At 44.2% G+C, this 58,359-nt stretch overlaps 1 protein-coding gene across 3 annotated transcripts; it reads left to right on the top strand.

Annotated features, from left to right (window-relative positions):
• The first annotated feature begins 24,255 nt into the window (after positions 1 to 24,255).
• On the top strand, positions 24,256 to 50,569 carry WDR44 (WD repeat domain 44). Of its 3 annotated transcripts, XM_026066180.1 has the most exons (20): positions 24,256 to 24,439; positions 31,203 to 31,236; positions 33,387 to 33,461; positions 33,986 to 34,616; positions 35,323 to 35,453; positions 35,544 to 35,636; positions 36,591 to 36,727; positions 37,788 to 37,871; positions 38,179 to 38,285; positions 39,262 to 39,413; positions 40,723 to 40,861; positions 40,957 to 41,021; positions 42,273 to 42,386; positions 43,720 to 43,842; positions 44,581 to 44,772; positions 44,958 to 45,059; positions 46,563 to 46,678; positions 48,082 to 48,209; positions 48,901 to 49,032; positions 49,484 to 50,569. In XM_026066180.1, exons 1-20 carry the CDS (start codon positions 24,363 to 24,365, stop codon positions 49,576 to 49,578), a joined length of 2,727 nt encoding a protein of 908 aa, XP_025921965.1. In that variant the 5' UTR covers positions 24,256 to 24,362; the 3' UTR covers positions 49,579 to 50,569. The 3 variants fall into 3 exon arrangements, with proteins under 3 accessions (XP_025921965.1, XP_025921967.1, XP_025921966.1); XM_026066182.1 differs by lacking the exon at positions 49,484 to 50,569 and having other exon boundaries at positions 48,855 to 48,920; XM_026066181.1 differs by lacking the exons at positions 24,256 to 24,439; positions 31,203 to 31,236 and adding an exon at positions 31,315 to 31,418.
• Positions 50,570 to 58,359: the final 7,790 nt, after the last annotated feature.

Raw genomic sequence — 58,359 nt, 5'->3', positions numbered from 1 at the left:
TAYGAGAGCAGAAGGGAAGGAGAGAGAYGGGGAGGGGAGGGGAGAGCAAGGGGAAGAGAAACGCCAGACAAGAGAGGTGGCCCAGCAGGACCCGAAATACAGGGGAGAGCTGGCACAAAGGCCAGGAACCCCGAGCAGAGCATTTTCCTGCTGTTTTTTTCAGGAGTTTCCTTGCTTTAAGGAATGTCATGATTGCATAAAAAGCAATTTTACATTCAAGAGCAAAACTTCCTTGGTATCTTCCAGTTCACCTTTCGAAGAGAAACCATTTTCCCCGCTTAGCTTCAGGGGACCTATCCAGCAYCCTTCACAAGGACATTTCCTCATTCATTTTGTATATTTTAGGACTCATTTAATATGCATGGAATATATGAACAAATAAGGGTTCACATGCCAGTTCCTTGAAATGTCTGTGATTTAGAATAGAAATCTTTATTATTTATGTAACAGGAAAAATAATATTTGCAAGAAATGAATGGCCACCTAGGAGCTTCAAAYCACTGCTACGCCAGCTGGCTCATGGCTGGCTCTGCACGTCGGCAGAGGTGAGGAGGGATTTAAGCCATTGTTAATTCTTGATTTAACCCTCTTCCCTGGCAGCAGAACCGAAATCACTCGCCTCTCCCCCCTTTSCCAGCCGGTGCACTGGGGAGGTTTCTGTGCCTGGCGGCAGAACAAGGCTTCGGATGTGGTCTGGGCTCTGCCACAACAGTGCGTGTCCAAGGATGGGGCAACGCTTTGAAGGAAAACAAAAAGCAGCAGAGAAAAACCCTGCTCGTCTTCCAGGAGATGGGGGGAGCACTCAGACCCACAAGCTGGCCCCAGGCGTGCGTCTGCACTCAGCAGTTTGCATCTCATTGGAGAAACAGAGGCTATTTTATTAGTATGCAGAGGCGATTTTTTRCATGTATAGGACTCTGCGTGAAAAAGGCAAAACAGGCGGAACTTTATACATCTCTAATAATGGCAGAGCAGCAATTAATATTGAATGTAGCAAATGCACAAACTGGCAGGAGTGGCATTTGGCCCTAAAATTTTGCGGAGCCAGCCGCGGYGCTGGGAGGTGGGCGCCCCGCTGCCCAGCACCCCGTCCTCCACCGGCTGCCGGACCGTCGTCCCTGCGCAAGGAGGCGCAGGAGGAGGCATCCTGCAGGCAAGGAAAACACCCGCTCGAAAGAGGTGTCACTGCCTTCCCGAAAGCAAGGCGGAACCGCGAAATGCTGCTCTCTCGCAAGACTGCATCTTGCAGGAGAAGCATGAAAGGTCAGAAAGGATATTTGAAAATGCAGAGCAACAAAGTGTGCAGGGAGAGGAGATTCGAGTCAGTTATACGCACGCAGAGACGATGCCCGGTGCAGCAGAGACCTCCTCTAACACTGAACTGCTTTGAAAGGAGATTCGGGTCTGAGAAAAGGTGAGCAGAGGTGATTTCTGCTGAGGCTTCGTTACCTGCCTCTGCTGCCTAATTGCTCCTGTTACCTCTGTAGCAGCCCTGACCTGTAGAAGGACACTTAAAAATTATTCCTTGCATTTTTATTTAATAAAATAAAGTGCACAGGCCAAGAGATGGGGCAAATGTGCCCACAGCAGCAGGGAGAAGGCTGACGAAGCAGCCGAGAGGCAAGCAGACCCCGGTTGAAATCTCAGCACGGCGTGCAAGCCTGCAGCTTCTGCTCTGCGATCTGCTGCAGCCTCACTGACACGTGCTGCTACCAAAAGGCGCCCGGCCACGCAAGCCCAGCAGGCACCAAAGCCCTGTCCCGCAGCCTCTCCAGGCTCCCCAGCAGGCTATAGGAGGACGGGACCCTCCCTGGGGCCACGCTCTGCCCTCTTCATCCTCTTTCCTGCCCTGGCTCGGCTCCGACACCGCAGGAGCCGCGAGGGGATCGCACGTAACCACGGTCCGTTTCCACTCTTCTGAGACTGAGGTTCATTTGAACATACGTGTGCGGTCACAGAATATAATTGTTTGCAGGCGTGAATGAACCTCATCAGTTTTGCTTACTATTTCAAGGGGTTTTTGCTTGCTTAATGCTCTGTGGTTATTGCCTCTGCTTTAGATGAGACAAAACCGTTGCTCTGTTCTCAGTCGCAGCTATTTATATCTTGCAGTAACACTTCTCAAGATACAAGGAAAGGTACGAAACCAGTAGCGTAAAATTAGGACAAAGACACAGCCTCCAGGGCCAGGCTGCTCAAAAGCGGTCGCTAACGTTACCTCCTGGCTTTTGTTTTCCCTGCTGCATTGTTTCTCTGCAAGCTCTCRGGTAGATGCTCTTTAATTCAGTTTATTTAAACTTAAATCAAAGGAACAGGAGTGCTTGTCTTCGGGGACATCAGTCCCACACTCAGCGCTAGACATGCCGACACCAGTGGCGATAGCCTGTAAGAGCCTCTGCACTCCGGGAAAAGCAGCGGTAGCAAGACACAGAGGATGCTGGTGGAAGCCACAACCTATTCGCTTTTCTTTATAGCACTTGCTTATAACTGATCAGGCAGGATTGTGCCAGAGGGAAGCACATAGATATATCGCTGATGCCAAGCCATCACGTAGCTGCGGTCRGAAGTCGCCCTCTCAGTCATCTCCAACCAGTCAGCACCCCATCCCACTCAGCAGACCATGACCTAGGTTCAGTTAAGACCTGTTCGTCTCCCAGCTGGAGAGGTGGAGAGCACACGGYGCTTCCAGCCGTGAAGGCTCAACATGTCGCGCAGACCAAGCACTTCTTTCCAGAAACACAGCAGCATCTGCATTCCTGAACCGTGTCCCCTCTGTACACCACTTGCCCATACTGAATCAAACACCAAGTCTTGATACTCACTTACATGGGCCTGAAATATCTCATGCGACCATTTAGAGATCCAAGGTGAAAACACTCCTCGCACAATGAGGCTCTCCACCACGAGGGCAGGAGACATGGACCTCCTGGGGGACCAGTCTCAGTCTCGGAGGTGAACTGTCCCCAGGAAGGACAGGCTATCACAACCAWCCTCCTCTTCCTCCTCAAGTGCAGGTGCATTTCATCAACCTGCTCACTCTAACCTAAGTGTGATTTATATTTTAAAACTACCAAAACTAGATAGTACCGCGCTTGCTTGTGCCATTGGGAGAAGCAGGAAGAACAGCTAGTGAGATGCCGGCCGCACTGCTTCACACACTGCTAGTGGTGCTGGGCTCCCCAGAGAGGCACAGTACAAGAGCATATATGGATTAGACCGGGATGCAGTAGAGCTTATTCAGCCCAAACATGGTGTGGGTGAAAGCTCCACATTTTCATGGAGAGTAATTGTCTGTTYTGCGATGGCAGAAACCACCTTGCTCGCAGGACTAACTTTTTCAAACCTAGCAGTCCAAAGTTGCTTCTTTTTTTCCGGTTCATTTGCTTTTCCATCCCTTGGAAATGCCATCACGACAAGCAGTTATTGCAGGGAACATTGCATTCACAGGGAGGCTTCCCTGTTCCAGCTGTGCGGAGCCAAAACGTAAAGGTCCTGCTCCAGCCCTCTGTGCATTGCAAGCTGGTCAGCATGTTGACTTTATGAGCAGTAAATATCACTTCTTGATTTAAATAAAYTATATGGAAACATGGATATTCAAAAACATGGTTTTATTATAGTCATTAGGGTGCCAGTTTTGCAAAGRCTTCAATTTGTGCCTAGATAAGAGAATATGTTTAAACCACTGCTGGGCCTTGCTGCGTTAGACATTTCCAAGCCTCCAGGGTGCTGTGAAGCCTGTCACTGGGGGGAGATTCCTAAAGGATCCAAGGGAAAATTGAAACCCATTGAAATCCAGCAACATCTGAGCACTTGACAGGTACTTTTTGTGCCTTTTAAAATATCCCCTCTGACTCTAAGATCGCAGCTTGTCTTTTCAGGAGGTTGCTGAGATACTGTTTTTCTTGTCCCAGGATGTTTTCCCTTCGTGATTCCCTAAGGAGAAATTGGCTGACAAAAATAAGTACTTAGTAATTTTTAGCATTCAGTTGTGGATACCATTGCCTTTCAGATGGAAACAAATCTTTGCTTCCCATTTTACTGCATTCATATAATTCCTTGTGCCTGCTTATATTTAGGTGATTTTGTAGGCGTTTCCCCTGCTACTTAGCCCATGTGCTAAAGTTTCACAAACATAACATCGGAGGTCCAACTCCTCCAAAAAAATTCTGCCTGTGGTTAAAAGTGACTCGTGTAACCAGAGGTGCCCTGGTGTGTTACATGCACTCAATGATATTTTTATCCCGCTGTTTTCTTCGATGATTAAAGCCTTTATCATATAAGCTGGCACTCTGAAACTGCTGCTCGAGTTCAACACCCAAATACGGTGCTGCAGCCCACGTTACAGCTCGGTCTAGGCAAAACAAGCTGATGCATGTGCACGTCCTGATGCGTTGCCCCGTGTCTGCAGGGAGCACGTCCGGGGCTTCGGCAGCAGGACGGACGCCGTGTCTGCGCACCGMGTGCGGTGATTCGGTTTTTCCCATCGGCCAAGAGCTGCTGTGCAGGCATGCAGCCGGAGGTAAAGCACGCACGGTATCCAGATAACAAATATGACTTGTTCAACTAACATTCGACTCGAAATGCAGACAGCGTAATTGAGATACCCATCTGCCGCAGAAAAGCCTTCTGAGGAGTTAAGTTACACCCTTCGAACGTCACAGATCCAATTACAATTCAGCTACCCCTCCCGGGGAACTAGCATAGGAGCTAATTTCCCATGTGTGGGAAATTGCCTTTTATCAAAGCCAGCGTTATCCTTGGGAATGGGAGGGCTCCGGCACCAGCATCCAAGGGCCTCGCAGGGGCCCTGCAGCAATGCCTCCGGCTGCTCCTGGATGTTTTGGGGCTTGGGGAAGGCAGCAGCCTCCGAGCAGCTTGGCCCAGTGTTTTCCCTTTGCTGGGACCAGCAGGAGCGGCAGCGGCAATGCAGGAGCGCTCAGTCGTTCAGGCCAGAGCGTTTGCAATCCACAGGGTGAGCGGCGGAGCAAGCTGCTGCTCTGAAGATAAAGATAAAGATGAGTCATCCCCCTCCGGAGCAGCAGCTTCCAAGTTACTGGGCGGGCAGCAGTTTTCTTTCAATAATGTTGATTTTTTTTTTTTTTTTTGCTTGATCTTCAAAGGCGCAATGCAGAGAGAGCAAAACAGCTCCAAATCCACTCGTGCGCGAGAAGATAGAGTGATTTCAATCCGAGTGAGCCCTGGGAAGCCACTGCATCTGCACGTTGCCAACAGGACCCAGCTCAGGATTTTCTGGTTAAACTTTCTCAGGAGATAACGTGCTATCTGCTAAATCAATGTTCTCCACTGGAACATTTCCGTTGTGCTGACATCCTTATTTCCCACCAAGAAATGAAATATTTCATTCTGAGCCGTCTCCCCCAGGCTAATGCCTGCCGTTCTGCAGTACCGAGTCGAAACATTTCCCATTTCGCCTCTGGCTGAGCTGCCACCATGTCAAATGGAGGATGGTCCCCAAACCAGCCAGGGACTGTCTCCCACGAGGAGGATGCAGGCCTGAGGCCCCGAACCGCCTCTCCGGAGGCATGAGCGGGTAGGTGATGCCCTGCGCAAACACCCGGCCATTTAAGGGGGAAGGATATACTTTTAGCGGGGCAGACGGCTGGGGAATTGCCTGGCACCCTGGGACAGGTTGGGAATCGAGACCTTATACGACACCTCCCTGGGCATGGTGGTAGCACAGGCACAGTGCTGCACTGGCCCAAAGTGAAATGTTTTGGCATTTCCCAGTTTGCTCGTTCTTTTTAACTTTCCTTTTAACGGAGACATGATACACACACACTGTGTCCCGATTCGGGGTACAATATCACATCAAACTGTTGGTGTCCCCCCCAGGTCTCTCCCCRTGGTGAGAGCCAGCACCAGTGAAGGACACTTGGACGACGATACTGGTACGGGGTTCGTTAGTCCACGGTTACATTGCCGAAAGTCTGCGGGTCGTGTCCCTTCTGTTTCCATCCTTCTTGACTCCAGAAGGACTATGGTCGCTCTGCAAAACTGCCTCATCTTTGCTACAGCCCGGTACAGTTTGTGGTTTCTTATTGCTCGTGCTGGCCCACAGCAAATAAGCAGCAAAAGTCACATTAGCATTTTCCCACAATAGTCGCCTTGCAAGCCCGCAGCGGGGCGTTATCTGCATCCGTGCGGCAGCAAGTCCCCGAGCCGGAGCCCTGGCGTCTCCTTGGATTAGGCACTTTGCGCTGTAACTGGATTGCTCGCGCTCAGCACACGGCAGCGTGGCTTTTGCTGCGCTGGGAAGTCCCCTGGGTCACAGATTCAGGCATTTTTTGGTCTCGGAGTGCTTCAGGCTGGTGGGCCCCAAAGCAGATTTCCCCACAGCTTCACATCCCTGACTGGCTTCATGACGGTGTAAATCAGCAAAAAAAATTGGATGAATCCTTAGGTTGAACCAATATGGTTACTCTTGAGATCTAATGAACTACAGTAGGCAGAAATAAAGAAACCATGACTGGCTGAAGAGTAAATCAAATGCAAGTTATTGGCATGGCAGCGGATTTCAAATTTCAACACGCCGAGGGCCATATGCATTCAACAAAAGCACAAACGTTGTGTTTCCTATCAAGCCGCTCTTCCCAGCACCTGCTCCAGTTAAATGGGTAGAAACACAGACCGAGCGACACTTTCTGCTGCGTCCCCGAGCCCATTGCTCTGCAACATGCCCCCCTTGGGAAATTATGCTGTGCTGCCATCCCCAACATACAGGCCTGCCAGACCATTAATTGAGCTCGTATTAGAGCAGTTTAATTCAAGTAAGCCCTGAAATTGGTGCCAAAGGCCTTGGCGAGGAACTGCTGCCACGACAGGACTGAATCCAGCCCGACCCTCGTCGGCAGGACACAGGACAGACTGCCACAGCTGCCGCGGTGAGCCGTCCCTGCCTGGCCCTGCCACTGCACCCCAAGTGTTTCCGTCCTGGATAAATAAYAAATGCAATAACAAGCCAAAGCTGAATTTTCCCCTTCAAGACTAGACGAAGCTCAGTTATGACCAGGCCATGGCRCAGGGACGTTGGCACCTCCGTCCCGGGCTCGCGGGCTCCTTCCTGCCCTGGCTCAGCTCCAGCACCGGCACGGACGGATCGTGCGGGCTGAAGGGGAGGGGGCGACTCAGCTCCCGCAGTGTGTCCGGCTCGTCGGCACTGGTGTCGCAGGCCAGCGACAGCCCTGACTGCTTCCCTGAGATCCTGCATGATTATTCAAATATGGTGAAGTTGGGAGATTAGTGGGTTTGATGAATTTTTGGCAGGTTTCCAGCCAGCTCCATGTATTTATTACTGATATCGCCCTGGGCTGGGCTCGGGGATGGAGGGATGCTCAAGGCCAGACCCCGAGGGGAAAGTGGGTGCCTGCCTTGCATCCCGGGCCAGGGCAGTGGGAGAGCATCACTGCGCTCAGCAGCGCGGTGCTGGTGCACAAGCCGCAGAACAGTGCCCTGAGCAAACGCTGCACTTCTGCCTTAAAACGGCTCATGGAAAATCCCATCGGTGCAGCCGGTCTGCACCAGGCAGCAACCTCATTGCCGACATTGCAGTGCCCTGCAGAAAGAGGAGAAATCGTCCTCCTGGGGTTCAAGGTCCTCCTGAGCAGCRCGAGGGGCCAGTCGCTGCTGCCGCACATCCGGCACCTCGCACCGCAACGGGCGGCCGCGGGGACGGGGGCTCTGCGGAGGCGGCCTCTATTTCCCCCAAATGCTTCGAGCGCTGCTGCTGATTTCAGCTTTACTTATTGTAATGTGTCCTTTCCTGCGGTCATTTGTCTTGTTCTTTAAAGGGTACGGGCTGACATTTGGTCTTTGGCAGATTTAGCATCGCTYGCGAGCGTAAAGGTTCTGTCTGCTTAAATAAAGTTTTATCCCAGATGCTATTCACGAGTTTCTGTCCCCTCCTCACCAAAATGTCAAGAGCTGCACCCAGCTGGCAGGGCCCCTCGCTCTGGTTTCTGAGCAGCSCGGCAGCTTGCATGTGCGCAGCCCCAGGTTGGGGTTTGGGAGCCCCCGGGAAGAGGCTTTCTGAGCCCACGTATTCTTGGGAGGCAGCCGCAGCACCGAGCTGCCGTCTGCRCGTCCATCTGAGGCTCCAAGGCTTCAAGGTTCATTCAGATAGATACCTATCAGGCTTTAAATACACAGGTAGCATCACTTAAAGTGTTTTCTTCTGTTCTTCAACATGTTTCTTTGTGTCCTTGTGCTGCATGCATGGAGCATATCTGTCCTGGGAGGCGTATTCTGCCCCAGCAAGGACAAAGCTTCTTYATTTGCTTGGTAGAATTAAATGTTCATTTTGCTGTTGTAAAAACAAACGAGGGGTTAAAATGTGCAAGGCAAGATGATCCTACCTTGTGTTCCCGAGCCATGGATGAATGTCATCAGCTACATGACGTAGGCTCCATGGTCTCCTTGTGCAACCCAGTCCTGGTTACGCCATACAGAGATGCTTCCGTTACAGTGAATTGCCTCCAATCCGTCCTGCTCCAGATGGACTCCAACCTCCAGCGCTACGGCCTGCGCTGGCACAGCCTGCGCTGAGGGCGGAYGGTGGCTTTGCCAGTGATCACTGCCAGCAAGCGGGGCATGAACGGCTGTTAAATGCTGTTAACTACTGCAACGTTATCYGGGAGCTCTGGAGGTTGCGATGGTAGCAGCAGTGTCTGCTAGGGCTCTATCTATGCATTTGCAATCATTTTCCTACCATTAATGACAGCAGGTGATAAAAATGCAGTTATTAAAACAGGGCATCAGAAGGAGCCCACAGAGGGATCCCATGTGCAACCCRCTCCCCCCATCCCCGGATATCCCCCAGGATTTACTGCCCTGAGCAGCGCCCGTTCTCCTGAGCCAACGTTGCTCTCTGAGCACTGAGCCAGGTAGGAGCAGACATCCATGGCTTTGCAAACTGCCCTCCTAAAAGAGGCCAGATCAGGGATTCGGAGAAAAACTGCAACCTGTCCCCTAAATGGAGGGTGCTTGGGGACCGCTGCTGCTTCGGCTCCGGAGGCAGAATGACTCTGCAGGAGGTTTGGCAGCAGATGCCCCCCTGCCCAGAGAGACACCTGCATTCGTGCACACGTGGTGCCCTGCAGCGATGCCACCTGCACGTGGCACCACCGAGACATGCGAAGGCAGGCGGCAGGAGGGGGAGAGGAGCCCRCGCGGGGCCATCCCCAGCCGGGCACCCCGTGCCAGGCTCCCTCCCGCCCACCCGATCCGGAGCGCTGCTCTGCCCAGCGCCGAGCATGGGGAAGGTCCKTTCCCACTACAGCGACTTGCCCGTGCTCCCCCGCAGCAATATGTTTGCATTTCCAACTCATTATGGCAGCAGTGGTGCTTTTCTGTTAGCCCAGAACTACATTTCGCTCCTGCCTGAGGAAATGTGTAGTGAAACACTGTTTGTGTTGTCTTCAGAAATTGCAAGGGGAGATGTGTGCCAGCACCAGCACGTTAAGCCAGGCAACAAGCTCTTTCCAACAGACACCTGCCTGCGCGGAGACCTGTGCTTTATGCAATGCATCAGTGTCCTGCGAGATTATACAAAACAAGATTGCCTTTATTCCATGGCATTCAGGATACAGAGCAAAACTCACTGGAGTTAATCTACTTAAGTTACTCTGTGATATATATTCAAGGAAACAGAGTTAAATTCATAGGACTTAATCCATTTAAAATCGATTTTGCCTTGCAGCCTTTCTGAAATATCTGTGCAGGCGAGCCTGGGGGCTTCTGCATTTCTGCATTAGAAAACAGAGCAGCCRAGCCAAACCCCGCACAAGGCAGGGGCGAACCTGAGCTCGCCTGGCCGCAGAAACACACTTTGTTATTTCAGTTGGTCCCCGAGAGCCAAACTGCTGGAAGTGACCCAGCAAAGGCCACCGGGGTCCTGTCTCTTGCAATAATGGAGAGAGGATCAAAATAATGGAGGATAATGTAGGGTGGAGAGCTACCATGCCATAAGGGTGAGCAAGCGGACAGGTCCCGAATGACTGAGCACCCACAAGCTCAACTCACCTGTGGAGGCAAAGAAACAGCAGCTTTCTGGGCATGGAAGTGGTTCCTTCTGCCTAGCTCCTTGGAGGATGGCACAGTTCGTGTTCCCTAAAGGACAGCTCTAGCTCTTGGGTGCCACTGGCAGGGCAAGACCTCTCTTTCCCCTTGGAGAACCCGTATTGAGCCTCTGTTGACCCCGGGGGACCAGAGACCTGAAAGCCTCCGGCACAGGTTTGCCCTTGGCGTGGCAGTGCTGCCAGGGTGTCCTACCTGGGGCCACTTCTGAAACCCTGCAGCAGCTCCTGGGGTGCAGCACATTGCGCTGAAGCAAAACCAAGGTAATTTCCGCCAGACATAACAGTTTTCCCATATTTCTTAATCTATGGCCATACTCCTCCACTTTCCTTTTTTTCTGTTTTTTTTTTCTTTTTTTTTGCTACGACCCAGTTTATTTATTGCCTCTTTGATGTGCCCTTGCTCTGGGGAATCCCCCGCAGCCCGCAGCACATCAGTTTACGGGCTGCTGCAAAAGAACAGGGCAGGACAGAGACATTTTGCCTTTTGGCTGATTTTGTTAAAACAATCTTAAACCTCGCCAGCTGGAGCCCTGCCTGCTGCAGGCAGCGCGCACGCAGGGCCCCAGCGCCACCGTCTGGGGACACGGCCGGAGCCGGCCGGGTGCCCGGTGCCGTCCCTGTCCCCTCCTGCCTCCCGCCGGGACCTGGCCCCGGGTGGGCTGAGCCCCTCCGCCGCGCTTTGCGCAGCACCTTGGGTCTCGCAGGCTGCAGTATCAGCGCCCACGGGGGTGGCMACGAGGCGCGAGGCGAAAGGAGGCAGCGGGACAAGCCGCCTGCTTGTTGGCCACGTCTCCGCTCCGCGGTGCCGCTCTGCCCGCAGTGATCCCTCCCTCGCTGCGCCGCAGAAAACGCAGCGCGCACAAGGCGTGCAGGGTGGAAGCGCCTCGGGTGGAGCGGAATGGTCACCGGTTTGAAGGAAGCTGTTAAAACAAGTGTTTTTCACAAAGAGTCTTAAGCCCTCCCAGGTGGAAAATCTTAACCCTTTCTGAGGTGTGTTCTAAAAAGCTAGAAAATGTCTCCTCTTTTTTTTTTTTTTTTGATTTTCTTTTCACATCAAATGTTGTTGCATTTCCAGATCTGCTCCAGCCAGAGGGAATTACCTGCGGAAGGAAGGACACTTGTGCGGAGGAAGTCTTGCAGGAAAAGCGAGCCGTTCTGCAGTACGGACCTCTCAACATGATTCTCGCTCCAATAAATATTCTGAGAGCAATTTATCGGATAACTTTAGCAAAATGCTGTGGATGTGAGTACTTTATATCTGCTTATAATAGACTCCCCTTGTTATTTATTGTCCCTTTCAGGTTTAGCTGAGGAAGGAAATGGGAAATGTTTCTCTCGAGCACGCCACCGACGTGGCTAAGATGCTAAGGAGGAAAGGACAGAGAGGCTGTGCAAGAGCAGTACCATCCCCCTGAGCCTCCTGCAGGGTTTTGCTTTGCTCCGCGATGCAGAAAAGGCCCCCGGGGAAGGAAAACCACTGCAAGGTTAACGGTCCTGCAGCATGCAAGGTGCAAACCGAGCCGGAGCGCACCGTGGGGAGCACCTCTGCCGCTGCCTCCCACCGTGCCGACCCCTGCCCAGCTCCGAGCTGCAGCGCCACAGGTGGGTGCAGGCTCCCAATGGCGAGAAATGTCCGAGGTGGCCCCAAACACCAGCCCCGACCCGTCCCTCACCCCTCTCGACACGCAGCCAGCAGGGCCAAGCGAGCTGAAGAGGACATTTCCCTCCGGGACTAAACACGGGCGCCGACTAAACGCAGCACAGCAGGGCTCTTCCCGGTGTCAGCAAGGGGACAGGAAGGTTTGGAGGAGGTTCTTCCTCAGCCTCTGCTCCTCTTGCAGAGCCGGCGTGATGGAGGGCTGCTGTTTCATGCCCGCAGCTTCAGGAGTTTGCATTTGGCCCCGAACGCTCACCTGGAAGCAGGCATTGCTCTGGGCAGAGAGCACGGCACAGCACAGTCACAACCCGATGTTCCTGCAGCATTGCTTTTCCCGTGTGCGATGAGCATTTGCTGAAGCTGTGACCCTGCAATGCAATATAGCGGTTGGCGGGGTGGTGGCCACTGTGGCTGTGAGCTCCTAAATCACTTAGAGCAAGAAATATAAGGGTAATTGCATAGCTTTAGCATACACCGCACTTTTCTGTGAGCAGTAGCAAGGCCATTTCCACCAAACTGAGCACTGTGGGATGTCCAGGACCAGCACAGGTCACCATGTCCACGCGAGCCAGGCGTCCTCCCTAGGCTGCACGCACACGGCCCCGCACTTGGGGCCACAGCAGGAGCTGCGCCGTTCCAGCAGACAGCTGGAGCTAAAATAAGTTGCATCTCCCTCATTGTTTCTTAGCTTCAGCTTTTAAAAGCTCAAACTGTTTGTGTTTTTCCTGGTGTTAGTCATGCACACAAATCGGGAGCCTAACCTGTAATTCTGGCTTTGCTGCTGTTAGAAAACATTCACACTGTGCTCTTCTAAACCAGGTTGGGAGCAGAAACCTTTCAATTTCATCCCAGTAGAGGACTTTAATCTAGGACTCTGACATTTCAATTACTTAGTAATGCATATTTAACATTTAGCTCTACATGGCTAAAATTAAACCAAGAGGAAGAAAAATATTGTATATAAGCAACTATAAGAATTTTATTTAAAGCCAATAAAAGCCATAAATTTAGAACAAAGATCTAAACAAAGACCTTAACGTAACCTCTTTTGCCTATTAGGCTGCATGATTTAAGGAGCTCTGCTCAAAATGAAATGGCTGAGATTGCCATTTCTCCCCGTTTTGGAATTTTTGGCTGATGAAGGAGAGAAAAGTCTGAAATCTTGAAAATTTCCCCAGGATAGCAAAACCATTTCTCCGTGACGCCGGTCACAGTCAGGAACACACAGATGTTCCCCCTCTCCAGGGGTTTGCTCCAGCCGTGCAGGAAACCACTCCGGCATGTTCTCATTGCTGCAGGGAGCCAGGTGTGCGGCTTTTCAATCCCGCAGTYCATAAAATAATGATATAAGCAACACACCAGCACTTCTGCCTCCCGTTTGGAATATATAGGCTCCTTGTGGCCTTCCTCAGCCTCGTCTCCTGGTGTCTCTGGCTTTGCAATCAGGCTGCGAGTTCCCTGGGGCAGGTTATTTCTCCCCGTGCCGTGTTTGTGTGGATGTGAGCCCGGCGCCGAGGCTCATCGACAGCTTGGCATTGACCTGCCACAGTATGTGACGTGCTCGACAGTTCGGCTTTCTCACATAACTGCACCATTAAGGAGTAACTTCAGTTTTATATTCTTTAACATTGCTGCTTTCCGCATCCCCATAGATCGTTCTTTATTGCCCACTGCCAAAGAGATTTTTACTCCCCTATAAAGTAAGCACAATAAATCTGTTTCTTTTCAGCATAATCCCAAAATGTCCCAGAGCAGCTTCAGCTCGCCCAGGCGCATCGCACGGCTCCGAGTGGCGCATGGATAACCAGGCTTTCCGAGTCAACCCTTTCCTCTGTGCGAAAGCTATTGCTGGGCATTATTTGGTTTGCTTTCCGTGGTGGTCGGCACTGGGGATCTCCAGCCTCAGCCCCCCCGAGCAGAGCAGGGGCAAGGCAAGACGCCATCCCGGCCCCACAGAGCCCATGGGCTGGCGGGGAGGGCGAGCACGATGGACGGGTTGGGAGACAGGGAAAGAAAGGGAGAAATCCTGCTGGGCTGCAGCCTCCYGGGAGCACCCCGCGGAGGCGGCAGCYGGGGGGGAGAGGAACTTCCCGCTCYGGGCTYGCGCACTCACACCGGCTCACCACGTGTAGGACACAGCTGGAYTTCTGCACTTCCTAAGTATTTCCGGGATTCTTGTTATTTTTTAATCACAATGAAGTTGCAGGAAATGATGCAAGGTGAGAATGGACGAGCAGGTGTCAGCAAAGCAGCCACTTCGTCCTCGCCTGGGGCACCGCAGGACCTGGCCCCGTCGGATAAGCAGCAGCAGTGCGAGCRCTGGATTCCTGGAGCTGCTTTTACAAATGTCCACTGAGGTCTCCATTAGCTTCCACAGCAAATATCAACACCCATAGAAGAAGAGAGATTTATTTCCATTAATAATGCATTTGCTGCTAGCAGTGAAGAATAAGTCAAATATCGTTGGCCTTGTCTAAGAAAAAATATACAGGCCACATAGTGCCCTTTTAAAGCTCAGTGATGGTGGTGCTAAACTCGCTGCTGGTGAGACGGGTGGGTTGGTCTTGTGGCTGTCCAAGCACGCGGCGAGGCAAAATGCAGTCCTCTCAGGGGCAGGGATCTTTCTTTACAGGGAAAGTAAGTACTGACTCTCATTAAATACAATACCATATATTAATCTGCTACTCCTTTACCCAATGCTTGTGCTATTAACAGCAGATGTTGACCCAAAGGTGGGAATGGCCTTTTCCAATATTCTACCGTTAATCCTTATCAGCCTTGTGGTCATGTTCAGAGATCTCCCTCAGCTACGTTTTCTGGACACTATTAAGTGAACAAATTGCTTCTGCTGGCTGCAATTAAAGAAATATATCCAGCCCGAAGGGGACACAAATGGAACTGCACCCCAGAAATTTACTGTACCATGCGTGATCCTTCAAATGAAGTGCAATGGCAAAAAAAAATTACATTCCCTGCCGGAAAGCAAAAAGCAGAAAAGATAACAGGAGATCAAATACCGACTAGATGTATCAGATGGGGAGCTAACAAATTATGATATTTATTGATGTACCCTTGAAAAATACAGTCTGTCTCTACTGTGTAGTCCTATATTGTGTCCATCACTGCACTAGGAGCTCATACGCTGTGTTAGATAGAATCTCTTTTAGGGCACAGCAGTGTGGTTGCAGGCTCTCACATTTGGTTTTTGATGATCACCCATCATGGAGAGTCCTGGTCCACAGATTTCTAGGGCTGCAGCTTGCTTTGCTTTCTCTGCTCAGTCCTTATCGTGGAGGAAAGACGAAAGGGGCGAGCCGGGCACGTGGCGCAGAAGGGGGTGACAGCGCTGGGGACAACCCTGTGACTCCGCTTCTGCAGCCAAGGCAGAGCTGTGGCACCCAGGAAAGTAGGTAGCAGGACCAGGACCCATGAGGCAGCTCGGTTATTTCCAACGGGCTGCAAAGAAAAGAAAAACCTCGCCTTCCAGGCGCTCGCCGGAGGCTGGCAGTCCACGCGCTAGCAAGGATTTGAGTGGTTTTCCCCTGATTTTCCTCTGGCTCATTTGTCCCTAGCACCCCTGCTTCCCGCTGCTGCTGCTGCAGCCTGACTTGCTCCTTTCTCTGCTGCCCTTCCTGGACACGTCTTCGCTACCGCATGCTTTTCTCTGCCTTCTCTCCTCTTTGCCCACACCACCACTTCCGTCGGAGGGTGCAGCTCATCGCCAGAAGCAGGGCAGGTGATTCGGGAGCGGTTTTTTGGTACATTCTTTCCAAAGGCCATAAAAGCTCAAAAGGCCCGTTTCGCCCGGATTGCTGTCCCACATCTGGCCAGCCAGGCTTGCAAATATTCACTGGTTTGGGGCTCTGGAGAGAGCAGAAATAGATGGTTTAATTTCTTCTGGGACCCAGAATCCGTCAAGAGAAAAAGAAGCAGAACAAGACCCTAGGAGTAAATAGTAATTATCATCAAAAGCACAGATATATATATAAACTGGGGTTAAACTAATACTAAGGTTGAGGCAGAAAACCATGAAACCAGGAGAATTCAAAGCGAGGGCTGCCATGGCAACCCCGACACACGGCAGCGTGGTTAAGCATTGCAGCGTTTCTCCAGGACCTCCCGGCAAATGCCGACATTTTGCTCAGCTTTTTATGGAGGTTTTACAGACAGGTCACGGAGCTGCTGGAGAGAGCGGCTGGTGCTTTTGTGGAAAAGGATGCAAATTTTGAAGAAAGCCCTGGAAACCCAAGCTCGGGGGGTGCAAACACATGCACCGAGCTAAGCCAGGGCTCATGAGTGAGGGAGCACATGAACTCTTGCACCCACAACCCTGCGGGACCTCAGGGCTATGCAGCTTCAGGTCGTCTCTTGGCCTGGTGGATGTCTCTGTGACAAAAACTGCTGTATTTTTCTCCAATGAAAATTCTATATTCTTTTCTTTGCATGATTTTGAGTCACTTTTGCAATTGTTCTGTGGAGGAATGGAGTCATAACACAGACTTACAGCCAGTAAAAGTCTCAATAAAAAACAGCATTTGACCTGCAAATTGCAACCCAAGAAAATCCGGGCTCTTCCCACGCCACCTCGGGGAGGCATKGCCCAGGCAAGCGGCTACCGGCTGCTACAGGCAGGTGTGATGAGCAGCAGACAGAAGAACTTTTCCTAGTACCAACTGGCTTCATGCTAATGGTATATATAAAGCTATAGCTTTCGGATACTATAATACTTTGTGGTCTTATTATATCTTTAGCAATCTAACTGATTTTTGTGAGCTTTTTTAGAGTGCAGCCATTTTGTCTTGAATCTGGATCCAACAGAGAAAACATGTACAAACTAATTAGTTCACTTTAATACTGTTATCTTTTCTGTTTCTATTCTTTCATTCAAACACAAGAGTGTTCTGTAAAACCATGTTAGTAAAAGCTACTTGTTTTCTTTTTGATTCATTCGACGCTTACATTTACTTTTTTAACCTTCGCAAGGAGCTAGTTATCTTTTCAAAGCTGACAAAATTCAGTTCAAAGAAAGCTGCTCACAATTCTTCCTTACGAGACGAGCAAGCTAACCTACTTTTAGCGCAAATGGCTTTCGTCGTGACTTTCAGAGAGCCGCAACGAGGAACAAAAGTAAATCTCCGGGGAAAGCGTAACTCATGGCTCCGCTGTACAGCGAGGTGCCAGCTCTGATTCACAAACTAGCAGTACGCTGCTAGACATTTAAAGATGAAGCATACAGAAAACAAAAACGTAACGATTGTGGGTGAGTACGCACGCATCCACTAAGCRTCTTCAGACAAAAATAAAACACGGAAATTCAGCGGACGGAGCATTTGCATTGGCAAAGGCTCAGGCGCGACTCATCTGCACRTGCAGAAATTGCCAGTAAGCCAGAAAGAAGGAATAAAGAACAAGTCTGGGTAACTAAATCAGTGTATTTGGGAGTGCAGAGGATGTAGTGCAAGTCAGAGCAGCTGGAAGAGTCTTCGAATACAAGCCCACGAGCAGCCTGAGCCTTGGGAGGGCCCCAGAGAGGCAGACAGGGCTTTCGCAACCCTTTCCTATTCCAGTCGGCAGAGTTTGCGCCTCACCTTCAATTTAATAGCTGCACTACCTCCTACTTCGATTTTTTGGATAGCTCCCCATAAAAATAATACAAATTAATAGTAACTCTTCCACCAAACCAGACGGATGCTCCAGTTCTGGAAGCAGGGAACCCTCCCCAGATATCTCAGGCTTTGCTCAGCCCATCCTGGCCTCTCCGCGGGAGGGATGGGCAGTCGCCACTCGGCTCCAGAGCGCCGCTTCCCAGCCCTGGTGCAATGGGAGGCAGGTCTGGGCTGGACTCACCTGCTTGCAAGAGCATCGTCCTCCATGGGGGGCTGACCCACCTCCCAGCCGCCTTGTCCCAGGGTTGGGCTGGCTGTGGCAAAGAAAATCCAGGCCAATGACTTCATAAGAAATGTCCCGCTGAGTTGGTCCGAGGGTGGGAGGCGCAGCCCTGTCGGGAAGGGTCTGTGGGACCCACAGCGTGCTCTGGCCACCCGCTCCTCTCCACGCGGCTGGAGGACTGTGGTGGGGTGGCCGCAGGACTATGAGCTGCCTCCCAGGAAAGGCTGCCCATTCCTCCGGAGGGATGGCTCAGGTTGTGTCCTGCTGGGACATGACCCCTCCGCTCAGGAGTGAAGGAAGATTTGCTGTTCCTGGAGACCTGTGGCTTCATCCGGGCTGCAACATCTGGGCTGCAACAGCTGGGCTGCAAGCAGGAGGGAGGTAGCACCGAAGAGGCTGCGTYGGGGTTACAGACTGCAGGACGCTGCTTGACCGCAGCCTGCCTTGTTCACGTGGTTCATCTACAGCCTGAGCCTTCACCCACCAACTTTGCAAAGTCTCCGTATGCCGGAATACCTTTTCCTCTTAATTACGGCAGGAAAAGCCAGCATTGTCCATTCTGGGGAGCCTTGCTCCTAAGGAATGTGTGCACCTCCCAGATGCACGAGTGATTTTCTCTCCTGTAATGCGACTGGTGCGGAGCCCTTTCCACATCCCCAGCAAGGAACCGGGCTCCTTACAGCACTGCGCGATCTCTGCCGGCCTCCTACCTTGCACGAATGCAAACCTGCCTCATCGCTGCCGGGGTAAACAGCCGGGCGTGATGGTCCTGCAGCGCGGCTGGCCCATTAGCAGCAAATGCCATCGTTCCCGTGTTTCCACCTGCTGCACGCAGGAGCAGCCACAGCCGACATTGCCCCATCCCTGCCAGGCCTCACCCTTCGGGGAAAACATTTTGTCTGATATATTTTTGTTAGTGTGTTTCCAGTGATCTGACTTGCTGTTTTGGAGGGGTTCGCCACTGTTGTCTGGATATTCACTTGTTCGGAGAGGGCTGTTTGGGAGCCCTCGGGCGCATTCCCTAGAGCAGGTTTCCCTCTCCCTGTACCCGGAGGCAGGCATTGAACCACATTCCTTCGCTTGTCCCCGTGTTTGCATTTCTCAGCGTGCTCCTTCATCCCTTTGCATGAGGATTTGACTCCCCCCAGGAGCGTTTGGGCTCCCTGCTCAGTGGGATCCTCCTCCCCGCTCCAGTTTCCCCTCTGCCCTTTCATTGCTGATACCCTCCCCAAAACGCCCCCCTCCCCTCGCCCCTCATGCCTCCCCTGCACCATTTGGGGGGGTGGGAATTTCTGGAGGCTGAGACAGCCTGCATTATCTGCATACGGGTGGTGAGACAGCACCAGCGAGCCGCACATCTCTGGGCCTCCACCTGGGACCTAGGCAGGGGGAAAAAAAACCACGGGAAGGCAGGAGGAGACACAAYTGATGGAAATCAGAGCAAAGCACACAAGCGATGCCGGATCCAGGTTCTGGCCGACTGCCTGAGCTGCACAGCAGCGCTTGGACAGTCGTGGCCGGGCCATGGTCCCCCGCGGTCTGCTCAGCCCCTGCGGCACGCTGCATCCCGCCGGGCGCACCGGGATGCTTGCTAGCACGCGGCGCGCATGTGCATGCACCCACCGGGGCAGGAGGTGTGAGGGCAGGAGGTGACCATTGCCACAAAGCCACCCGCCCGTGCAAATCAGCCCCAGCCCAGCCTCGGATGATCCCTCTTTGCGGCGGTGGCAGCAGTGGCGCAGGGGCCCGGCGTCTGCCGCGTGACRGCTGCGGCGGCGGGCGCCGCGGGGAGCAGCCCGAGCGGGTGGTGGTGAGTCAGCCGCGGGGAGCAGCGCTGGGAAGGAGAGCCGCTCGCACAGCGAGAACCAGAAATCATGATTTACATCGATGGGCTGTCAAACGAGCTGGCAAGGATAGAGCCGTCTGCGTGCGTGCGCACGGCATGCAGCTTTTCCTGTTTTCCTGCTCCTCTTAGACCCGTGCAGCCTTGGTGCTCAGGACTTTAAATCAGAGGGAATCACCTGCTTTTATCTGACCACTGACACCATTTCCGAGCCACATCGCAGCCCCACATAGTCGTCACCTCTGGTCACCTTGTCCCTCCTGCTCTCACCGAACTCCATATCCCAGGGGAGCATGGTCACRCAGATAAGCACCTTCAAGCCCCAGRAGGAGATGCAGGAGACCTCGGTGCAACTCTTGGTTCAGCCACAGGTTTTGTGTTTGACCTGGACCCTCCTCTCCCCAGRGGTAAAGCGGGACCAGCAGTTTGTCCAGTGTGCATCTCCCTGCTCATGCTGCAGGTGCCGGCTGCAGGAGCACGCAGGAGACCCACCACCGGCTACACYGCAGCAGGGAACCAGGTCCAGCTTCTCTCTAGATATACTTCTCATCCTTATTTTTTTAATGCACGGATAAAAAATAATTTTGCTTTAAGAGCTTATGCCCCTAGGTGACCAGATGGATCAGGAGAYGGGTAATATTTTGCAAAGGCCATAAATCTGCCCTATATCTGTCCACTGTGGGTATTTTCAGATGCTGATGCGGCCTCACAGTGGTAGCAAGACGTATCTGCCAACCTCAGCACCACGAGCAAATGAGCTAGGAGACAACGGAGCAGCGCTCCCACGCTTCCCGGGCCTCTCCATTAGGAAAGCAGCAGCGCTCACTTAAGCGGATACAACCATGTATGCAGGAAGTCAGCTCGGTAGTGGAAAAAGAAGGGAGAGCGTCCACACGTGTTAGCAAATACCCCTGGTGACTTCAACAGCACGGTCCTACTGACACCGCGGGGTGCTCAGGGCCAGCTGACACGTGAGCTCTGATACACAGGAGCCCTCGGGGGAAGTTTGCATCCAGGCCAGGGAGGAGGAAAATTGTCATCCTCTGGTCAGGAGCAGAGCACGTACCGCAGGGCTCCAGCGACCAGGCAGGCGGCTCAGTCGGGAAGCACCGGGGACACGTGGCGAGCAGCCTGTGCTCAGCTGGCCGTGAAGTTCACGGGCTATCTGCTGGGCAGCTCCGAAGGAATCAAAAAGCGGTTCAAGCCCTGAAAATGGGCTGAATTTGTAAATTATTTTATACTAAAAAATACATGGTCCACTATGTCAAYGATCCTGCTGTTTCTAAGGATTTTTATCTGTTTATCTCCCCTTCTTGTTTGAGGGCTCTTCTCCCCCCGAGAGCGCGTGTCCTCGCCGCCCCCGCCACGCTCGGCCCCGTCCGCAAGCCGGGAACGGTCTGCACCGACCCGGGGGAGAAAACGCCTGGGTCCTTTGTAATTACTAATTACATCCCTTATCGTGTATCTCTGGGAACTTTGTCCCTGTTACACCCACTTGTCCTGTCCCTGATCTCTGCCAACAGCGCAGACAACCAGATTCAGCCCTCGCAGCGCGTGGCAAAGTCCTGCGGAACGGCACCTGCCGGCCCGCCGAAACGCCTCCCTGTCTGCACGCCGTCCRGGCGAGCGGCTTTCCCAACGCTTCGCGGCACGAGACTCTTCCCTCGCGGCCGACGCGATGCTCGGCTCCGCAGCCAAAGGCAGGCGGTGCCGTGCCGTGGTGGGGCCGCGGTTATCACCCTCCCGGTCTAAGGGGCTAACGGCTGCTCCGATGCAAAAGGCAGGTGTTTCCAGGCTGCGGAGGTCGGGACCGCTGTCGTTAAGCTCAGTGCTGATCGCCGTGTAGACCTGACCAAATCTCAGAATTGCACTTTCATTTTAATCTTCCTTAATTCTGCAACTACAGAATTTCCTCTGGGCAACAAATCGTGAAGTCAGGCAGCTGCCGTCAGTCGCTGACAAACTACCAGACAATTCGAGCAGCTCGCAAGAGCTCTCTTTTCCCCCCCAGCTTCTCGAGCTGTCTGCCTGCCCAGCTAAGGTTACATCACTGTTGTCTTTAATAATTTAGAGACCATCCTACTTACGCTAATGCAATCAGCGTGTTTGGATGTCAGTTAGAGCAGGAACATTGAACAATGAATCACACGTCAGTAATTTTCTGTACTAGTTCTTTGCCCAAATCCTTCACCGTAAAAGCGCAAGGTGTAAGCTGGGCCTGGGCCTCTTTATTTTTAAGAGGAACCAGAAGAATTGCTCATGCATTTCCAGTTTGTCTCCTTTTTGTCTCCCCAGTGCTTCTGCTGGCTTGGTGGATAAGCTTTGTGATTTTTTAGGGAAATAAAGGGATGGGGCTGCACGCTGCACACACATGCGTGTGTGTGTGTGTGCTCGCACACGTGCACACGCCTGCACACACATGTCAGTGTCCATGTGTGTCTGCCTCAGAGGTAACTGATTTGACATGGGCACCTATCTCAAATATATAAAGCTCTTACTAGTCTTATGAAAGTAAGTGCACGAAGAGAGGAGAGAGCTCTGATTTATGCCCCCGCTTTGAGAAAATCTGTGTTTATTAGAAACCTGAGAAGCCTCATGAAATGAGTCCTCATATAAACCCAAGCTAAGCATGCTAACTCACATCCTACCCAAGAGAGTCTGCAYGGGAGAGAGCCTTTCCCATCGCCCAGCCAGCGGGAAAAGCCCCCAGCATTTGAAATGCATCAGCAATAGCCCTGTAAAGGCATCGCACAGTCAAACTGAGCTTAGACTGCTGCAAGCACTAGYTGCCTTGGGGGTTCTCAGCACCGGGAGTTCCCCTGTATCAGCCGTTTCCTCCGCGGCGCTGGCTCGCTTCTGGCAGTTCTCCAGCCCCGGCTCAGCACCCAGACCCTGCACCGCGGAGCACACTGGTGCGGGCGCCGTCAGCGAGCGTCTCCCAGCCTAGCCGGCCGCAATCGCGGAACGAGAGGTCAATGCAGAGAGGAAGCACCAAATAACAATGCGGGAATTATCAACTGTCATCTCCGCATATATCGATGAAGGGATGCTGCTTTGGCTTGGAAACATGTACTTATCGCTGTGCAGATATTAAATGGAAAAGCATCCCAGATTTCAAAGGGAAGCCTCTTTCCCCTGTGAATTGTTGTTGGCTGATCGTTCGTAATTCGGTGGCCAAACGAAAAGGACCAGAAGATCAGATGAAAATTTATTGGAAGGAAAATACAGGGAAAAGCAAATAAGGAACCATATAATTTAACTCCTGCTGCTGGTTTCAAATGTTCATTACAGAAGTTAAATGGAAAAAATCCTWTTGAAATTTCCTAGCAATTTGTCTAATAGGGTATCTTAATTCCCTCTCATCTAATTCTCACTATTATCTTCATTCTGGTTTCCCCCTATGGTCAAACTAACAGGAAAAAACCTCAAACTTGCTGAAATCACAGCTAGTTCAGGCTGGGGGCGTTAAGAGAGGGGTTGCAGCTAAAGCACATGCTTTGGTCATTTTATTCAGGGCTGTGGCAGCCTGGGGCAGCATTTTGCRTCTCCCATCTTTGAGGGGCGGCTGCAGGAACCTGCAGAGGATGAGAGGGAGGCCGCTGCCTCTGCAGCCCCCCACGCCTTGCACGCTGCTACCGAGGCCATCGCAGGCCCTGGGCAACGAGGCCCTCGCAGCTCGCAGCCAGAAGGGAGGCAGAGAGGGAGCTGCAGGGGTGGGAAGGGGACAAGGACCAGGCACGGGGGGAGCAAGTGGGGCTCTGCATGGTGGCAGTGCTCCTTTTCTTTGTTTTGTGGTGGCAGCACTCCTTCCTCGTTGCTTTGCTAYGCTGCGCTTCTCTGGAGTCGGAGAATAGGCTGGGGCCATGCCAGCAGCTGGAAGCACGARGACAATGCAGCGCTTGGTGCAAACCGAGGTGCCGGGGGCACAGCAAGGACACCTCCTGTCCCCTGTGTCTCAGGCTTGTGGCAGTGTGCCCAGGGTGCCCAGGGCTGCATGGCTCTGGGATGTGGCCCTGTGCCCAAGAGCGTGTGAAGGGTGCTGGTGTGCAATGGGGTGCACGGCACTGTCTTGGGGTGCACATTATGGCATGGGGTGCACTGTGCTGCAAAGGGTGAACTGGGGTGCCCGGTGCCACTGCAAGGGGTGCACAGCACTGCATGGGGCACGTGGAGCTGCATGGGGTAAAATAGGGTACGCGATACTGCAGAGGGTGCACAGTGCTGCACAGGGTGAACTGGGGTGCACGGCGCTGCTGCAGAGGGTGCACTGGGAAACACAGCATTACTTGGGGTGCATGCTGCTGCTACTGGGGGTGCACTGGGATGCACGGGGCTGCATGGCACTGCTAGGGGTGCACGAGGACACACGGGCGTGCACAGAGCTGCACAGGGATGTACAGCATTGCACAGGGGTGCGCAGCGCTGCACAGAGTTATGTGGCACTGCAGGGAGTGCACAGCGCTGCACTGGGGTGCAAGGTGCTGCAGGGAGTGCACAGCGCTGCATTGGGGTGCAGGGTGCTTCAAGAGGTGCACGGCGCTGCACGGCGCGGTCGCGCTGCGCAGCCCGCCGCGGCCAGCCCCGCCGCTAGGGGGCGCCGCAGTGTGTGAGTGGGGGGGCGGCTTTGCCCCGCCCTTTGCCCCTCGCCCCGCTGCATGACGTCACGGAGCTCGAGTCCACCGTGGCCGACATGGGCGCTTGCCCTCGCTTCCCTTTTCCCCGGCGCACTTCCGCCCGGTAGGGGGCGGTGCCGGCGCCGCTCTCGCGAGAGCCGCCCGGCCCCCCCCCCCGCTCGCCCTGCCCTGAGGTGGCGGCGGCCGCGCTGCGCTGCGCTGCCGGCGGCTCGGCCCGGCGCGGTGCGGCTCGGCCCGGCGCCGCCATGGCCTCCGACAGCGACACCGAGGAATTCTACGACGCGCCCGAGGACGTGCACCTGGCGGGCGCCTCCCCCGCGCCGTGAGTCCGTCGCGGCCGCCGCCCTGCCCTGCCCTGCCCTCCCTCAGCGCGGCCCTGAGGGGAGGCGGCGGCTCCCGACCGTTACGGCCGTTGGGGAGCTGCGGGGGGAGGGGGGCTGCCCCAGGCCCCGCGTCCCCCGGCTCCCCGCACCACGGGGCTGCGCGCTCGGGGCGGGGTTGGCGCGCCGTCCCGGCCGCGGGCAGGCGGGGTAGTGCGTGGCCGTGGGGTGGCTGAGCGACTGGCAAGCCCGAAAGTCGAGAGGATGCGAAGAAATCAAGCCGCTCTCGATGCGCTTTCTGAGGCTTGTGGGGCTGGCAGTAGCCATTATCTTGATGAGATCATATCTGCTTTCCTTGGGCGGACAGCATGTAGTTTTTAGAAAAGAYGTGCGGCGATAAATTTAGGTCCCAACAGAACTAATCTCTGAAACTTGATAAGAGTAACCGATTTTCTGAAAAGGCAGGATAAGATTCTTCTGAGGCTAACTGTTGCTGTGTGCAAAACAACTTCTGGTGCACTGTATCCTTCGTTTTTAGTGGTTATGTTTCTGTGTGCTGTGTATTGTATTTAGTCACTGTATGGTTTGGTGTAGTGGATTTTTAACAGTACTTTATAATGGTAATTCTTACTGCTCTTCCCTCAAACCGAACTGAACCCCTGTGTTGTGGCGTAGCCAAATACGCTCCCGCTTCTTAAAATGTAAATGTCTCTCTTTCCGGTTGTATGTTGAATAGGTTGAGTTGTATCAGTTCTATTTTTCACATAGTCTGGACCAGACCTCTCCATCACTTGATCTCGTAGGGTGAGGTTTTATGTAGTTGTTTGAAGAGCAATAAAATAGTTTGTGGAATCTGTCCATTAGAAGCTTTAATAATTGACTAAGCGCTTGTTTTAATTTGTATATCGGTGGTCACTGGATGCCTAGAACAAAGGAAAGGCTAGGTTTGCTCTGCTTATGCACATATCCTGTGTCAAAGCCTTTCTGAACTTTGCTTTTTAAGTAGCCTCGTGAAAAGCATATTTTGGCATACAGTTCCGCAAGATGTAGTGAGCCAAATCAACAGCTTGCTATTGCTGAAATAGCAATATGAAATGAGGTCTTGCTCCAGCTGCTTACCTTGCACTGGCACTGGTGTTTATTGAACTCTTCTGTGTGTTGTTTTAACTCAAAGTAATTGAAAACAGCTGAAAGCTATTTGAACACACTAAATAGTTTTTGCTGTTTCTAGTTAACAGAAGGGTCTGGGAGGTGTGAGGGTGTTGGATTTGTGTGACTAGCAGTAGGAGAGGCAGGAAGGAGAAAATGGATATTTTGGTAGGCATGAGCTGTTAAATCTGGCTCAGGTGCAAATGGAGCCATAGCTTAGCCTCACTGAGGTGTGTGCTAGGGTTAGTAGGCTTCTGTGTATAATGTGTAATAGCTTGCATTTGTTGTAAATAATGCTGTATGTTCAGATTTTGAAGATTCCCCCAACCTATATCTAAACAGAATTTCATTTTATGAAGTCATGCATTAGAAATTAAAATTGAAGATGCCTTTTTATTTTTATATTGCTTTCCATAATCTATAAGGATGCACCATTGGCTGAAATCAATAGCATTCAACTGGCTTGAGTCAAGTAAAGAGGTGATCTCAGAGGGCTTATTCAGTATCTGGATTGCACACTACATAATAGTACTAACAATATGGAGAGTATTTTTCTCTAAGCTTTGAGATTTCTCAAGAGCTAATTTCATGTTTGTGTGCCACTTCTGAGAAGTTGGCATGTAGATCATAGTTTTGAGACTTCTGCATGTGTAATGTGAATTGGGATGCACCAAAAAAAATCAAAACCTCATGGGAGGAAGGTCAACTGAAAAAAAAGTGCATATTGCTCTCTGCAGTTTGAATTATCTGCTTGTGCAGTAAGCACTCTGATCAGCAAAAGTGCTTGGAGATCCTTTTTTTGTAGCATATACTGTAGCCAGCTTTTTCCAAAGCTGTATAGGTGTATTTGCCCTCATGATTCATATGGGATTTTAAGTGGGTTTTGTAGCTTCCTCCCTCCTGCCCAGAGTTCTGTGTGGGGAAGTTTAGTAACTGCTGATACAGAACTTCTGAAAGTGGTGACAACTGAAGGTTTATGTAAGCTTACTGACTTCTTTGCTATTTAATTGTTTTTACTAATCGTCTTCTGTGATGTGCAAAAGTGGCATTTTCAAGTTGGTGTAAGTTTCCAATTCCCATCATAAGTCAACTGGTACTGAGGCTCAAGATCCTCATCGAGGAAAGCACCATATCTGTATCCTCAAACATACATAACTGGTGCTATTTAAGGATTAATTAGCAAAAATTACAGAACTTGTTACAGAATGTTTATTTCAGATGATTATGGGCTGAGATAGCTCTGCAGGATTGATGACTTCTGTAAGATGAAGTATGTTAAACCAGGTATTTGGAGACTACTGCATCCTCTGGCTAGGCCTGCAAGCTTCACTTTTGCAGTACATTTTTCCTTTTATGTGTAACTGTGCTCTTGACAGCACATATGGAGAGTGTCCATCTATTGGATAACTGGATCCCAAACCCTGTCTGTTTCTATTAGTTTTTATAGACCCCCCCAAAAAAAACCCCAAAAAACTATGTGCCTGTGTAGACCAGTCAATGAAGGCATCTATTTTGATGCCTTCCACTAGCCAGTGGAGGGGGGAGCAGAGGTAGTGTGACAGAAAAGAATCAAGAAGGCTGAAAATGTAGTAACACTGTGTGTACACTATGTACAGATGTCCTTTGTCACTCTGCTTGCAAAAGACTATAACCATAGTAGAGGTCTAGAAAAAGACAATGAAATTATTAGAGGCATGAACACTCCCCTGAAGGAGAAACACAGTTTCGAGAAGAGGAAAATATGAAGTAAGGCACACTTGTTCAGATGCAAGCATGTGACTGACCCTTTTATATCTTACTTATAAGAAAAAGGGGACACCCACTCTAAAATGAAGAACTGCCAAGCAGTTTGAACATCATATGCCTAATAGTAAAGGGCCAGTTTGTGTGTAGTGTACTCTTATCCTAAAGAATTGTTACAAGAAACTAAACAAAAGGCACTGTATCCAAGAGACAGTGTGAATAATGAAAAATAGCCTCTAGTACCTTAATCAGTTTAGGTTCTTGAATTCTAATCTCAGTAATCCTGTCTTTCTGAAGTTGCTTCTACATTTCTCCTGAAGCATTGAGTTTTCTTCTCTGTAGGAAATTAGTTAATGCTAAGTTGTACCCTGATGACCCATGGGATATGCTTAGCACGACCTTTGCTTGTGTGTATATTAGCCAACATCCAAAACTGATCTCAGCAGCAAATAGATGTAGTATGGAGCATTAGTTCTGTCAGCGTAGTAGCTTGCTGCACTGCAGACAAGCTTCTGTGTCCTGAGTTAGCTGAAGTTCCTGAGTGCTTTCCAAGGGTAGCTGAGAGTGCATTGCAGTGATGAATCCTTGTGGTTTCAAAAGTGTGGACTACCACAGAGAGCTGCATCAAGAATAATTGTAGCTTCCAGGCCAGCCATAGGTTAGGGGGAGGAGAACATCATATGCCTCTGCAAGCTGAAGAACAACAGTAAATACGTTTACTGGACTGGYTGTGGTTCAACCTGTATCTTCTGTACAATCTACTATTGTACATTCGCTCTTTCCATATGCCTGTTAACATATCTTTTCTCTAACAATATTGATCATTCTAGGAAAGCAGGCAGGTTAACCCTGGGGTTTTGACCAAAACCAGTAGTTTTTAATGCTCCCCCACACACACTTTTTTTTTTTCTGAAGGGCTTAGTGTTTTGTTTCCAGTCATAAAATTTATCAAGAATGTGCTGAAAATGGAAGCTTAGTAAAGATTCAGACCCTTGTTTGAAAAGGCACTAGCTTGAAGCTACCAAGTAGTGGGAAAGGCAGCTTTATATAGCCTGGTCGGTAATCAGGATGAATTTGAAAGCTGAATAAATGCAAAAATAACATTCTTTGCGAGTTTACCTGACTTTCAGACATCTGGTTATATTTGTGCAGGTAAAATAGGATTTTTTATTTATTTATTTATTTTACCTTAATCTTTATAGATAACCTTGAACATCCCATCTGTTAAACTAGTGCTATCATGGCCAGTATTACAAAAGAAAACTTAAGTTATAGAATGAATTTCAAATAAAATGCTTCTAAGATCCATTGTTGTCAAATGTGTAATCCCATTATTTACTAAACAATAACACATGACAAAAAAATTGTTTGCCTTAAGTTTTCTGTGGTATGTCAGACTTCGTGTTATACCTGATAACCCTGTAAAGCTGCAGAACTTCCAAAGCAAGATTAATATTTGATCATTAGATTGATCTTCATAGCAAATCTTTTCAGACACCTTTGCTGCTATACATACTTTTTGAAAAGTACAGGCATTTCAGATACTGCATCTGTAAAACCTAGTGGCCTAAAGTAAAACTAGGASGGGAAAAGGCTGGTAACTTCAAGTGCTTGGGAAAGTGAGACTATTGCAGAGTAATGTTAAACTGCAAGAGGCTTCAGTTATCGACTTCTGTGACATACTTTGTCTTTATAAATGTAACAGCACACAAGAAACTAGTCATTACYTTGATAAGGGAGCGATGATGCTTACGTGCATGTGGTTCAGATATTCCTCAGGCAAGCTGCTAAATTTATTTGGTTATACTATAAACTGATCTGGTGTTACTGCCAAAGCATTATGGAAACTTTGGAATGTTTTAAAAGGATATAATTTCAATGACAAAGGTTCATCTTAACATAAGTATTGTATATTTGATAATCAAGCTCCCAGTACTGTTTTATATTCTATACATGGTATCTTAGTAGTCTTTATCACTTGAGTAGCTTTTTCCTAAGGCATTTGAATAATGCTTGAGAGTGGGTAATAACATCTGTTTTAGTTTGAGTGCAGATTTTCCAGGAAACTAATTACGTAGCTAAAGAAGTTAGAAATGGAAACAAGGTCTTTTGAACCTCAGATTTTGTGTTACCAGTGCAGGAATGATTTGCCTGTACCAGGAGTGACATGACARTTGGTGGGAGGTGTCTCAATAAAAAGCTATAAAGTATGTATTTGCAGTTGAGGGTTTTTGCGCTTTCTTTAGGCTGTGAAGTCTAAATAGTGTTTGGTACCATGGGACCCTACTCCTTGCTGAAGCCTAAGTACTATAGTAATTGTAACTGTATTTTATTGCTGTAGAAGTATTTTGGATTTAATGAAACGCTGACACACAGGTTTGTCACTGTTTCTATTGAAATCCATGAGTGTTTAGTGCAATTGAAAATGTTTCAGTAACTGGAAGTTCAAAACAGGCTGGCCTTCTGACCTTCCCTGGCAATATATTGATATGGGAAATGAAAGACTCATGTTTGCTCTTCAGGTCAAAATACTGATTTTGCCTTTTTTTGCATACTGGGGTTAGCATTTCCTTCTAGAAAGAATACGCCTTGTCTCAAGTGTACATATCTGGACAGAAACATGTAGATTTAAGAGACTGTATGTAAATCCACTGAACTTTCTTGCTTACTTAAGCTCACATTTATACAGTGGCGTTTTCTTTTTGCCATAAAACACTTTCAGGTGGTAAACAGAAGAATGGAAACTTAATTTTTTGGCATAACAATGATAGCTTAAAAATGAAATGGAAACAACTTTCTTTTGGAAGGTATTGTCCCTTTAAACTATCATTTTCAAGGCTGTAGATCAAAATAAGACCGAGATCTCTATTTGTATATATTGTTAGTACAAGATGATGTAAATTGTTAAATGTCACTGAACTCAGCAGCCAGTTGGGATGCTTGTGCAATCCAGGTTGCGTGCAACCTTTAAGGTAGTAAATTGTAGTTTGTTCCCTGCTTGTGGCCAACAGACTTCTTTAACAGGGTCTTGCTTGGCTATAATCAGTCAGCAATGTGACTCAATATGTGAATACCGAAGATCTTGTGAAAATGGAAATAAAAGTTGACAGTTTGCTGGTTAGACTTGATTGATGACCTAGAGAGAAGTAATTATTTGATACCAGTCCCCTAAGATACCTTGTTCTTCCCTCTGTTTAGTTAAACGAAAGGTTATGTGTGAATGGATGCTAATACAACTCACTGTTTCAGAGTATATGTTTTAGAAAGCAAATAGTGCAAAACTGGTTCCCTCCTGTTATGATGTAGATGCTTATATTTACTGAGCGTAATGGTTATAAGCAAAAGCTTGCATTTGCTAGAGAGTTTGAAGAGTAGAATGGATATGATGGTGTTGATAATACAGGTTAGGATTCATGCACTTGATCCAGAGGATACTAGAGCATTCACACTTCTTGCTGAAAGCTTTGTGTTTCTTTGCTGTCCAACCTATGCTTTCTTTAAATGCTAATTCTAAATTCTCTCTAATGGGAAATGTTTTTAAATGTGCCTTAGGAATAGCATCAGTTTATTAGAAAAGAGTGATAGAAATATGATTTCTCATAGCTGCTGCTGAGAAACTTTGGGGGATTATAGGAACTGTGAGGTCTGTATCTCAGGGATAGCTGGGCCGTTAGCTCTGTTTGGAGCCTTTTGTGTAAAGGAGCAGTATCAGAAGCATTCACTTTGCTAATCTAAAGTATGAAGTATACATTCTCTGTAAAAAAGACTGCCTTACAGATTCTGTTTAATATGAAGCTTATTGTGATGAGTGTGGGTTTTTTTGTTTGTTTTCTCTTGAAGCTTTTCCTAAATCTATCTTCTTCTTTCTATCAGGTCACCGACAAAAGTTGGATCTCATGTACTAAAGGTGCGTTTCTACGTAAAACCAATCAAATACTTACTGAAGAACACTGTGTTTAGCACTTTTACCAAATGTAGACATACTGTGATGGTCTAACTACTACACAGATAGGAAATTCTGGACTCTCCTTGTTGTAGGGAACAATTGTGCTGATGTCTCTTGAATTTCCAGCTTTCCTTTTATTTAGGGTATGTTAACATGTCTTGAAGCTAACTTTACTCTGAAACTTATATTTGCAATTTAATTGAGCTGTACTTAATTATTAGACTATCCTCTTTCAAGTAATTTGTGAGTAATAAGCAAGTCTCTACAGCACTTGGGTTTTGGTCTGATTTATATGAAATAGTTGACTTTACTCCTTTCTGTCATCAAAATAAGAAAAATCTTAGTGTTTGTACTTCAAAAGCCTCTCCTTTAGGTTATATGAAAATAAAACACTATATTTAGCTTATTGAGATAGGGTTGCCACTTCCCACGCAGGTAATTAGTATGCTGCATCTGTGCATAGTGACAGTGCAGCTGAATCTGACACTGAAGTAGGCTAGGAGTTGGAACATTGTACAGATAACATTCATTGTCTGGTGTCAGAGGGGCCAAAGGTGATGCTCTGCAACGCTCCTGCATAGAATAAAAAAAGGCTCGACATTTTGTCCTGAAAGTGTTGGGCAATCGTAGTGAAAACAGTAGTGTTTGATTAGTCAGCAGTGGTAGAAACTAAGTGGTAGCACTCTGCTCCCCAGCTGTCAGTGAATCAATAATCTTTTTACAGTGATATCATTTGGGAACAGATTTTTATTTTGTTCTACTTAATGCCCCTTTAATAATACAATATTAAATGTTTAAGCCTTTCAAGAAATATGGATCCATTATTTTCTGACTAAACTCAGTGCAAACAATCCACTTCAAAACTTTTATGTCAATGGAAGTGGGAATTTTCAGCTATAAAKATCTGTATATTGAGTATAGAATTCTTAAGCATCTTCCCAAGTCACTTGCTCAAAACTAACTTTCTGAAGGTGAAAAAGTAGTTACTTCTCTGCTTGGTACCATATCAGTTCACTGAATTTGTGACTAATGGTATAGTTTGTCTTGGAGCAGGTTAGAAATATTTAAGTCCAAAGTTTAACAGGTGTGAGTTTAATGTCAACAGAATTAGCAATTAATATAATGGGCTTCTGTAGACATGAATTACTCTTAAGTATTTAAGTTGTCATACCTTTGAAGATTAACTTTAGTGATAAAGCAAAATAGAATGCACATTTAGATTAGAAAGGCTATTTTTATGGAAGTGGGGGAAGGAGYGGACAGGAGGAATTTTTCTAGTAATTGCAGCTGTCTCTGCTTGATATGTCATTTCTTGAGGTCAGAACTCTCTAAAGTGGATGTCTGCCTAGGATTTTTCAAGTGTGAAATAGTACTTTAGTATGCTATAAAGATTCTGTTGTTTGTGACTTACTAGTTGAAGGTTGTCCCTATAATTTAATATAGGTTTATAGGTTTATAGTTATAGATAGCATCTAGTATTTCTSACCAGGCATTCATTTAGTAACAACAGATTTTAATGTTGTTCCATATACTGGCTAGTCTTCTTAAAATTAAAAAAAAAAAAAATCTGAGGAGAAATTTGTTGCATATCTGTACTAGGTGGTCACCCTGTCAATCTTGTCAGGGTCCAAAAAATATGTAGAGGTCCTTAAAATAACTGTTGAGAAATGAATATTATCCTTCTGTTTAATATGGAGAGTATGTATCGTGCACACTTCCAAACCAGTATAAGCTGAATTAAATTCATAGTTTAACAAAAAAAATATTTTATACTAGCAAGAGTGTCTCTGGGGACTTAAACATTCTGGAGTAARAATTGAGGACTGCTGGCCTCAACAGAAATCTAAAGAAAGCTTCCTGTCTGTAGACAGGAGGAGTAGAACAGCTTTTTTGTTTAATACTGTGCAGGCTGTCTCTTTATGTATGGTAGTGTGAAATGCTTTTGGTATATACTGTGCATTACTTCTGTCAGATGTTTAAACAGTAATGTGTTTAAAATGTAGCAGAATGCTTGTCCTTTATGCTAACTGGTTGTAACTTGCTTTGTTAATTCATCTTAATTCAAGAACTTTTTACTACCCTTTTCCTATGTCTTTTTTTTTTTTTCATAGGATACAGACAGTCAATTACACAAAGTTGGAAATGAAGTCTCTGTACAAGAAATGAAACAAGATGATTCAAAAGAAGTAAGTTAAATATTGCTCTACATTTTCAGCATCGTACTAGAAATGTTAAATAATTTAAGAACGCTAATCAGGCCTCATCCTAAAACTAGCATAGGTTAGAATTTATCAGTAACATTAGTGAGACTGTTCATCTAAAGGGTAAATATCAGGCTGATTATTTTCAAAATGTTTTTAGGGTTCACTGTTAAATTATTTGTCTAATTTTCAGAATCATTTATAGCTGGGTGTAAGAACCTCTGAAGAGCCAAGCACCTTTTGTTACCTAACTTCCTCTCTCAGAATATAAGTTTATTAAAGAGTAATAAAATGTAATGGAAATGATTCACTTTGTCTTATCTTTCAGATAGGCCTATTTCTGCCCCTGGGTTCTGGTCTCCAGAGCTTTTAAACAAAATATATTTTGTATACAAAGCAACTCTTCAGTGGAAGAGTTTTTGTGGTATTGTACAGACTGACTGGTCAGTGCCCCCCAGGAATGCCTGATACTTAACAGTAGGATGGTTTTATTTCATTTTTTTCCCTAGATTATTGACAGTATTATAGAAGAAAGCCAGAAGGTACAACAACTGGATAATGATTCTTTAGCTTCTAGAGGAAAAGAACTGCATATTCCAACTTCAGATGCAAATGCTTGGATTTCTGGAGCAGGCATCATTAGTAGTATTCCGGAAGTATTATCTGCTAAAATATCATTACAAGAAGATCCTAGAGAACCAGTGGATCAGAGTGTGTGTGAGGACACTGAATTGGCCTCTGGGAAGCTTTTGCTTACTTCTGAGCAACAAGAAACTAATAAACTCTCAAAAGTTACCAATGCAGCTGACCATAAAAACAATGAAACAGAAGCACAAGAAGAAACATCAAAAAATGAGGAAGTAGCAAACAAGAAAGAAGCAAATGCTTTAGAACAAGTGGCTTCAGATTTATCTACCAAAGACCTTTCTACAACAGAAGAAATGCCTCCAGCAAAACCACCAAGGCAGCTTACTGTAGAACCTGATATAGTTGCTAGCACAAAGAAGCCTGTCCCAGCACGACCACCACCTCCAACAAATGTTCCTCCTCCAAGACCACCACCACCTGCCCGGCCTGCTCCACCACCACGGAAGAAAAAGAGTGAACTGGATTTTGAAGTACAAAAACCTGTTTTAGAAGGCAAGTATTGTATCTAGATGGCTTTAGTTATCTACAGGGTTACTGTTTTTCTGCTTTGAGTGAAGAATCATTAAATTTCTTGATTTCAGACTAATTGACCTGTAAACAAGGAAAAAATCCTATAACTGTCTGAGCTTTAGACTTACAGTGTAGAAAAATTCCCTTTTGAATTACAGATGTTCCTACTACATAGACTTTTTTGGAAACTAACACCTTCTGCCAAAATAGCTACTTCTGTAAGGAAGGAGAAGTGGCCATGGCAATATGGGAGAGGAGGGGGATTATGCTAAATATCAGAGTAATCAAGTGACCCTTTTTTCACAAGGCTGTCACAGGTCTGAAGTTACATGTTTCAAATGAAGTATGTGCAATCTGTATCAGCATGGAAATACAGATTGAGATGTAAACTGAGGTGTCATGAATATGAGTAGTCCTGGGATACTAGAAAAACTGTCAGAAGGAAAAAGCAATTTGCTAATAAAACTTCTTAGAGGACTAGGCTTGAAATCGTCCCTGTGCCTCCAGCTACATATTAAAAATATAATTGATAAGACAGATTCAGTGGCAATTGATTTTAAAATAAAAACAAAAAAAATTGCCAGAAAGGGCATTTAGGAGTGCAGCTATGATGTTAGGATTCTGGTAAGCTCTAGCCTGTCTATGGGTAATGTTACATTCTTCTTCCTAATATGAAGTCTCTTTTCAGTTCCTCGAGAGCATTTTACAGCTGGTGGTCTCTTAACTCCGAGTACAATGACAGAGGGCCTGCCCAAAGATTCTCAGCCTTCTTTGGATTTGGCAAGTGCAACTAGTGGAGATAAAATAGTTACTGCACAGGTATTGGGAAATGGTTATAACTCTTAGACTAGCTGTAACACTTCCTGTGTAACACTAGAGATCATGTATTCTATGTCTGCAAAATTTCAGGAAAATGGGAAAACAGCTGATGGCCAAACAGCAAATGAAGTACTTGGACCACAAAGACCAAGGTCTAATTCTGGAAGAGAGCTCACAGATGAGGTATTAGTGATTGTGGTCTGTACATAATACATTCTTGTGCTTGTTTTTTCCAGTCTGCTGAATGAATTAGCATAGTCTCAGGTCATTCTTTGCACTCTGAGCACTATATGTTGTGACCAGGGACTTGAACAGCAAAAGCTAGCGTGCTGTTCCTCCTATGTAAGGACTTTGTGGTCCTTGAGTCACTAGGTGTTACTGTGTTTGAAGGTGTAAGCTGTGGTAGATCTGGAATGCTGTATTGGTTGGTAGATATACAGACATGTTATAAGATTTCCGTATGAGGGAATGCCAGCAAACTTGACATTGCCCTGCATCTGAAAGGGGAAAGAGTTAGCAGAAGAGAATAATTTTACTAATATTAGGAAGCAGGTTTTTCAGTTAATAACTTCCATTAATCCTAATGATGTCATGAAGCTGTTGCCAGCTGTGTGTATATTTGTATGTTTAGGTATTTTGCTATTGTTGAATAGGTTATTCAACAGTGTACTCGTGCTCCAGGAAGAACTTCTTTCCCTTTGCGTAGTACTAGCTACGTCTAAATRTATTTTCCTGTGGGTAAAGTTAGTCTTTGCCTAAATCTAAACTAAAACTGTTAGAATAACTGAAAAAGGAAAGGCTTCAAAATCTTTCAGTTACATATGTTTGATGTTAGCGTGGAAGGTGTCAGGCAATGGCACATGCCTACATAGCTCCATTTCAGATTTATGAAACAAGCTTTTGATGACATGTAATTGTTAATCTGTGTATAGCTGCTAGAGTATTATGGTAGTGCTAACCTACTAAAGGTGATTTTAGTGTAAGCTTATTCCTGTAAATTTAGTCTTTGTAATGTAAATATATAATGAATTACAGAATTTCCTATTAAGACAAATAACCCATAAGACCAGATTTGTTTTGCTCTAGCTTTTGGGGCTTAATGAAGTCATCTTGGTTTCACATCTTATTTTTCTGTAGGAAATTCTAGCAAGTGTAATGATAAAAAACCTTGATACAGGTGAAGAAATACCCCTGAGTTTGGCAGAAGAAAAGTTGCCAACAGGCATTAATCCCCTGACTTTGCATATCATGAGGAGGACTAAAGAATATGTCGGGTATGAATGAAGATAGCTTTCAGATTGTTGATAGTGCTGCGCTCATACTCTTTGCATGTATCAAAACTTTTTTTTTAATGCATGTAAGGGAGTCCCAACCCATCTGTTTCTTACTGTCTAACATGAGTGATAATTCCCAATTCTCAATAAACTAGGCTATTTATTGAGGCAACAGAATTGTTTTGTGAGTCTTTGTATCTTAAGTTGACTAAAGATTGATATCACTGGAACTTGACAGTCAAGTATCTCTGAAAATCCAGCTGAACTTTAGTTAGTAATAGATGTACTAAATCGATTTAATTCAGAACAGAACTGACAACAATTTATGCTCAAGTACTACGTGTTGCTTATGCTAACTCCTCCTGTAATTTTTTTTCAGTGTTTAATTTGGTAGACCTTGGTGCTCTGAAGGTCTGCAGTCATCATTATAGCTGAGTACTTTGGGGTTTTCCTTTGCTTTCAACAAAGCTTTAGGCCATCGTAATGTTTAAAACTGAATCTGTTTGTGAATTGTAATAGACTAAAGCAGTTTCTTATCAGAAAATCATGTCATTCTAGACACTTATTTCAAAGGTCTAAACTTATGTGCATTATACATCAGACAATTTTTAGGTTTTTGCATTTCTGTATAGCACTGGAAAGCTCACTTCTATAGAACCTTACTCTTCTGTGTAAAAACTCTTACTGTGAATTTTCAGCATTAAGCAATATTACCTTATTTGTTATCTATGGAAAACAAAGTATACAAAAACTTCTTCTTGTATGTGATTTATTTTGTCTGCTTTTAGCTTTCCAGGCTTAAGTTTACTGTGATGCTTTGAGTTTGCAGAAGAGAGCAATATATGGCTTTGGCATCTGGAGAGTGTATGCAGTTTTAGTCTCAAGATGCCTCAGGATTGCAAGATATGTTACATTACTTGCTGAACATCATGTACTTTTGATGTGCCATGTTAAGGAGTAAAGATGGGTCCTAAATAATGATCCTACTTTAATAATGTTTCACTCGATTTAGGCTCATTATGGTTTTGTACTAAATGATGATCACTTCTGTGTTTCCTAGTAATGACGCAGCACAGTCTGATGATGAAGACAAAATGCAGACACAGCAAACAGATTCTGATGGAGGGAGGTTAAAACAAAAAACGTAAGATATTCTTTCATGTCCTTACAAAGAAAAGGCAGTTCTGTTCTGTTTTATTAAGCTGAGGCTCCCCTTCCGATTTTTGAGCAAGTTATCTTTCTTTAAGCACAAGTAATAACTGAAACTGCGTAAGCCCATTGTTCTGTAATTAAACTGAAGATTGTGACTGCTGTCAAGCTAAATGCTTATTTTAAGAAGCAATAATGGAAAGAGATAATATTGCATTTCTAATCATAACTTTTGATTCATAATACCAAAAATAAGAATTTGCCAGTATTATATGCTGAAAAAGTACCCTTGGTTTTTTAAGGACCCAGCTGAAAAAGTTCCTGGGTAAATCTGTAAAGCGAGCAAAGCACCTTGCTGAAGAATATGGGGAACGTGCTGTAAATAAAGTTAAGAGTGTTCGAGATGAAGGTCAGTGAAACTGTTTTTTTGTTTTGTTTTGTTTTTTTTGTTTTGGGTTTTGGGCTTCTAGGAATCAAAGCTGGCTGAGGGACATCTGCTGCTGTATACAGTTGATCGCAATGTGGCTTCTTAGAGCTAAAGCTTGTAGCTTAGTAGACATTCTGAGACTATCGGGTTACAGGGATTAATCCTTGTAGAGTGGTAGTTGAGGGACCTTTTCAGCTAAATCAGTTGAATAATTTTTCCTGTGCTGTTAGAAAGTTGTCTGGATATCAAAATGTAAACTTTCTGGAAAGCTCTCCCAGCAAAAGTAGAAGTGGGGGTTGTCTTCATTATTTTCATGTAATAAAATGGTTTGCTGATTACTTATCCCAGCATTAGAATTCTCATATAGCTTGAACTTCTAATAGAAGGTTTCCCAGTTAAAACTGAACCTTCTTCCCCTCCTTCTTGTCTCATCAGTATTCCTCCTTTCAGGCAGATTTCCAGTACTTCAGTAAGCTAATCTAACGCAATCTGAAGTAAGTGCCRTAGAACTGCTGCACCTTAACATTCTATGTTGCCAGTGGCTGTTTGCCCCAGCTCTTTTGTCTGTTTGCATCCTCCACGGACTAATTACTGGGCCATTTCAGCACATTCAATGGGAAGAAACATAAAATGCAATGACTACTTTTCAGTACATATTAAACTGCCAGAAATGATGCAGTGCAGGATCTGATGAATGCAAGAGCTGATGCAAGAAGGGGGGCAAAACAAAAATTGATAGCAATTATTTTGGCTGAGTGTATTCACTACAGCCTAAAACTAGTGTAGATGTATTTTTAGACCTTGATGCGACAGCACCCTTGTCTTGCTTTAAGRTTTTAAAATTGACTATAGAGAGTTGTTGATTCAAGACTAATCGGCTATCAGAAAGTATTGGCAAATGTTTACTAATAGAATAAATGTTTGCTGCAATATACTTCTAAATTTGTTTTCCTCTTAGTCTTCCATACAGATCAAGATGATCCTTCTTCAAGCGATGATGAAGGGATGCCATACACAAGACCAGTTAAGTTCAAAGCAGCCCATGGCTTCAAGGGACCCTATGACTTTGAACAAATTAAAGTAGTTCAGGATCTCAGTGGAGAGCATATGGTAAGTCTGAAATTTCATTTGTGGTTTTGTTGAATGTGTTCAGCCTGACATTGAACTTCAAGTTTTCGTCTGTGTGATGACCTCCAGACATGAGGGCTGTGGTCCACTACCAGAACTGAGCACAGAGCAGCAAGTTCAGATTTTGACCCACCTAGCAGTGAAAAAAATAATCTGCCAATTGTGAGTGCAAGAGGTATGAATCAAAGTATTGAACAGAACTATTAGATAGGTTCTGGAGGTGAAAGTGGGGAGAGATTAATGAGATATGTGGATTGTGATGATCGGGGAAGAGATTGGGATGTGAGGTTTTCAAAGAGATGACTGTGGTGAGTAAGGCAGAAAAACTACCTATTTATCACTGTTGAAAGTGTGCGTGCTCCCCTGCAGCATCTGAAATGGATTCTAGAGTTCCAGACTCCCCTGATTCTTCTGCTGACAGCAACTCTCTGACAACAATTAAAACTGGCCCTTATTTTAACTGTTAAGCTAAGGATGATGGCTTACAGCAATCAGTTTGGTAACTGAAGAGTTCCAGCTTATCTTTCAGAGCTAAAGTTTTCAGTCCTACTGGCACTCAATTTGTGTTAATTTCCATCATGCCAATAGTTTGCTTCTTAAAACTTAGAAAATTTTCCAAAAGATATCCTGAAAGGATGCTAGGTTGGCAGTCAAATGCCTAATTAAATAGCTGTTCATTAAATAACAAGAAAATGGAATATTGTATGTGTGTGATACTGTGCTTTATTGGCTATTATGTAAATTTTGCATTTGAGAAAGAATTGTTGTCTTTACAAGCTTTGCAAAACGTCATGCCATAGTCATGATTTATTAAATACATGTAGTACTTATTTTGGGTGCCAGAATTGATGTAACCAAGCACAACTTCTCCCTTCCTCCCCAAAAAATTGTTAGTACAGCTTGTGCTAACTTTAGGTGCAGCTACAAATACTTGCGCCTTCTGCAAACAAACAGCAGGTTATAAATCACTAAAAATGGGTATGCTTAGTAACAGCAAATCAATGATGGACAGAACGCTGTGGCAGTACTGAGCTCCCTTTACCATGAAACAGTCCTATTTTCTACAGTGAAACTTCCAGTGCACTGATCTTTCAATGTGTTTCTGCAAGTATGTTGCACAAACCACCGTTTTAACAATTACCTGTCAGTGCCTTGATCTACAATTTGAATGTTTTACTTGTGTTATCTTGTAAGGTACTAAATCATGTCAGTTGRCATTATAGAAAGGCTTTCTGGTATGGGAAAAAGCAATTCACATAAAGCTGAAACAATGAACTCTTTATTTTGACAGGGTGCTGTTTGGACAATGAAATTCTCTCACTGTGGTCGATTACTTGCATCTGCAGGACAGGACAATGTAGTGAGAATATGGGTTTTAAAGAATGCTTTTGACTATTTCAATAATATGCGGATGAAATACAACACAGAAGGTATCCTTCTATGCATCACTATAGCTGTAAAGCACTAAAAATTATAGTTATTTAGAAACTTAGAGTTGACTGTGGGGTTTCTGCCTGTGTTCTAGGCCGTGTCTCTCCCTCCCCATCTCAAGAGAGTCTGAATTCTTCAAAGTCTGATACTGATGCAGGGGTATGTACGCTACATATTAGGGGGGAGGCTACTTTGGGGAAGGGAGGTTTGCAGTGTTCTATAATGTCAGATCTTCATTGTGACTTTAGCCAAACACATATTGTCGTTTCTCATCAGTAAAAACAGAGTTATTACATCTTTGAGGTGTGGGTGAACTGTGTTACTAATAGACAGACATCTTCAGTCAAATACTGTTATTCCATGTGTATGGAATACAAGCAAGAAACTAAGTAGCTAAACTTAATGCTTTACAAAATCTGCATAGCTTCACTGTGGCTTTCTGCTAGCTAACTCATCTGAGTGGAATTTTGAGTGAACTACTAACAGGGGCTGGGGGAATGCTGAATTTCCTGTCCTAGTGTTTTGCCTTACAGTATTGCTTAAGGTTAATATCTGACTTGATGACTTTTTTTGAGAAAGGCCAAGCTGAGCAATGAGATGGTATATTAAAAATGACATTCTTTAATATTTCACATCTGTATAGGCTAAAATGGAACATGAACAACCAAAAGTATTAGAACAGTGTTGCTTGTAGAGTGTTCAGATACTTTAATGAACTTTACATAAAAATTAATGTATTTATTTCTATTTTTGATCTTCAGTAGTGTAAGAAACAGATGACAAAATTAGGGTTTTAAGGGAAGATTTTAGCAGTAACATCAGTAAAAATGTGTGCCATTTTGGTGCAGTGGGGAGAGGTCATTCCTTATCAAAGATAAGTGAATATGCATGGCTAACCACACAYGCTAAGGATATTGTTTTGTATTAGTCCTTTACTGGAGAGCTTTTGTATAGGGACTTGTAGTTTTCTTTTATTTTGCACCTGTTTATTCTGAAAGGATCTCTTATTATGAAGTTAATGTTTTTGATATGCACTAGGAACATGGAAACTTTAACTCACAGTTTATACTCTAAGTTGGAATACAGTTTTTCAAGGTTGGTATACTTTGTCCTAAAAGCTGATCTTAAGATGTTTGCTTAAATTGCTGTCTTAAGCTTATCCCATTGAAATGAAAGCTGCATTGGTGGACAATGTAGAGCTTAATTTTGTAATTTCAAGATGATGTATCACAGCCCRTTGTGCTTGAAAAATGACTGTTTGTTACTACTGTGTCATTCATTTTAATGTCACTAGAATTGTTCCCCAAACTGTTGTTGGCCTTGTACCTTTTATAAGCAATAATTGCTTTTGAATTATTTTTAGTATTTCCAGCTAATGTTTTCTAATGTTTCTAAACACTTATCTGATAGATTTGCAGTGGAGTTGACGAAGACCCAGATGATAAAAATGCCCCGTTTCGTCAACGACCGTTTTGCAAATATAAAGGACATACTGCAGACCTTCTTGATCTTTCCTGGTCTAAAGTAAGGCACCTTAATATAGACTATACAGTTCTCCTGTGGTTTTATGGTTTTCTTTTTTCAGTTGCTGTTGGAGCTATATATCTAAACAATATGAAACAATTATTGCAGTTAGAGATAAGGTTTGTTAAGAGAGCACTTATCCCAACTATTTCAGTTGGAATAAAGTGAACAAAATTCTTGGACTTAGTGTTCCTTCCTTAAGTTTTATTTAAAAAAATCAAGCTAGTAATAATTACCATTATTTATTCAATAATGAAGTTAAACTGTTTAGAGTAGAAGGAAAGGAATTTCCACTGAGCTATTATGTGACTTTTGATTTATGGTGTTACTGCTTTTCCTGCCTTCAGTATGCTGCACTGTTTTTATGCAAAGTGTACAGGTTTTAAAGTTATTGCTATGTATCCAAAGATAATTAAATCCGAAGATTTAAATCAGAGAATTACCTTGTACTTAACTTTCAGCTCTTATGGAGCTAATTCAATTAATTCTCCATATTGGAATAGACTTCTTTAAGAACACAGTCTGGCTGAAGGAGCTTAGGCAGGAGGGGCTCTCACCCCTTCTCTGAAGCCCGCTGTGCAGTATTTTCTCTGAATACTTTAACTAATTTCCAAGTTTTACTTCCATTGAGATTCCTCCAGAAAAATGACTGTAGCTAGGCATCAGTGCCCTGGTGTTAAGGAAAGCACTAATCAGTATTGATAACTTCAATTAAAACATTTTATCTGAAAAGATAAATATTATGGCAGCAGAGCAATTGGTGAGACTTCCTTCCTTTAGTCTTCAGGATGCTGCAATTAAACTCTGTTTTTGAAGAGTTATCCTGTTCCTGCTGGTTCACCCCTCTTCTGAAACATTAACTTCATCAGCAACTGAAATTAATTTGTGTTGTGAATAGAGAATTTTGTCTTAATATGTGAAACTAAGCAGTCCTGACAGCATCGTTTTGTTCGGAAAGAAGTTTCAAAAATTCCCTCTTTTCTCCCCCATAGTCTAGTAACAGAATGAAGGAAGGGGGGAGTAGGGGAAGATCAAAAAATACTTTGTTTTATTATGCATTACAGCTATACTCAGTGCCTCAAAAATACTGTCCTAAAGAAAACTGCAAAATGTTTCAGCAGGTTGCATTGCTTAGTGAACCAGTGTTACAACTGCTAAATATATTCATCGGTGATCAAGCTTTGGGACTTTAGAGCTGATGCTTTTCAGTTGCAAGAAAGCTAGCATTTAAGTCTTATAATCCAAGCAAAAATACAAGGTGTCAGATTGTTTCTGTATTTTGGTACTTCTGTGTCTATTAATAAACCACATAATTCTCTCACTTGTCCCACAGAATTACTTCTTGCTTTCTTCTTCTATGGACAAAACTGTCAGACTATGGCACATATCAAGAAGAGAATGTCTCTGCTGTTTCCAGCATATAGACTTTGTCACTGCTATAGCATTCCATCCAAGAGTAAGTGTAATTGTTCTCTTTCCTCTCGAAAGGGAGGATTTGAAATAGCAAGAGTCCTCCTCCTGTATTTCCAATTAAAGAATAAAATGGGTTTGTGAATTTGAAAATATCTCAGTTGGATAATATTCCAGAACTTTGTGTTCATCTTCATAAAACTTCATCAGGAATGTTCCTGTGGTTTAACCATTTGTAGGCATGATGCTGAACGTGAATTTTCTTTTGGCTGTAACCTCACAGCTGGCATAGTTTTGAATAACTTGTTGAAAAGTCAGAAGTTCCAAAAAAGGAAGTTGCAATTAAGTATTGGGGGGAAAAAATTTATAATGATGTAGAATAGGTTGTCCAGAGAGTACATGGAATCCTTGGAGATATTCAAAACTTGACTGGATATGACCCTGTACAACCTGATTTAAACTTTGAAATTGGCCTTGCTTTGAGCAGAGAGGGTTGGACCAGAGACCTTGGGAGGTCCCTTCCAACTTTATGATTAAAAACAAACAAAAAACCTGTGGCATAAAGCTTTATAATATTAATAAAACTCAARGAGAGGAAAAGCATTTTTCAGTGTTCCCTAGAAACAGTCATATGTAACTGGTAAATGCTCATGACCTCATCTGGGAATTCTTATTTGGGAGGTTCTGGAGAGAAGCCATTTGGCAATGGGGCAGCAAGGTTCTAGGAAGTATTTCAGGATGTACGTATAGCACAAGCTGAGAGTAATGCAGTGTGTCCTCTCAGGATGACAGGTACTTCTTAAGTGGTTCACTGGATGGGAAACTCCGACTCTGGAACATTCCTGACAAAAAAGTGGCACTATGGAATGAAGTAGATGGGCAGACAAAATTGATTACAGCTGCCAACTTCTGTCAGAATGGCAAATATGCAGTCATTGGCACATATGATGGAAGATGCATCTTCTATGACACAGAGGTAAAAAGTTTGAGACTGTCTATTTGAAAATTTTTCTTTGTCATGTTAAATTGCAAATGGTTTAAAATCATGCTTATTATGTAAGTATCAGGAAACAAATCTATTAGAACTTAAAGCAAAATAGTTTAGAACTGAAGCTTTTACACAGTTACTTCAAGTAAGGATAAATTTTAATTTCTTTTCAGCACTTGAAGTACCATACACAAATACATGTGCGTTCTACCAGAGGCCGAAACAGAGTTGGAAGAAAAATTACGGGCATTGAACCCTTGCCTGGAGAAAATAAGGTACTGTATTTTAGTGCAACTTCAGCTCAGTATTGAAGTCTGATACTTATATCTAATCTTTGGTAAGTTTGTGCTAAACTTTTTGTTTGCTGTCACTGGCTTAAATCAGAAGTCTTCTGATGTTACTAAAATAAAAGCACTTTTTGCTGGTTTAGACTAATGGAAAAAACTCTATTCTACCACTATGCAGCGTTCTAATGACATTATGTTCTGATTAATGTAAAAGTGGAAAAAATGCTCACAGATGACTTTCAGTGAAAACCTCTTTGGTATAACTAACCTTTCCAAATGAATAATGAATTCATGAAATGTGCTTCATACAGAAGCTGAAAAGAAGGTGAAAGCTCCAAAGCTGTAATYAGAAAAAGTGTGCTTACTCCATTCTTCAGAATGGGTCCTTTTGTTTAACTTCAGTCTGATCTGAAGTCTTATGTTGAAAGGGTCAAATTCTCATGCACAGAATAYGCTGTTGGGTATTAAAGTCATAATCTAAAACTGGAGAGTTTCTCRCTTGTGTATAAAGTTTCAGGTGTTATGTGGGATCAACAGCTGGCTTTAATAGAGCAGTAAACTACCAGCTGTTATTTCCTGGTATTGTATTCTTGTCACTGCTACTTATGTAACTGACTTGATTCCAAAGACATACAGAAGATTCAGAAATCAGCAGTGCCTTTGGGCTTGCATCAAATGCTGTGCTTGGCATGTTGGATGATTTAAGGAAGCACAGCTCAATGAACTTTTTAAAAAGCAAATAGGAAATTCTGTAATCTGATAGTGATAGTGTTTCAAGGGTTGTCACAACTTTGAATAAAATGATTAGATAAATAGAAATAGTCAATATTTGTGATATCTACCCTGGTACCCTATTCATAGTGTCATCTTGAGACTTACTGCTAACTTGTGGTCRGCTCCTTTTTGAAGGTGCCAGAAAAGGGCTAATCAGCTGAACACTCTTACTCATTCTGATGACCCTTTCATGGGCCTCTTTGTTTCTTATTGAAAAATGCATTTAAATTTCTGATTTTCTGGGAATTCTGGGAAAACGTGAAAAGGAAGCAAACTTGCATTGAGCAAGGAAAGCTCAGTTTATGTAACAAATAATGGCCTCTAAATTGTGCTTTGTGATTGACGGGTCATGACTTTCCATAAATCTACCTTAATGGAACAGCTGTTCTGCTGTATTACTGTAGAATGTGTTCCAGAACATGCTTTTCAAATTGATGACTGTTCTTTGGGCCCACATTTTACCTTAGTAAAGTATGTTCTTGACATACAGTGAAGTTGTCTTCTGTCCATTGTCATAGGACCAGAAAGGAGAATGTCATTGTCCTAAAACTTACCCACTTCTTGGGGACTATCCTTTGCCTGTGTTACTTTTTATACTTTTTCTATTAAAAGAACTGGGAATTCTGACTGAATTGTGGTGCTCCTTCTTATGCATGCTAAATTGGTAATTCCTAATGGTTTCCACGTTTAAATTTTCATTATTTATTTCCTTACTAGATACTGGTGACATCAAATGACTCCAGAATCAGATTGTATGACCTAAGAGATCTGTCTTTATCCATGAAATACAAGGGTTATGTCAACAGCAGCAGTCAAATCAAAGCCAGTTTTAGGTAAGGAAGTACTATGGCAATGGAGTTGTTGGGTTTCAGAAATACTGTGGGTGAAGTAGAGAGGCTTTTGTTTGAATAATCTGTGTAACCTGGTATGAAACTGAGCTTCTGAAATGCCACTAACTAGGAATACCACAGTTACTGTGAAGGTTATGGTCAAGAGTGACAAGCCTGCTTATGAGCAGGGAGCTTACACGAATGAGTGAATCCTTTTGCATTGACAGTAAGTGTGTATCCATTATTATTACTGTAAATGCAGGAAGTGTCCTAGAACTGTAGGGCTGGAACACCATATCTTTTCTCTCTGTGATGGTAAATAGGTTTTTATTTCCTTACTTTCATCATGTACTGGTGCAGATGAGTGTTGGTCACCCAACTGTTGTTCAAGGCTGTTGGTCATTGCCTGTGTATCTTCACTGTCAGCATGCAGCTTGCAGATCTGAGTTGGAGGTTGTTTCTGTTTCTTTGTGCTGTCTTGAGCAGCTTCTTTGACTTGGAGTGTATTGCTATGACTGTCATGGAAATACTGATTTTTAAGGTAGAAAAGAGGGGGGAGGAGAAGAAGGTTTGCTCCATGCTCTTGTTAAATTGAATCTTGCAGATGCCAAAGGAGAAAAATGCTTGGGTGTTGGTTTAACCTGGATATTTGGGCAGAGGGAGAGGGTGGTGCCCAAGAAATAATGTCAGGTTTAATCTTGATTGTCAGCTGTTAGCCATTAGAAGTATCTTTAAGGCTGACAGTATTTCACAAATCAAATCATGTCTACTCATAAGGCTGTAGGATAGATAGTATTAGAGTTCAATTATGTGTTTAGATATGTGGCATACATATGCAGTAGAATTAAAGATAAATACTTGAGTTGGATTTGCACGCACTATTTTGTCTCTGTGTGTGTTATGCAGTTACTTGGTTTTCTTCTTGGATGCCTTTCTCTTTCCACCTGTGTGGATCTTATACCTGTGATAGAAATTGTTTACAATATATATTACATAYCAGATCGGGTGTTCACACAGGTTCCAGTCCAACACAGAAGCAAATTGCAGCTAAAGATAATGTCACTTTCTCGTTGTTGAGCATAGCTATTGGAGTAACCTCCATTACTGGAAGCTGCAGGAAAGCAACTTCTGTGCACCATGATGAAATCAAGCTCTTGCATCAGTTGTGTGCTATTCATGAGGACTGTTTTTTTTTCCAGAGGGAGAGCATCAAGGAGCCTGCATGCACCCTTCTTAAAAGGACTGCATGTTTGTTGAGCTCTGCAGTCACTAACATAAAGGATCAAATTGGATTGTGAATTTAGCCTGGTTGCATTTGTAAAATGACAAGTCGTCTTGAGAGCCATTGGAACAGCTTTTGAACAGTTCAGAAGAGTAATGCTTTTTTTTCTTCTTTGTATCCATAGCCATGACTTTACCTACATTGTAAGTGGTTCAGAAGATAAATATGTTTATATTTGGAGTACATACCATGACTTGAGCAAGTTTACGTCCGTAAGAAGAGACCGTAATGACTTCTGGGAAGGCATTAAAGGTAAAAAATCAGCATTTTCCAGTAGTGCTTTTCATTTAGCTTGAACAAATTATTAGTTTTCTAGAAGCAGGGTATGTTAGTAACTTGTGGGTTTTTAATGAGTGGGCTCTGTCAGAAAACCTCATCTTCAGGAAACGCTTCACAGATGCATGACTAGGGTAGTGAGAAATGGGTTTGAAGTCTGAGTAGCTAGGAGCTAGTCCAATTTCTGCCAGTGAAACATCACTTCTATGATGATCAAAGATTCTGGATGAATGTAGACTACTCAAAATACTCATCAATCCTTAGAAGTTCCATTTTATGGAAAAGTGACTTTGAAAACAAATGCAAGTTTTTCTTTCATTGCAGGACTTAAAAAAAACAAACAAAAACAACACAGCCCCTATCTGCTCTGCTGTCCCGTCCCGTCCCGTCCCCCCCCCCCAAAAAAAAAAAAGATTCTGGGAAGTACAGGACCATGTTTATATCACACGTGTGTTTTGGCAGTCTTGCCAATCAGTTTTGGGAACTTTCAGGAACTTCTGAGATCCTCAAGCTTATAAAATGAGGACAATTGCTCCTTGAATGACTTTATCTGGTGCCACTAGCACTGAGATTTTTGGGTCTTTACTCTTAATTTATGCTTGCTGTTCTTATAAAAATTAGCAGTTCCTTGAAACAAGGTAATCAAAATTGGATTGTCTTTCTGAAGCACACAATGCAGTGGTCACATCTGCGATTTTTGCTCCCAATCCTGGTTTGATGGTGTCACTGGAACCTTCTGAAAAGCAAGAGGTTGAAAGTAAGGGAGAAGATTCTGAAACATCAGATACCATACCCTCTGGTAGGTGTTTAAGATAAGCTCTGCTTGAAACCAACTGAAAGGAAAACTTATATGTTGTGTGAGGAGGAGAAGGTTATAAAGAATATTTTCAAGTTGGGAGGTTTCTCAAGGAGAAAAATCCTTGCAGGGGAGTGGATATATTCGTACCCTAGCAGTTAAACATTTTGACAACATATGCATTCTTAAAACTACTTAGAATGTGTGAAGTGAGGGGCATAGATGTAGTCCTGTGTATTTTAGGAGTATTCTTTTTACACCTGAGCTATTTTGAGGTAGAGCTGTACATACCCATGTTTAATAAAAAGTCCCTCTTCTAGAAATGCAGATGCTTCTTGGAGTAATGGCTTGATAACAGGCAGGTGATAGAGGAAGAGGGGTGTCATGCTGATCACTCTTTTTTACTGTGAGCTTGATTTTAAGAACTGACCATTTATTTTCTTTCCTTGTTAAGGAGCTTTGAAGACGGATCACACAGAAGTGCTTTTATCAGCTGACTTTACTGGAGCAATCAAAGTCTTCATTAACAAAAAGAAATATGTATCTTAATTGTTTTGCAACTGACAGCATAAAGCTATGGTACTGTGGAATTGAATTTCCATAAATAATGTGGGCAAAAGCAAAGTATCTAATATAATAATGTTACAGGCTGATTTATTTTTAAAATCTGTATTTTAAAGCTACTCAAATACTAGATCCTTTGAAAGCAGTGACAACCTATTAACACCGGGGCTTGTAGAATAGAAAGGAATGTGTAAGAATAATCCTGCCAAACATTAGACTCTAAACTTTCTAAGAGCAGTTGTTTTGCAACATAGTTGTGAACATGCACAGGTTTCTGCACGAAATGTATCTGCACATGTGTGTGCCTTTTGGTTACATGCACTAATTTGAACATATATCAAGAGGATTTTAGTGGTGCTTGTGGCCACTAGTTGTCAGGAATGGGGGTGGGAAGGGAAGGATGGAGGAATGGCTGGAAAAATGCTAAATGATCTAGCTTGATCTTTGCACAAAATTCCATTTGAGAAAGATCTTGAATTTGCAGTAGCTATTCAGAATTTTAAGTTATGCAAGTTTTTGATAGGTCAGCAACCATGTGTAAATGTTTTTATAAACTTCTCAACTTCAGGACATGAAAATTTTTTGTTGTCTTTTAATTGTTGTGGACTTTAGATTCCTTTCTTATATATAATTTTTTGCACACTGGAGCACAATACTTACGTGTAAAGAATTCTCTCATTCCTTGTTGATGGGCACCAGGCTATATTCACCTTCCAGGTAAAATTAAGCTGCGTTAGAAAATTCTTATATTTTACAACTATGTAAAATAAACTGTTTACATTTCTTTAAGCATTGTAGCTTAAAGTTTTAAGTTGTTCTTGTTTGTTTATGCCACTCAATTTTGAAAGTCTTTGTAAATATGCATATAAAACACCTATGAAGTAACATTCTGGGCATCATAACCCATGAAATGTTATTGATGGTCAAGTGTTTTAGAGAACATATATATCATTAAACTTGGTCACACACTTGGAAATTGTTGCTGCTTTTCCATTTTGATTCATAAATTTGCCTTTTGTGTGAATAGTTTCTACCTTTTTCTAAGATCATTGATTTTGTGTGCACTTGTTCACTTTTGAGTTCTGCTTTTTCTGATCTGGCACTTTGACAACAGATTTCTTTCTGAAGTAATAAGGAATGGAGTACTGGAACTAGATATTAAACAGAATGAAGTGTAATTCTATGATAGTTTAGTSTGAGGAGGGGAGTTCAAAAGTGTGTAAAGAATCCTTTCCTTCCCAATAGTGAAAAAATGGAGGTACAAAAGGGAGGAAATTTGGCTTACTCTTCTTTTAATTCCTTTAATTCCTCTTCACTCAGATGAATTTGACCATGACTTTGTTTAAAAAAAAAAAAAAAATTTTTTTTTGAACAAGAAAGGAAGGAGTTGCAAGGGGCTATGTAGTCTGACAAACTGTATAATAAATGCAGAAGTGGTACATGCTATAGGAAATGATTTGTAGTTGACACTTGTAAGTGTGATTCGTTGATTTGAAAATATAGATAAGACAAGCTGTCTTGTGTTAGGATATTTTGGTTACTTAGAGCTCCTCTGAATTGACAGAGGTGAAGAAATGTTACAAAACAAAGACATTTAGTTTGTGACTCCAAAAAATGAGTTTCTATAATAAGTTATAGATGTGCAAGACTGTGCTTGATTGATTTTATTTCCTGTGGGCTAGTCCCAGGCATTTCTGGAATCTGCTTTAGATGTTCCACACTTAGTGGGAAATACAAGCCTTAAAACAAAAAAAACAAAAACAAAAAAACCCCCACTGTTTTGTGCAGTAGAGTTCAGTGTGAACACTATCATTCTGTTAAATATACAGTCTCCCTAGTGTCTTGGCACACCAGGCCTTGCTGTCTCTGGAACTAGAAGCCCAGACTGGAGAAAAAGGCATATGGGCTTCGCATTGGTCTTTTGGGGGCACACTTATTTTGGGCTGTCTTGCTGTCCCATTCCTCATATGGTTCCCCATATTATGATTAAAATAGCAATTGCAGAAATTAGTAGTGAATAACAGGAGGGGGGAATACTTATTAGTTGTTACAAAATCCAAATAAGAAGGGACCCAAGCCCAGCTTTTCCAAGTGATTGGAGACCTGGCACCTGTCAGCATGTAGTGTTGAAGCTAGATTTGGGACTAAGTGAGCTTTGGGAGGGATCCTGCAACATTAATGACACCCATCTTGGTAGATTGTTTTTAAATRTTCTGTGCAAACTGTCTACTCTTTAACACCTTAGTGATCTGAATGATTTTTTCCAAAGATTTAAACACAACTGTTTTGGAGACTTAAGAAGTCAAACACTGGTTTCTCCCTGTAGCTGCCAGAAGCTCTGTTAACAGGTCAGATACAACTGAAGTACTCAGCACTTCATAAAAGTGGTCATTGTTATTTTTCATTACCCGGGTCCCTGTGCAGACACTGRCAGTAAACAAGGCTGATCTTGAGGAAAATGTTTGGCTTCTGWTTATCTCAAAAATTAGGTTCTTGCATTAACAGTCGTGGTGCTGCTCTGCAGTAATCTTGTATTCTGTGTGGTTTTTCCCCAGTTGAACTGTGCTGCATATTTTTAGTGGTTCAGAAATCAGTGCCTCTTTCCCTCACTTCCAAGGATTGCACCAGTAAGGTAGCACTCAGTCTGTTTTAGTGGTGCTATAGTCCTGGGCCTCTTGCCCTGTCTAACCTATCCCACTACTGAGTCTTAAGGCTTGTCTGGTACCTTACACAGCTGGGTTCTGTTCTTGTCTAGAGCCTTCAAGTTCTCCTGTTTTGCAAATAAATGTCAGTTACTCAGATGAACCTCTTTTTGTACTATCACGTGCCTTTGCTGTACATCAGCTAGTGCCTTTACACTGCAAAGTGATATGTTCCCTCAGACACAAGCAAGGCATAGGTGGAGGTCTGTTAAAATAAAACACTTCCCCTTACTCTRGAGGATTCTTCTATTGACTGCCTCTTCCAAGAGCCTACTTAACCTTTTGTTCTTTAACAGAAGCAGTTGACATCTGTGTAATCAAAATTCTCCTTATAGAATATGGCTGAGTTCCCAAGAGATAGAAGCAAGGAATTGCCATTGTACRGTGCCTTTGTGCAGGATATCCCTGAATTAACTTAATCAGTTCCCAAGAATCAATAAAATGAGCTGATTGGAGAGTCATAGATCACTTGAAGAATTTAAGACCCTGTTTCTGCTGTAGCTGGCTCCTGTCAGCTAGTTTTGGCAAGGAGCAGCTATGACTGGAAATAAAAGCTGTTTCTCCACTACCTTTATCTTTTTCTGTGCTGGTCATTAAGCCCAGTGCATGTGCATAGCACAAAAGCAATGGTTCAAGTGGATGAGAAATGCTAACATTGGATCTTTAAATGCTGCAGGAGTCAGGTTTTCTTGAACTTGAAAAGCAATCTGAATCTGTGTCTGTTCAGGGAAGGCTGAAAGGGGATATTCAAAACTGGCCACTCTTCCAGCTTGATTCTAAGTGAACTTCAGAGCATAGGTGGATGCTAAACTGCTCTGCTGTTTTATTGGGAATATCAAGCATTGTGAATTTATTTTTTTCCGGCACTGTCTGATGTCCCTACATGCATCTATATGGGTACATACAGAGAGAACATAATTTGTTTGAGAACTGCATATAGGCGCACTGGTTTTGCTTTGTTTTGTGAATGTGTGGACAAATTGGAAGGCTGGAGGGAACCGTTGACTAGTTCTGAGGATGTAAGATACTAGTGTTCTGATTCCAAGTTCTTTATGCCATTGGTTAGAACTACTGCTTTCCTACTGTTTTGCAAATTATATTGGCCTGCTGCCAGGATGCTAAAGAGACTTTTCAGTGAACACAGTTAGAATTGGTAATGCTTTTCTATATATGCTTTAGTGACAGTACTTCAGGTTTCTGTGTGGAAAGTAGATCAGAATACAATGATAAGTAAATGGAGCATATATAATTAAGCCAAGTGCTATGTACAAAAAAAAACAGACAGGCCRTTCAGAAAAGGACTGGAGTACTTTTTAATTTTAAGCCTGTGGGTAAATTAGACTGCAGTAAGTTATAAGCATATGCTTAGAGATACACACAAGTTTGTGCTTGCAGCTGCTCTAATTCCTTTGATTTTGGTAGGATTCATGCTTAACCTCAAGCATGTCCGTAATACCCACCTGAATGAGGGCCATCATTATATTATTGTGAATATCAGAACAGTTCATTCCTTTTCCCTTTACTTCCTCTGGTTTTACATCTAGATRTCTCAATACCATTTCTGTCTCTTTAGTCCTACTAGGCTTTGCCTAGGTGAATTTGTGTCCAAGTTTTTCACTTCTTCAACAGGTTTTGTCTTTATCGAAATAACTACTAAGTGGTCTGACACAAAATTGGGATCAGTGTTGGTGTCTTTCACAGTCACTTCACTTCCATCTCTCATTGGCTCTTCTGTGTTTTTAGCCTCAAGATTTAGCTTCACAGAGAGCTCTGATGAAAGACCTTTAACAATTTTGTCTGTCTTGATGCTGCTGGAGATTCCACTTGATATGTTGTCAGGTARAGGTTGGAGAGTTGGAGGCTCATTAACTATTGTACAAAGTACTGGTTCAGGAAAAACTCTTCTGGAACTTGTTACATCTTTGCTAAATTCTTTTTGAGGTCTCACTTCTTGCAAGATGTTGTCATAGGTACTCTGAACTGTGTTGGCCACAATGCCTTTGTACTCTGGACTTGACCTGTTGTCCTTCATCTGTAATTTCCRCAGGACTGATTGGATTTCTGAATATTCCTTTTTCCACAGCCTGCTTGTGTCAATTGTCACTTATTTTGTTTATGAATTATTCTCAGGAATTGTGTAACAGGATTTTTAAACTGCAGCCATACACAAACTCAGTACATCTTCCACCAGCTTCACAGCTGACACTGTTTTCTGATTCGGATTGCTCTGCCTTGCCTGAGACAGGCTCTTCTCTCACTGGTCTCCACAGTGCTCTGCTTTGGGGAGGGACATTCACACATACTGAATAGAAGTGCTTTCTTGAAAACTGCTGGCCTGAAGGGGAGGGTGTCACCTGACCTCAGTTCAGTTAGGGTTCCCAGCATTGCTTTATAAGATCTCARAATGGGTCTTGAGGTCTGATATGAACTTTTAGTCCCTCCTGGTGTGGAATGAACATCTTGCTCAGAGCCTCAGAAGATGGAAGTTTAATGTAATCTTTCCATCTTTGTTTGTTTCTGCTTTTTCCACTGAATAGATTGCTATTCTGGGGATATTGATAGATGGAATTTTTTTCTTGGTTGAATAGCTTTTAATTTTTTAGAAGATATTTTCATTCCTTCCTTAAAATGCTTGACCAGGATATTATTTCTGTAAGCTCATCCTTGCTTTTCTTTTACAGACCTTCCACACTTCAGTTCTGAAATAAGTCCAGTCAGATATTGAGCAAAGTAATCTAGTACAGAATCAGTTATCTCACTTTCCAGCAGTGTTTTTTCTGAACTGTCCTCTAAGAGTATTATCTTTTAGGTTTTTTCTCCTAATATCGTCTTGATGATTTTGTGAACTTCACACAGTTTTAACATAAACACTTAATTCTGAGTGGAGCTGCTAAACTTTAGAAACTGCCTTTGATATGTTATTGCTTTTGGTCATGCTACCTATCCATCAGAAACATTTTAGAATGGTTTTAACATGGGCAGCATTCTTCTGTTTCTTGTTTCTGGTGTGTCATGTTGAAATGCTCTAGATGATGCTTCTGTTTTTTATTACCTGGGTTTAGAAGGGTTTTTGGGATGATCCYTCTTGTATATTAAAAATATTTTAAACTGGAAATTTAAGTATTTCAGAAAATCTGCAATTAATGTTTAAATTGAAAGGCTACAAATGATTCCACAGTCACTACAACACTTCTGATGGTATCTTTGGTGATTTTTGTCAGTAGAAGCCAGAGAAAATGCTGGGTCATGGAATTCAGCTTGCGTCGGTATGGCATTTTGGCACTTTTGCCTTTTATTTTTGGCTTGTTTGGACCTTTTCGTGTTCTCAAGTGAAGAATGCTAGTCTTGAAACTACAAAAGCTGTGTGGTTTTTTTTTTTTTTAATAGACCTTTTTGGTGCACCCAGATGTTTTCTGTAAGCCTAAGTAAATTTCTGCAGTGTAGGACAYAGTCTGAAGAAAGTTGCCACAGGCTGCTGGACTGATTCAAAAGGCTGAACAATTTGTAAGCCAAGTACAGGCCCAGACAACAGGCTGGTATTATTCTGTTCCCTCATTCTGTGCTTTGAGCCCTGACTGTTATGACAAAAGAACATTAATCCTCAGCTCTAATGACAACCCAGGAAATTCTTACAAGACTTTCAGAGTATCTGTTCCATAGGATGGACCCAGGCAGCATTTAATGAGCCCCCTGTAATATGAATTTAATGTCAGGCAACAGCAGGCTCTCTCCATCAAGCTAACCTTTGATCTCCTTGGTTAAGAATCTAACCCACAACTGGGTGTGTTTCACAAGTGTGAGAGTGCTGTAGTTACATTATTCAATTCAGGTGGGCTTGTGCTCTAGATCATTCAGGTGCTTTGAGAAAAACATCTGCCTAACAAAAAGCTTAAGAACTGAAGTACAGGTGCTGTCAGGTGCCATCATCTGTGATGCATAAAAGGTCCAGGACAAAGAGAAGAAAACCACCTCAATGCTGTCAACAGGTAGACTTAAACCTCATCAGAGCCCTTCAACACGAGAACAGCCACATGAGTGGGAGCTACTGTCATACCTGAAAAAATTCTTTGCTTTTCTTTACAGCAGTGTCATAGTTCTGCTGATGCTGCTAAAGCAAGGGAAGTTTTTGTCTTGGGAAGGAGAGAGAGCTGCCTAGAAGAATTCACTGGACTGCCACCTGTAGGAAAAGCCCAACCAGCCATCACTCAGTAACTTAAAAGGCTGCTGTCCTACCTTTGTGGAAAAGCTTGGGGGTGTGTGGACAGGTTGGCCAAGACATCATTCCTCCACATGGAAATGATGGAGTGACATGGAGTTCCAGATTAAATATCAGAGCTTCTTTTAGACCAGGCCACTCTGCAACTTCAGGTGCTTTGATATTCAGTGGGTGATTTTTATTGTCCTTGCTTTTGCTTGGGTCTTTGTGGATTCTTTCCACAGGATCAGTAAAGGTCTATGTATTTAGCAATGAAACTTTACCTACAATTGCTTTACTCTAAAAACTTGAATTGCTGAACTAATTAATAAAACAGCCTGTTCTGCCTACAGTTCCCTTGTCTGTGCTCAGCACACTTCTGAATACTGTGCTGGAGCCAGGCCCGTAAATCAACCAGCTCTTTGTGCCTGCTTGACTTGTCCTTTTTCTGTGCTCAGTCAAGCATGTTTGCCTAGGTAAGTATTCCCTTTAGAACAGGACTTCAGCCCTGTTCCTGCCTTCTGTGGCACTGTTCAAGATGAATGTCAAAGCCTCATCCTGGAAGGAAGGAGCTCTTTGTTGGTTCTGGGCAAGTCTGGCTGTGGAGTGTCTTGCCCCTGCTCCATAATGGATCCACTGACCCCAGGAAGAGTCACAGTTGGACAAGGTGTTCAGAAAAAGGCATCAGTAGACACAGGCCTCTTTGCAGCCTGCCATGGGCACAATCTCAACCCTTGGCATGTGTGTTCATGCACAAGGAGGAGTTGTTCTTGTGGCTTCCTGCTCTTGTTTTATTTGGAAACTGTGGAAACAGCAGCCTCAAACATTCCTTTTTCTTTTCTTTTTTTTTAATCACCTTTAGATTTTGATATTTTTTTGTACAGGAGACTCCAGAAAAAAGGACTATTTGCTAAGTGGTGACAACCACATAGTATCGCAATACTGTCAGAGCTAAGCTAATTCAGTACAAAGCTCATGTTCCCTGCTTGTCTTACTGTCCAAACCTTTTCCACAAGAATAGTCCAAGTCTTTCTGTGACATGAAATACAGAAAGAACAAAACAAAAAAGTCAGTGCATTAGAAATCTGACTGTTGCTGGTGAGATCTGAACCTTTTAAAGCGGCTAAGAGGAGACAAGATTCATGAGGCCTCTTGTAAGACATCTGATCTTTGTCTCAAGAAATTAAACTACAGCGGATGGATTTACACACTGGTAAAATTTGTGTGCCAAAAAATTGTAAGTATTTTATTTTTGTGTTACTACAAAATCTTGAGAGCTGAAGCATGGGAGTCATTGCAGCATGTGCCGAATGACAAAGAAATGAGAACTCTGTGTTATAAGCACAAACCCCTTTGCTGTGAAACATTTCCACCATCTGCAAGAAAATGCTTCAGTTTTCCTGCGCAACTGTCTTTGTACCTGAGGAGATGTCCCTATGCTTGTAACAGGAGTGACCTCAGAGCCCTTTTGGGGGACCACTGAAGTAAGTGAAGACTTTGCACGATTCTCCCCATTAACTGAAGGTTGATTAGGTTGGTTAGTTCCTAAAGGGAAAAATAAATAAAGCTTCAATATGTAAATGTTCTACCCAGGAAAATGTCTTGATCACAGGGTTAAGTAAGAGTTCCTGCAAGTGCAGGACTAATGCATTGCTTCAAAGAAAGTTCAAGATATAGAAGTTAAATGGGATAATTGTTTAGTGTTGCCTTAAATGATTAGCACTGCCACTCGTTTGTGGGTTTGGATACATCATTTGCTGTACTAGCACCTAGTGTGGAACAGTTTGGGGGCTTTTAGGAGATATTAAAAAAAAAAAAAAACTAAAAGAAAAAAAAAAAATTTAAACCATTTTGGCTGAATATATAATC

Source organism: Apteryx rowi, unplaced genomic scaffold (genome assembly GCF_003343035.1).
Source record: "Apteryx rowi isolate R43461 unplaced genomic scaffold, aptRow1 scaffold_24, whole genome shotgun sequence".
Classification (NCBI taxonomy): Eukaryota; Metazoa; Chordata; class Aves; order Apterygiformes; family Apterygidae; genus Apteryx; species Apteryx rowi.
Note: the sequence above shows the minus strand (reverse complement) of the source record. Positions and strands in the feature narration are given on the sequence as shown.

Coding starts and splice junctions, on each gene's coding strand:
- WDR44 (XM_026066180.1), top strand. CDS start 24,363: ATGGCCTCCGACAGCGACACCGAGGAATTCTACGACGCGCCCGAGGAC. Junction 48,210..48,900: donor CTTCTGGGAAGGCATTAAAG/GTAAAAAATCAG, acceptor GTCTTTCTGAAG/CACACAATGCAGTGGTCACA. Junction 49,033..49,483: donor ATCAGATACCATACCCTCTG/GTAGGTGTTTAA, acceptor TTCCTTGTTAAG/GAGCTTTGAAGACGGATCAC.